Raw genomic sequence first — 72,089 nt, 5'->3', positions numbered from 1 at the left:
GATGGGCTAAAAAAGAACAGTGGGAAAAAAACCTAAGAAGTCATCAATAATTAAATTCAATGCCTCAGGCATTAAATTATTAAATCAAACAAAAGCAGTAGGTAAGCTCCTTTTAGATGCCACCCCTAAGGTTTTTCCAAGAAAAATTGATTGGGCAAAAGTTCAAAGCTAAAAAAAAAAAACCTGTTTCATCCTCCTACTATAATTCAGGATTTACATTTATGCTTAAATTTAGGAAAAGGTAAAATCGTTCTCTTATTAGAAGAATACTGGTAAAGTAAGGAATTCTTTGAACATAATTTCTCATTGTTCTGACTGTGAAGGAAAGAGGCAAGTAAAGCTTAAGAAGATTAAAAAAAATTACCAAATTGATAGAACAATAAAGCTGCCTCCCAATTGATTGTTACCCTTATAAAAAACTATAATAGAAACTATTTTGATTTATTCATGAGCAATTATAACCTTACTGAAAAAACTCCAAATAGCCTTAGGAAACACCAGCAAATGGCTCAAATTAATGAGCAGGAAAACTAGAAAAAGGAGAGTTTATATCAAGACCCTGATACAAAATTTTGAACAGGGCCAAATGGCAAATTAATTTTACCTAAATATTGGTATGTACCCATAATTCAATCCCTACATGAGGATTCTCATTTAGGACAAGATAAGACAATAGAAATTAAAAAAAAATATTGGTGGGGGAGCACTTTTACAAAGCCGCTAAACAAGTGCCTTCTCAATATCCTACCTTCTCCCAATTCAATTTAACAAAACTTTTAAAGTGCCACCTGAGCGATTTCCTCTGCCAGTGCTTGAATGGCAGATAGATTTCATTCAACTTTCACCCTCAAATAAACATCAGTTTGTAGGCTTTCCTATTAAATTGAGGCCTTTCCCTGCTGCAATGCCACTGCTGCTTTTGTGGCCAAGAAATTCCTTGAAAATGTTATTCCTTCTTGAGGAGCTCATTTTTCTATACCTTTTTTACAGTGAGGAATTAAAAAAAAAAACAGGTAATTGAAGAATTTTATAAGATTTTTTAAAATTTTTCAAAGACTGCATTTGCCCTACGATCCACGGTCTTCTGGCCTAATAGGAAGAACCAGTAACATAATAAGACCGTTTGTAGCAACAGGGTCACTCATTTTACTAGACGGATAATATTTTTTTTCTTTTGATCAGAGAACATTTTTTATTAATTTTTATTGTGCTTTAAGTGAAAGTTCACAAATCAAGTTAGTCTCTCATACAAAACCTTATATACGCCTTGCTATATACTCCTAGTTGCTCTCCCCCTAATGACACGGCACACCCCTTCTCGCCACCCTGTATTTCCTGTCTCCATTCAGCCAGCTTCTGTCCTCCTCTGCCTTCCTATCTCCCCTCCAGACAGGAGCTGCACACATAGCCTCATGTGTCTGCTTGATCCAAGAAGCTTACTCCTCACCAGTATCATTTTCTGTCTTATAAAAAAATCATTTTCTGTCTTCTAGTCCAGTCCAATTCCTGTCTGAAGAGTTGACTTTGGGAATGGTTAGTGTCTGGGGCTACCAGAAGGCCTGGGGACCATGACCTCCGGGGTCCTTCAAGTCTCAATCAGACCATTAAGTCTGGTCTTTTTACAAGACTTTGAGGTCTGCATCCCACTGCTCTCCTGCTCCTTCAGGGATTCTCTTTTGTGGTTCCTGTCATGGCAGTCATCAGTTGTAGTTGGGCACCATCTAGTTCTGGTCTCAGGCTGATGTAGTCTCTGATTTATGTGGCCCGTTCTGACTCTTGGGCTCATACTTACCTTGTGTCTTTGGTGTTAGACAATTTTTTAAATATGTAAATTTTTTCCTATTTTTCAAAAACTCTGTCCTTACCATCCTCAGTTGTCCGGATTGGTGGAAAGGACAAACAAAAGCATTGAGAACCAGTTTGCTAACCTTTCCTCATCCTTGAATTTATCCTGGGTCCAAATCCTTCCTCTCATGTTGATAAATACTTGACCTTACTAGTCAGCTCTGGCTGACTTTAATTTGATTCAGACCAGCATAGTGAAGTATTGTCAGCCTTAGTCCAATATTCTAAACAACATGCATCCTTGATAAGGAGCGCCTTCAACTCTCAGAAGTCAATTAATTCCACATTGCCTTCCATTTCGCCTGGGAATTACATCTATTGGAAAAGACATCAATTAAAAATTCTCATTAATCCTTGTGCCACTAAATTACAAGTGGTTAAAATTTGGATCCACCTCTCCCAGTTAAAGAAAACTGTTCCTCCTGTTTGAACAGTCCGTCTAACCGAAGGACTCAAACTGAAATTCAAGCATCTCCAGGACACGAGGAAACCCTGGTGGCATAGTGGTTAAGTGCTACGGCTGCTAACCAAATGGTGGGCAGTTCAAATCTGCCAGGAGCTCCTTGGAAACTCTATGGGGCAGTTCTACTCTGTCCTATAGAGTCACTATGAGTCGGAATCAACTTGACGGCACTGGGTTTGGTTTGGTTCCAGGACAAGACACAAACAAAATCTGGCATAGACAACTCCTCCCAAGATCCAGAATCAGGCCTGTAAGACCTTTATCCCTAAACATCAAACCAATATTTGCTATACTTTTGTCTTATATACCTTTAAAGCCTATGGACTAGTAACTTTCATTCTGTGAGTAGATGTTATTGAAGTTATTACTTGTGCCTAATCTTCACTGTTTTAAAGTAGCTTTGTTCTATCAAGTAAGTTTTATTGTTAGGTGAGACAGATTTGTATAAGTGAACCTTTCCATGTGTTTTGACCTAAAAACTTTGTATTTCTCTTACTATTTTGATAAGCATTATGTTATTCACTGCATCCATCCTGGTATATACCCTTGTTTAAGGGATCCTATTTCATTTTCTGGGTCACTTATAATTGCCCATGCTTATTTCTTCTAAGCAATTTTCCTCCATTATGAAGCCTTTCCTAAGTTCTCTCGTACTATACCTTGGAATAACTACTAAGGCCTAGAAGGATAATCCTAATCCCCATTAACCCTTCATTACCATAATGAAATTGCAGGTGCACTCATTTTTGCTGGTTGTTTTTGGTATTACGCCTTTTTGATATATTTTTGAGCTAATCATGATTCCTGCTATTGTTTTAACCACTTTATTGTTTCCTTTTTTTAATTGCTCAACAAGAAAATGCCTTTATCAGATTAACTCAATCAGCAGCCAGCACTAGCAATTTAACCTAATGCTGGATATGTCACTCTTTCCCTCCATCTGCATAAGATCATACTGATCCTCTCACTGTACCAGTCTTAAATTATAAATTCACACCTAATTTTACATTCTATATTTCCTATGACTTCACCATCCTTTTTTAAATATCTTCAGTTGGTTACCTAATAGTTCAAGTTCTTAGTTACAGTATCTGTTGCAAACCAGGTTAATTTTATTAATAATAATAATCTTTATTATTAGAATTATAAAATGTGTTATAAGATGCACATCTACCGTAGGAACTGATAACCCTGCTTCATCTCATACTCAGAAAATCATGTATATGAACAACGCGTTTGGGATACCAAAACTAGAGAAGTCTCATGACCTTTTTAAAGAAGATCAGGTTGTTCCCCCAATATGGCCATGCCCTATCCATTCCCTATACCAAGATCACTGAAGATGGCTGCTCAGCCATAACATGGTGGACTTACTGGAGCTCCCCAGCAACCAAGGTACTGGTGGTTCCCAACTATGAGGAAAAAAGGGCTTAACACTAAAAAACAAGAAAAATATAAACTGCAAAGGTTAAGTTGCCACCTGGGAGCAGCATATTGACAAACCCATGCAGAAGGGAGTTCTTTGAAATCCCTGATCAAGAGGAGGGAATGATATAGGATGTAAAATCAAAGCAGACATCTGACCTAGAAGTAAAATGGCTGAACTAATTCTAAGGCCCAGTCATAACTTTGCACATAGATTCAAACCCTGTTGCTTAGAAATCAGCCCTATTATTAAGGCTAAGACTGTAAATCTGTAACTGTCTTAGTTATCTAGTGCTGCTATAACAGAAATATCACAAGTGGATGGCTTTAACAAAGAGAAATTTATTCTCTCACAATCTAGGAGGCTAGAAGTCCAAATTCAGGGTACCAGCTCCAGGGAAGAAGGCTTTCTCTCTCTGCTGGCTCTGGGGGAGGTCCTTGTCATCAAACTTCCCCATTTGAGGAGCTTCTCAGTGCAGCAACCCTGAGTCTAAAGGAAGCACTCTGCTCCTGATGCTGCTTTCTTGGTGATATGAGGTCCTGCTGTCTCTCTGCTTGCTTCTCTCTTTTATATCTCAAAAGAGATTGATTTAAAACACAACCTAATCTTGTATATTGAGTCCTGTCTCATTAACATAACTGCCACTAATCCCACCTCATTAACATCACAGAGGTTGGATTTACAATACATAGGAAAATCTCTTCAGGTGACAAAATGGTGGGCAATCACACAGTACTGGGAATCATGGCCTAGCCAAGTTGATACACATTTCTGGGGGACACAATTCAATCCATAACAGTAACCAAACCTTATCAAACTCTTTGTGTTAAATCTCCCCAGGAGATCTCATGCTCTAGGCAAGGTAATGTTTAACAATCTGCTCCTGAAAGTATTCATCATGACATCATCATAGCATTGTTTTGTGAGAGCCATGAGACCACCTTCACAATTATAAACATTTGTAATAATGTCTTTTAGCCATTTGATGTATTCTGAGTGTAAATTAATAATTAATTACTGTAGCCAATAATGTTAAAAATCACACTTTGCTTTGTCCAGCCTTTGACTCACTTCAATCGCTATAAACCGATCAAAATGTTAAAGCCTCTGTTCTTCGTTTCAGCCCTACAAAAATGTCTTTGTCATTACTGTGCCTCAGACTTCGCAGCTCCATTTTCGTGTGCCACAGAGATCCCTGGTTTAATTCAATTTAGACTATAAGTTTTTTTTTACATTACAACAAACTTCATCAAAATTAAAAAAGGTTTTGTGCATCAAAAGTCCATTCTGACTCATAGTGACACTGTAGGACAAGAGTAGAACTGCTCCATAGGGTTTCAAAAGACATAAAGAAAGTGAAAAACAAACTGCAGAATGGGAGAACATATTTGGAAATCATATATTGGATAAGGATTTAATACTTGGGATATATAAAGAACCCCTACAACTCAACAACAAAAATACAGCAACCCACTTAAAAAATGAGCAAAAGGACTTAAATAGACATTTCTCCGAGGACAATATACAAATTGTCAATCAGCACATGAAAAGATACTCAGCATCAGTAGTCATTAGGGAAATAAAAATAAAAACCACAATGAGATACCACTTCACACCCACTAGGATAGCTAGGTTTTTTTTTTCTTTTAAATGAAAAATAGCAAGTGTTGGTAAGGATGAGGAGAAATTGGAACACTCCTCCACTGCTGGTGGGAATATAAAATGGTGTAGCTACTGTGGAAAACAATATGGCCATTCTTCAAACAGTTAAACATAGGAACACTACATGAGTCAGCAATTCTAATCCTAAGTATATATTCAAAAGAATTGAAAGCAGGGACTTAAGCAGATATTTGTACACCAATTTTCATTGCAGCATTATTCACAATAGCCAAAAGCTGGAAACAGCCCAAATGTCCATCAACAGATGAATGGATGAACAAATTGTGGTACATACATACAATGGAGTATTATTCAGCCATAAAGACAAATAAAATTCTGATACATGCTCCAACATGGATGACCTTTGAAAACATTACGCTAAATGAAATAAGGCAGACACAAAAGGACATATATTGTATTATTACATTTATATGTAGTATGTATATAGAGACAGAAAGTAGATTAGTAGTTATCAGGGGCTGTGGGGAGAGAGGAATGGGGCATTATTGATTAATGGGTGATAAGTTTCTGTTTAGGGTGATGAAAGCGCTTTGGAAATAAATAGCTATGATATTTGCACCAGTAAAAACAAACAAAAAAAAAAGGCCTATTAGAGCCATAGCCTAGAGCAGAAGTTGAGACAAGTGTGTGGGGGAGAAAAGCCCTGGTGGCACAGTGATTAACCGCTCAGCTGCTAATCAAATGTTTGGTGGTTTGAACCCACCAGCTCCATGGGAGAAAAATATGGGCGTTTTGCTTCCATAAAGATTACAGCTTTGGAAACCCTATAGGGCAGTTCTACCCTGTCCTATAAGGTCACTAAGAGTCAATCTGATGGCAATCATGGCCTAACCAAGTTGCCACATATTTTGGGGAACACAATTCAATCCATGACTGGCTCTTTGACTCTGGTTTCTGAAAATAATCCCAGCAATCAAGATGTCTTTGTTTTCTAAAATAGTCGGGCAAGTAGGGGCTACAAAAGCGCACACTTGGCAAACTAATTTCAGGAAGGGAGGGGGGCTAATGCAATCATACACATTCACTGATTACATGGATCATAACTATGCAGTAAGGCCCAAGTCATGCATATTCGTTAAGGTCCCAAAGACTAGAGGATCCAGGACCTGGGAGCATCCTTTGAAGCCTCATGAATTGATGAGAACATCTATGCGTGGAAGAGGAAGCAGCACATCACTGGGTTAAGTGGGAGCCTCATGGTGCTGGGACCTTTCCCAGGCTTTGCCTGATGCATCTGTACACTTGTATCCTTTCTGGTTATAATAAATGGGTAACTGTAAATACAGGTAATAGTTTCTGTGAGTCATTCTAAAGAATTATCTGACACCACCCCCACCCCACCCACACAGGCTATTTGGCAGAGGCTGAAAGGACAGAGTCCTAACTGGTGGAGACCCATCTCTAGGTACTTAGAGTCAGAGAAAGAAAGTGCCACTTGGGTGGCTGGTGTCAGAATGATGGCATGGAAAAGTGGGGATTTGAGTTATCTTCACATTTTAGGTGTTAACTTTATGTTGGCTATTGTCCATGCAAAGTGTTTAGAAGCTTTTATAGCAAATTGACAGGATAATTTGTGTGTTAAATCTAATAATTTAAAAAAATGGGGACAGTATTTTGTATGTTTTTATATATTTTTTCTAGTTCATTTTTCTAGTTAATTTATTTTCAGTGCATTTTACAAATTTAAATTTAAAACGTGGACCACATGTTGAGTAGCTAAGATATAGTTAATACTGACCTGAACTTTAGCTAGTTCTGAATTCTGAAATCTGGAATTCTGTGAAATCCAATCAGTTCACACCCCTACTGAAGACTTACAGAACTCTTTACTCTGATTTTCAGGATCTCCCACAATACATCCCATACTTACTTTAAAAAGAGTCAACTTTACTGAGGTGTAATTTGCATACAATAAAAGGTATCCATTTAAAGTGTACAATTTGCTAAGTTTTGGTGGTTGTGAGCCCTGTCATACCACCACAATCAAGATACAAAACAGAGTTTTAAAAACCTGACCCTTCACCACAGATAGTTTGGGAAGCACTAAACTCGAGTCAGAACAACAGCAGGCAAGATTTTTCTCTTATAGCTAGTGTAAGTTCAATTGTTGAAGAAAGAGAGAAGGAATGTTTTAAAAATTGAACTGTTAAACACAAAAAGAACTAATCTTTGATGGTTATGAAGAAGGGGAGGGGTGTGGAGGGAAAAACGCCAACTAGACGATAGATAAGTGGTAACTTTGGTGAAGGGTAAGACAGTACACAATACTGGGGAAGCCAGCACAACTTGTCCAAGGCAAGGTCATGAAAGCTCCATAGACACATCCAAATTCCCTGAGGAACCGAATTACTGAGCTGAGGGCTGTGGGAACTGTGATCTCAGGGAACATCCAGCTCAAGTGGCCTAACAGTTTATAAAGAAAATGTTCTACATTCTACTTTGCTGAGTAGTGTCTGGAGTCTTAAAATCTTGTGAGTAGCCATCTAAGGTACACTGCTGGTCTCACCCCATCAGGAGTAAGGGAGAATGAAGAAAACCAAAGACACAAGGGAAAGATTAGATAATGAAGAAAACCAAAGACACAAAGGAAAGACTAATGGACCACAAGCACCGCGGCCTCCACCAGACTGAGTCTAGCACAACTAGATGGTACCCCACTACCACCACTGACTCCCCTGACAAGGATAACAATAGAGGGTCTGGGACAGGGCTGGAGAAAAATGTAGAACAAAATTCTAACTCATGCACACACACAAGAAGACTAGATTACTGATCTGACAGAGAATGGAGAAACCCCAAGAGTATGGCCCCCAAACACCCTTATAGCTCAGTAGAGAAGTCATTCCTGAGGTTCAGCCTTCAGCCAAAGATTAGAAAGGCCCATAAAACAAAATGAGACTAAATGGGCACACCAGCCCAGGGGGAAGGACAAGAAGGCAGGAAGGGACAGGAAAGCTGGTGATGGGGAACCTAAGGTCAAGAAGGGGAGAGTGTTGACATGTCGTGGGGTTGGTAACCAATGTCACAAAACAATGTGTGTACTAATTGTTTAACGAGAAGCTAGTTTGCTCTGCAAACCTTCATCTAAAAAAAAAAACAATAAAAAATAAAAACAAACAAAAAAATTCTAAAAAAAGAAAAAATTAACTGTTAAGGAGCGTGTGGTTTGCCCAAGGAGTGGAAACACGGAAGGAATGTCAGCAGCCAGAGTAAGCAATATTTAAAGTGGCAATTTCATGACAACACTATTGGTTTCAGACTCCTGCAGGGCCCCCAGAACCTTGTACTATATTCAGATTAAAGTGTAGGCTGCTGTTAAATAAATGAAAAACAAAGTAATGGGGTAAAATTGAACCTTTCTGCTTTTTATGCTAAGCTCCTGCTGTAACCTGGAAGAGTAGACACTTCCAGATTTTTTAAAAGAATTATTTATATGTAAGGGAAATGTCATAAAGAAATCTAAGAAGGAAAAAGAAAGACGAATGTTACAAGACACTGCAGGGAATGTCACTGTGTCATAACTCTCATATGGGGCCAGTGACCAGATTTGGGCTTCATGCCAAACAATGCACCGTGTCATTATATAATGTCTCAGAGAGAGAGAGAAAAAAAAAAACTTTCAGTGCAGTCAGTGAGACAGAGGCATAACATGCTGACCATGCTATCTAATTTTAACCTGGATTTCTAGACTAACAGCTGTGTTTTTGAGAGAGACAGGTTTTTTCTTCTGTGATCAGAACCAGGATATGAAATCATATTCCTCAAGGGGTCTTGACCAAGTGACCATCTGCACCCCTCAAAATACATGTACCCAGGAGGAGTGTTGCCTGGGTGCTGTTGCCAGCAAGATAGACAAAGAAAATACATATAAGCATCTTGTGACCACTATCTAAGCATCCCGTGAAACTCTCTGTAATCTCTAATTATAGCTGCTAATGATTGGTAACCAATCAGTGTTTTGCAGCTATACCCCGTGAACCAATAAGCTAACTTCCCCACCTCACAAGATCCCCCCTCCCACTTTCATAATAGGAGATGCACCAATCAAGAAGAGCCTGTGGCTGATACCTGATTCAGACCCCCTCTTCTGACATGTCTCACCTCAATGAGCTGTGTTCCCAGTTCAAACTGAAATCTCTGCTTGGAATAAACCTCTGTGATTTTATGCTAAACAGGCCTGGTTTTTCTGTACTGCAGTGACATTTTGGTGGCAGTGGCGGGATCCAGAAGCACTACTCAGCCTGTACTGGCCTCTTGTCCAAGGAGTCATAATGCCTGGTGCCAGCAAGAGTCTTTTGTGCCCCCTTCACCTTCTCGGTTCCTGGAGGTTGACAGGTGAGCCTTCTTGGTCCAAACTCCACATTCTTTGGGTTGCAGTTCGCCAAGGCTGTTCCAGGCTCTTATTATTCTCCTTTACTTTTCATTCCACTATCAGACCTTTCTTGTGGAGTGGAACTTGCAGGGCCTTTCTCCAGTCACTGTTGCTCACTTTTGTTTCCCTAAGGATCATTTGAGTCTTAAGAGCACCTTTCGTTGTCTCTTTAGGTTTGAGAATTATCTTTCTTCCACACATGGTTGCTATCTTGGTTACTATAGGATGGGTCTGCTCTAAGGAAGAGACTACCTTGCCCTCAGGGACTCTCACTGGGTTTATGTTTAAACATTATAGCCTGGATTCCGATGCTGTCCCTTCCCTTTGATGCCCCCATGGGACCAGAATCTAAACCAGCCTTAGAAATGCCTTTTAAGATTTGATCCTGAAGAAAGTAATAAACTACTCCAGGTAACCTTTGTCCCATGGTCCCAGGCCAAGCTTTGTGCTATCATCAAAGACTTCCCAAATCCACTGGAAGACCCCTATAAATTCACCCAAGAATTTCTTATTTTAACCCCAATCAATGAACCAGGGCTGGCTGATATATATAACCTTATTCATGTGTTGTTGGGGCCCAGGGATGCTTCCAGGTGGATGGAAGAAGCTAAACTATAGAGTCCAAGGCCCCTGGAAATACACTTTTGGCTGAAACTAAGGCTGATATGAATTCACTTATTAAGGCTATTCCTAAAGTCTTCCTAAGGTAGATAGATTGGGCCAAAATTCAAGAATGTACTCAAGAAAAATCTGAAAGTGTTTATAGCTACTGTGACCGCCTAACCAAATTATATGATGAACCTTCAGGGCTGAAACTAGAGGATACAGGGGCCAAGGTTGCTTTTAACTCGTTTTTTGTTAAGAGCCTCCAATCTGAGCTCAGAGGTCTGGTCAAACACCACAAACTGGACTGGGAAAACAATGAAACCAGTAGAATGGCAACCTTAGCCTATAAGCTAAGTCAGACTTTATAACGACAGACTAAGGAAGTGGAGAAAAAAATAAGGGACAGACAAAATAAACTACCTGCTTTACAAATGCAGCAACTACAAACTTCCACTAGAGGGCAGCATCGGCCCACCGAGGAAGCTAAGCCACAGCGCAAAAGCCCGGAATACCTTACTGTCCTAAGAAACCAGAGCACTTTAAAAAGGGTTGCATCAGGGCAGACATCTGCCCTCGGCCCCTCCCATGGCCAAGTGACGGGGCTCTGGGGATAAAATAGAGACTTTTCCTATGGTTTCCCTGGACTCACAAGGCGAAACTGTTAAGATTAATGGAGAGCCTTGCAATTTTTTGGTGGACATGGGTGCAACATTACCCGCACTTAACCCCACAAACCTGCAAAAGTCCCTACCCCAGAGTAGTAAAAAAAAAAAAACTTTGAGTTGTAGAACTTCTAAAATTGTGGGAGGTCGCTAACTTGGAATAGATCTTAGTACACTTTCAACTTGTAATTGTGTCTTTAGGACCAGTTGAAGACTCACATCCCTTCTTACTTAGCCCAAACATTCCTGTTAACTTAGTAGGAAGAGACTTACTTTCCAAATGGAAATGCCATTTGCAGTTTACTGAAGAAAGGGAGATATTATTAAGTATGCCTAGTACTGTTCCCCCTTCACATGGTTCTGAGAATTATCAGGAAGCGTCCTTGTGCTATGCATATGCTCTTAGTTTCCTGAACTCCAGATTGTAACCCCCTTAGTTCCCCTTCCTATAGACTGCTTCAGATCAGTGCCTGACTGTGGGCTATTTCATCTATTGATATTGGGAGAGTACTTCAGCTGAACCTATTAATGCGCAAACTAATACCACTAAACCTTTACCCAAGATTCCCCAATATCCGATTAAGCCCGAAGCCCAAGAAGACCTGGCTCCTATAGTTAAAGACTTTTTAGAAAAAGGCTCGTTATTCCCTCTACAAGACCCTGTGATGCTCCTGTGTTCCCAATCCTCAAGCAGAAATTGAGGTTGGACGTTTGTTCAGGACCTAATGGCCAGCTATAAAATAGTGATTCCTAGCGCACCTGTTATTACCCAATGTTCCAGCAGAGGCCATGTATTTTACAGTAGGGATTTTGTGAGTGCGTTCTTCAGCATCCCCACCCATCCTGAGACTCAATATTTATTGGCATTCACCTGGAGTAATCAACAATACACCTGGAACTCCCCACCTATTTTTCACAGGTTTTGCACTCAAACCTGCAATCATTAAAATTTATCTGTGGGTCAGTTCTTCTCCAAAACGCAGATGAGGTGACCTGTCAATTTGCTCTCCCACTGAGGATACCTGTTTGAAAGATAGCAGCACTTTGTTAATACATTTAGCAAATAACGGTCACAAGGTTTTTAAGGAGAAACTTCAGCTTGCTGAACTATCTGTTAAATATGTGGGGCATATACTATCAATCAATGGGGTATCTATTGACACCAAGAGAAAGGATGCTATTCGGGGCTTTCCTATGCCTAAACAAAAAGCAGCCAAGAGAATTACTCAGCCTCTGTGGGTAGTGTTTTACTTGGATACAAAATTTTTCACCTCTGCCTTGCCATGGATTGAATTGTGTCCCCTCAAAATATGTGTCAACTTGGCTAGGCCGTGATTCCCAGTATTGTGTGACTATCCACCATTTTGTCACCTGATGCAATTTTCCTATGTATTGTAAATCCTTTTTCTAGGATGTTAATGAGGCAGGATTAGAGGCAGTTATGGTAATGAGGCAGGACTCAATCTACAAGATTAGGTCGTGTCTTAAGCCAATCTCTTTTGAGATATAAAAGAGAGAAGCAAGCAGAGAGACAGGGAGACCTCATACCACCAAGAAAGCAGGGCTGGGAACACAACGCATCCTTTGGACCTGAGGTTACTTTGCTGAGATGCTCCCAGATCAAGGGAAGACTGATGACAAGGACCTTTCCCCAGAGCCAACAGAGAGAGAAAGCCTTCCCACCTGGAGCTGGTACCCTGAATTTGGACTTCTAGCCTCCTAGATTGTGAGAGAATAAATTTCTCTTTCTTAAAGCCATTCACTTGTGGTATTTCTGTTATAGCAGCACTAGATAACTAGGACACACCTCAACTTATTATCATCATTTTAAAACCTCTGAGCCAGACCCATTTCAGCTATCAGGAGAGGGAGAAGCAGTCATCTACAATCTAAAAGGCTCCCTCTCTCATACTCCTGCTATTAGAATTTCCCAATTATAGCCTTAGCTCTTCCCTTTCTGTGCATGACGTGAATGCAAATGCTCTGAGGGTACTTACTCAGGGGCACAGAGGACAGCAGAGTTCGGCTGGGTACTATAGTGTCCAGTTAGACCCATGGCCAGGGGATGCGCACCATGCCTGAGAGCAGTTGCCATCACTGCCCAGTTGGTGGAAACCACTGATGATATAGTGTTGGGAAATTATTTAAATGTGTTTGTCCCTTATGCAGTCTCTGTTATTTTAAACTTGGTTTGACTCAGCACATATCTGCCAGTAGGATGACATCTTATGAGGTTCTTTTATTAGCTGCCCCACATATACACTTGCACACTATCTCAGTGCTAAACCTAGCAACTCTAATGCCCTTGCCAGGTGATGAAGAAACCCCATCTCATGATTGTATTGATTACCTGATCATTTATTGACTATCAGAACTGACTTGCAGGAGTCCCCTCTTGATAATACAAATTTTAAGTTATTTGTGAATGGTTCTTATTTAAGATTCCCAGTAACAAAAAAACCAGATTAGCTGGCTATAATTTCCAGGGAGGCTATCCTGTCACCACGTTCACTGAAATTTTTGAAAGCAATAGTCTCCCTGAAGTTGCCTCAACTCACCGGGCTGAGCTGATTGCACTTCTTGGGCATGGGCTTGGCCTCAATATTTACAGAGATTGAGATATGTCGTTGGTATTGCACATGATTTCCAGGCACAATGGAAGCACCAGGGGTCCTTACACTTTCAAGGACTCCAATAGCAGGAACCCTTTGGTAGCAGACCTTCTGGAAGACATGCTACTGCAATTACCATCATTAAAATACATTCCTATCAACCAGATAGAGTAAATTAAGGGAAACAATTTGGTTGATCAGAGAGCCAAATCTGCTGCCTCAACTAAATTCCAAGTAATAGCAATATTCACAGAATGCAGAGAATGCTGGGGACCTGACATAAGACATACAGATGGTGACCTTTAAGTTCAGGACAACACCAATAGTGAGCCCATATGACATGGTTTAATGAGCCACCAACAGTTGGCTTCAGATGTGGAAAAAGACCAATGGAAGAAAAAGGGGTGCCATCTTAATTTTATCTCTAGAACCTGGGAAGAACTCAATGGAAAACTTAAATGCTACCATTGGAAGCCAGTCCTTCCCAAGTCTTTACATGTTCCCCTCGCTTGGACTGTCCATGCAACTGGAGAAGAGACAAGTTTGTAGACATCTTATCAAAGGAATGGTGGGTACGTTTGGGGTAGGGCCAACCCTGTCACCTGACATTTCTCCATATGCTCTCAATTTAATGCTGGTCGAGCCTGAAAACACCCCTTACCTCTTGGGCCAATGCTTGAATGGCAGGTAGACTTTATTCAATTGATGCCCTTCAGCGGATGTAAATTTGTTTTAGTTATGGTTTTTAAATTTTCATATTGGGTTGAGGCTTTCCCTAGCCAGAATACCATGGCATCATTTGTGGTCAAAAAACTTTTAGAGAACATCACCCCTACCTGGGATGCACCAAGAACTGTTTGCAGTTATTGAGGCACCCACTTTACTGGACAAATCATAAAGGATTTACACAAGGTTTTTCCTATTCTTCAGAGGGTGCGTTGCACATACCATCCACAATCCTCAGGTTTAGTTGAGAAGACAAACGGTATAACTAAAAACCAGTTGGCAAAGCTATCCCATTCTTTAGCACTGTCCTGGGAACAAATGTTACCAATAGTCCTATTAAATCTAAGATATGAAACCCATTGAAATTCTTGGATTAATTTTCACTCTAATTATTATATTCATTACTCTCATAATTATCCTTCAAACTTTATAAGTGATTCCTTGTGTATTATCCTGTGAACCTAGACCTTTGTTTTTCAACAGCACCCACTGCTTGTAGCACACCATGAAAAACTGACTTCCCTTGGAAGATGAAAAATTGCTAGTCATGGCTTTATGTTTAATCTTGGTCAACTTTGATCAAGTTAGTACTGTTCAATTAAGTGATTCATGTCCAGTGCTAATTTTGAAATCTTGTTGTATCTTTTCTCACTAAGTTTTACAGTCATTTGTTTTTTGTTCATGGCCATAATAGCAATACAAACTTTAGTCCCACACACTCATATATTACTTACTGGAGGTTTTATTTCATTATAGCTATTATTTGCATGTTAGTAGCCTTGTGGAAGTCGGAATCGACTCGACGGCACTGGGTTTTTTTTTTTTTTAGCTTTGTGGAAACCCTGGTGGTGTAGTGGTTAAGTGCTACAGCTACTAACCAAACAGTCAGCAGTTTGAATCTGCCAGGCACTCCTTGGAAACTCTATGGGGCAGTTCTACTCTGTCCTATAGGGTCGCTATGAGTTGGAATTGACTCTATGGCACTGGGGTTTGGGGTGGGTAGTAGCCTTGTATACCACTTTTGGGCAATTTCCTTACAGTATGAAGCTTACTTCAAGTACTCTATCTCTGTTCATAGTTCAAGTTAATACCTGGCATAAAAATGCCTTTGTTAGATTGCTCCAAGCAGTAGCTAGCATTGGTAATCTCACTGGATGTTGGATTTGTCATTCTTCCCTAAATCCAGTCTTGCTAATTCTGATCCTTTAGCATCCACCATATTGAATTATAGTTTCATACCCAGTGCAACCATTAACCCCAACATCACCTTTCAATGAGCTATAAGTGTTAGACTATGACATCCTCCTGGATCATTGGTCCAATCTCAAATATCATGCTTTAATTTAACCCAACTCAATCATGTGAGCCATTTCCTTGATATAAATCCCTCTTTATATATATTTATACACTTTACTGGTTTTGCTTCTCTAGAGAACCCAGCCTAAGACAGATGGAAAATAACTAAAAAGTATTTCAAGAATATTTCCAAGAAATGGATAACATTTTTCTAAATAGAAATGACTGACTGAGTGTCCATCATGGAAAATTTAGAAGGATACATACCAAGGCAGAGCCCTGGTGGTACAGTGGTTAAGAGCTTGCCTGCCAACCAAAAAGTCAGCAGTTCAATCAACCAGCCACTCCTAGTGAATCTGATGGGGCTGTTCCACTCTGTCCCATAGGGTCGCTATGAGTTGGACTCAATGGCAATAAACTTGATGTTTTAATGGGTTTATGGACCAAGGCACAACATCAAGAAATTCCAGAACATTAGAGATAAAGATCACAAAGCTTCCAGAGAGGGGTGAGGGAAAAAAAGGAAGTCACATACAAAGAGTCAACAATTAGAATATTCTCAGACTTCTCTATAGCAAGATTAGAAGTTAGAAGACAATGGAGTAGGCCCTCAAAAATCAGGCAGATAATTATCTCTAATCTAGAATTCTACACTTAGCCAAATTATTAATAAAGGGTGAGGGAAGGATAGCCATTCAAGGAGCAACAACTTGTCTCTATTCACCTAGAGCAACAGAGAGAAAAGGAGAGTCAGGAATAGGAGGAGGAAATGGAATGTGAACAACCGCTTCCTTTGCCATTAGACCAGAAGAAGTGGATGGTACCTAACTACCTTTACTGAATATTTTGATCAAAGATTCTGTAGAAGAATTCTGATCAAAGGGGGGAAAGTGCAGACCAAAAATATCCCCTGATCTCCTTAAACCAAATAATAGCTTAGCTTAACTAGTAAAGAATGTCTTCCTTGAGCATTATGCTCTTTTAAGGTCTATCTATATGGGATCAAATTGACAATAGCAACTTGAAAGATTAGATAGTAACCATAGGGAGCAGTGAGTTTATGTTAATGGGGGAGAAACAATTCAGAAAAGGAAGGCGAGTATGGTTGCATAACTCAAAGACTGTAATCAATGTCACTGAATTGTACATGCAGAAATTGTTGAATTGATGTATGTTCTATTATGTATATTCTCAACAACAAAATAAATATTTTATTTAAAGTATAAGGGGGAGAATTAGAATATTTTATACGAGAAAGATTTTAAAAATATATAATACCCAATAAGTCACTAGAAAATTACTTCATCAACAGGAAAGAGAGGAAATATGGGATTTAGGAACCCATATTGAGTGGTGAAGAGTATGCCCAGGATGAGGGATTGGGAAGTGGCCACTTGACAGGAGGGCAGAAAGTGTGGAGAGCAGCACCCCAGACCAAGAGTGCGACAAAGGAGGTTTCTCATTCCCACAATGTATTGGGAACTTTCATGTCCTTGATACAAAGTGTGCCTTGAAAATATTAAAAAACAATTTCGATTCCACGTGCTTTAATGGGAGAAACTGCACATTGTTTTCTCATTCAAAGAATATATTGAGAACATTCCTGTGCTTGTAACACAAAATGTTTTTGGATAACAAGTAAAACTCTTTTGATTTCATCTACTTGAATGAGAGAAACCGTATATTGGTTTCTCATTCACACAATGTATTGGGAACTTTCCCATCATTGTAACACAAAGTGTTATTTGAAAACATGTAAAACACTTTTGACTTCATGTACGTCAATGGGAGAAATTGTACATTATTTTCTCATTCAGAGACTGTATTGAGACCATTCCCGTGTTTGTAACACAAAGTATTTTTTAACAGGTAAAACTGTTTTGACTTCATCCACTTGAATGAGAGAAAATATATATTGATTTCTCATTCACACAATGCTTGGAAACTTCCACGTCCTTGTAATACAAAGTGTACTTTGCAAACATTCAAAACTGTTTTGACTTCATGCACTTGAATAGCATAAATTGTACATTTTTTTCACATTGACAGAATGAATTGGGAACTTTCTGGTCCTTGTGACACGAAATGTACTTTGAAAACATGTAAAACTCTTTGACCTTATGTACTTGAATGGGAGAATCTGTACATTGTTTTCACATTCACAGAATGAACTGGGGACTTTCCTGTCCTTGTAACACAAACTGTACTTTGAAAACATGTAAAACTCTTTTGACTTTATATACTTTAGCAGGAGAAACTGGACTTTGTTTTCTCATTCATAGAATGTATTAGGAATATTTCCATGCTTGTATCACAAAGTGTTTTTTCATAACAGGTAAAACTCTTTGACTTCATCTACTTAAATGAGAAAAACAGTACATTGGTTTCTCATTCACACGATATATTGGAAACTTTTGTGTACTTGTAACACAAAGTGAACTTTGAAAATATGCAAAAATCTTTTGACTTCATGTATTTGATTGGGAGAAACTCTACATCATTTTCTCATTTACAGAATGTACCATGAACTTTTCTTTGTAACACAAAATGTACTTAGAAAACATATAAAAAAATTTTGTTACTTTAAGTACTTGAATGGAAGAAACTTCACATTATTTTCTCATTCACAGAATGTCTTGGGAATATACCTGTTCTAACATGAGGCATATTTTGATAACAGGTTAAACTCTTGAATTTATGTACCTGAATGGGAAAAACTGTACACTGCTTTCTCGTTCACAGAATGTATTGGGAACACTCCCATTCTTGTAAAACAAAGTGTTTTTTGATAACAGGTAATGGACTTTTTACATCATCTACTTGAATAAAAGAAACTGTATATTGGTTTCTCATTCACACAATGTTTTGGGAATTTTCCCATCATTGTAACATAACATGTACTTTGAAATCATATGAAACAATTTGACTTCGTGTACTTGATGTACTTGAATGGGAGAAACTGTACATAGTTTTTGCATTTACAAAATGTATTGGGAACATTCCTGTGCTTGTAACACAAGTGTTGTTTGATTACAGGTAAAACAGTTTTGGCTTCATCTACTTGAGTAAGAGAAACTGTACACTGGTTTCTCATTCACACAATGTATTGGGTACTCTCCTGACACTGTAACACATAGTGTACATTGATAACATGTATAGCTCTATTGATTTCATGTATTTGAATGGGAAAAAGTATACATTGTTTTCTTATTCACAGAATGTATTGGGAACCACCCCAAGCTTGTAACACAAAGTGATTTTAGATAACAGGTAAAATTCTTTTGAGTTCATCTATTTGAATGACAGAAACTACATTGGTTTCTCATTCACACAATATCCTGGGAACTTTCCCGTGATTGTAATACATAGTGTGCTTTGAAATCATGTAACACTCTTTGACTTCAAGTGTTTGAATGGGAGAAACTGTACATTGTTTTCTCATTCACAGAATGTATTGGGAACATTCCTGTGCTTCTAACATGAAGTATTTTTTGATAATAGGCAAAACTCTTGACTTCATCTACTTGAATGACAGAAACCGTATATTTGTTTCTCATTCACACAATATACTGGAAACTTTTCCTTCATTGTAACACAGAGTGTACTTTGAAAACATGTAAAACCCTTTTGACTGCATATACTTGAATGGGAGAAACTGCACATTGTTTTCTCATTCACAGAATGAATTTTATATGTTTTCAAAGTACACTTTATGTTACCATACCTGTAACATAAAGTGTACTTTGAAAACATAAAATTCTTTTGACTTTATGTACTTGAAAGAGAGAAACTGTACATTGTTTTCTCATTCACAGCATGTCTTGGGAACATTCCTATGCTTGTAATACAAAGTGTCTTTTGATAACAAGTAAAAGTCTTTTGTCTTCACCCACTTGAATGAAAGAAACCATATAGTTTTCTCATTTACAGAATATATTGGGAACTTTCCCATCCTTTTAACACACTTGGCAAACATATAAAACTCTGATGACTGCACGTGCTTGATTGGAAGAAACAGAACACTGGTTTTTCATTCACAGGATAAATTAACTTTCCCATACTTACAACAGAAAATGTACTCTAAAAACATGTAAACAAACTCTTTTGACTACATGACTTGAATGGGATAAACTGTACATTGTTTTCTCATTCACAGAATGTATTGAAAACAATTCCAAGCTTGTAACACAATGTGATTTTTGATAACAGGTAAAATTCTTTTGATTTCATCTACCTGAATGACAGAAACTGTATATTGGCTTCTCAGTCACACAATATACTGGGAAGTTTTCCATGGTTGTAACACATAGTGTACTTTGAAAACATGTAAAACTGTTTTGAGTTCAAATATTTCAATGGGAGAAAGTGTACCTTGTTTTCTCTTTCACAGAGTGTATTGGGGACATTCTTGTGCATGTAACAGAAAGCATTTTTTGATAATAGGTAAAACTCTTTTGACTTCATTTACTTGAATGAGAGAAACTTTAAACAGGTTTCTCATTCACACAATGTACTGGGTGCTTTCATGTCCTTGTAACACATTGTGTACTTTGATAACATATAAAACTCTGTTGCCTTCATGGTCTTGAATAGGAGGAGCTGTACATTGTTTTCTCATTCACAGAATGAATCAGGACTTTTCCCATACTTGTAACGCAAAGTGTACTGTGAAAACATGTAAAACTTTTTTGACTTCATGTACCTTAATGGAACAAACCGTACATTGTTTTATCATTCACAGAACGTATTAGGAACAATCCTGAGCTTGTAACACCATGTGATTTTTTTTTTTTTTTATTGTACTTGAGTTGAAGGTTTACAGGACAAGCTAGCTTCTCATTAAACAGTTAGTACACATATTGTTCTATGACATTGGTTAACAACCCCACAACATGTCAACACTCTCCCTTCTCGACTTTGCGTTCCCTATTACCAGCTTTCCTGTCCCCTTCTGCCTTCGAGTCCCTGCCCCTGAGCTGGTGTGTCCCTTTAGTCTTGTTTTGTTTTATGGGTCTGTCCAATCTTTGGCTGAAGGGTGAACCTCAGGACTGACTTCATTACCGAGCTAAAAGGGTGTCCGGGGGCCATACTCTTGCGGTTTCTCCAGTCTCTGTCAGACACTATCTGATTTTTGATCATGGGTAAAACTCTTTTAACTTCACCTACTTGAATGGTAAAAAGTGCATATTGGTTTCTCAATCACACAATGTACTTTTCCTTCATTGTAACACAGAGTGTACTTTGAAATCATGTAAAATCTGTTGACTTCATGTACTTGAGTGGGAGAAACTGTACCTTAGTTTCTCATTCACAAAATAAATTGGGAACTTTCCCATCCTTGCATGCAAAGTGTACTTTGAAAACATGTAAAACTCTTTTGATATCATGAACTTAAATGGGAAAAACCCTACATTGTTTTTGTATTGACAGAATGTATTGGGAACTTTCCCATCTTTGTAACACAAAATGTACTTCGGAAACATGTAAAATTCTTTTGACTTTCTATACTTGAAGGGGGAAATTGTATATTGTTTCTCATTCACAGAATGTATTGGGAATATTCCTGTGCTTGTAACACAAGTGTTTTTGGATAACAGGTAAAACTCTTTTGACTTCATTGACTCGAATGAAAGAAATTGTGCCTTGTTTTCTCATTCACAGAATGTGTTGGGAACATTCACCTGCTTGTAACACAACATGTTTTCTGAAAACAGGTCAAACACTTTTGATTTCATCTACTTAAGTGAGTGAAAGTGTATATGGTTTTTCATTCACACAACATACTGGGTACTCTCACGTCGTTGTAAGATAAGTGTATACTGGTAAAGTAATATTCTCTTGACTTCTTGTACTTGAAGCAAAAAAACTTTACATTGTTTTTTCATTCACAGAATGAATTGGGAACTTTTCCATCCTTGTAACACAAACTGTACTTTGAAAACATATAAAAGTCTTTTCACTTCATGTACTTGAATGAGAGAAACTCTACTTAGTTTTCTCATTCACAGAACGAATTGGGAACGTTCCTGTGCTTGTAACACAAAGTGGTTTTTTTTTTTTTTTTGCTAGAAGATAAAACTCTTTTGACTTCACCAACTAGAATGAGAGTAACTGTAGATTGGTTTCTCATTTACAGAAGCATTAGGAACTTTCATGTCCTTGTAACACAAAGTGTACTTTTAAAAAAAGTAAAACTCTTTTGACTTTATGTGCCTAAATGGGAGAAACTTTTCATTGTTTTATTTACAGAATATCTTTGGAACATTCCCCTGCTTGTAACACAAAATGTTGTTTTGATAATAGGTTGAACTGTTCTGACTTCATCTACTCATATGAGAGAAACTTTATATTGGTTTCTCATTCACGCAATGTACTGGGAACTTTCTCATCATTGTAACGCATAGTGTACTTTGATAGCATGTAAACCTCTGTTGACTTCATGCAACTGAACGGGAGAAACTGTACATTGTTTCTCATTCACTGAATAAATTTCCCATCCTTGCACATAAAGCACACTTTGAATACAAGTAAAACTCTTTTGACTTCACATACTTGGATGGGAGAAACTGTATATTGTGTTCTCATTCACAGAACGTATTGGGAACATTTCTGGGCTTGGAACACAACGTGATTGTTTATGACAGGTAAAACTCTTTTGACTTCATCTTCTTGAATGACAGAAGCTGTGTATTGGTTTCTCATTTCCACAATGCACTGGGGACTTTTCCATCCTGGCAAGACAAAGTGTACTTTGAAAGCATGTATAACTCTTTTGACTTCATCTTCTTGAATGACAGAAGCTGTGTATTGGTTTCTCATTCACACAATGTACTGGGAACTTTCCAGTGGTTGTAATACAGAGTATACTTTGAAAACATTTAAAAGTCTTTTGACTTCAAATGCTTGAATGGGAGAATGTGTATATTGTTTTCTCATTCACAGAGTTTATTGGGAACTTCCCTGTGCTTGTAATACCAAGTGCTTTTTGATAATATGTAAAACTCTTTCACCTTCATCTACTTTAATGAGAGAAAGTGTGTATTGGTTTCCCATTCACACAATATACTGGGTACTTTTCTGTTGTTGAACACATAGTGTACTTTGATAACACATACAACTCTTTTGACTTCATGTACTTGAATGGGAGAAACTGCATTTTTTTCTCATTCACAGAATGTATTAGGAACATTCCTGTTTTTGTAACAGAGTGTTTTTTGTTTATTTGTTTTGATAAAAGGTAAAATTCTTTTGACTTCATCAACTAGAATGAGGGGAATTGTATATTTGCCCTTACTGACACAAGTATTGGGAACTTTTGTGTCCTTATAACACAAAGTGTACTTTGAAAACTTGTAAAACTTCTAATATTATGTACTTGAATGGGAGAAACTGTACACTGTTCTCATTCACAGAATGTATTGGGAACATTCCTCTGCTTGTAACACAAAAAGTTTTTTGATATCAGGTCAAACTCTTTTGACTTTACCTACTTGAATGAGAGAAACTTTATATTGGTCTCGTTCACACAAAGTACTGGGAACTTTCTAGTTGTTTTAGCACATAATGTACTTTAAAACTCTGTTGACTTCATATAATTGAATAGGAGAAGCTATACATTGTTTTCTTATTCACAGAATGTATTGTGAACATTCCTGTGCTTTTAACAAAAGGTTTTTTTTTTTTTTTTTTTAATAATAGGTAAAACTCTTTTCACTTCATGTACTTCTATGAGTGAAACTGTATATTGGCTTCTCATCACACAGTATATTGTGAACTTCTGAATTCTTGTAATACAAAGTATACTTTGAAAAACATTCAAAGTCTTTTGACCTACAGGTTTCCTGAAGCACTTCAAGTTTTGAGGAAAAAAATCTACATTTTTGGCAAAGAGCTTAAGAGATGAATTAGTGAGGAGTACATAGAAAAAAACTAAGCAGTATGGGAAAAGTGAGAGCTATTAAGTATAGCACAAAATTAAAATTTAGATAAAAATTGTACTATGTGACTTCAGTCCAGAAAATACATAGAAATATCATGATAATTAATCTAAATTGTGAACTGACTACATGGGAGGATGTGGAAGGGAAGCTACAGGGCTCAGGAGAAAGAAGAGATGGGAGGTAGGCGAAGGAAAAAAGCTAAATCTTCATCTTCCATAGAGGAAATATTTGATACTGAGAAATAAAGAAATAATACTTGAAGCAAGTTATTTAGAAATAAGGAGTTAAAAAAAAAAAAAAAGACAGTAAATGAACAGAAACTGGTGACTTTAGAGAGTAGAAACATCCCAGATAGGGTGGAATGGAACAAGGGACTAATGCCTTTTGCTCTAATCATTAAATCTGACCACTTAAACTATTGCATGAAATATCTTGACTTTTTTAAACAAGCATATTTAAGCCACACTCGGCACAGTATATGTAATAGCTCATCTCCCATTATTCTTTTAATCCTGTAACAAACATGCACTGAGCACTTACCTACTAAGCGCCAAGAGCTGTTCTAAGCACTGAAGATACAACAGTAAACAAAAAGCAGTGAGAAAAAAAAAAACAGAGCAAAGCCAAAGCCCTCTTGAAACTTGCATGGGAGGGAGACAGATGGAAAAACAAGCAAGTAAAATACGTAGTATGCTAGATGATAATAAGTGCCATGGAGAGAAATAAGCAAAGAAGGGGGTTGGGCGTACAGGTGGGTATGGGCTTAAATGTGGTGGTCAGGGACATCCTCTATGAGATTGACAATGTGACCTTTGAGTAGAGACTTAAAGGTGGTCAGAGTGAGCTATCTGGGAAGAACATCTGGGCAGAGGAAACAGCCAATGGAAGCATGCCTGGGTAGGGCTGCCCGGTAAAATAAATGTTGCTCAGTTAAACTTGAATTTCAGGTAAACTATGAATAATTTTTTGGTATGTTCCAAATATTTCATTGGGAATATTTGGGCATGGGAAGTATCGGAAGAGTGGAGTAAGCAAGAGAGAGGAAGATATGAGACCATCAAGACAGTGAAGGTCCAGACCAAGAAAGGCTTTTAGGACACTGTAAAGACTTGGGCTTATTACTCTGGGAGAGATGGGAAGCCACTGGAGGATTCTGAGCAGAAAAGAGGCAAGATTTGACTTATGTTCTAGAATGATCACTCTGGCAAAGACATGTTGAGAATAAACTGTCAACAGGCAAGTTTGGAACCAGGAAAATCAGTTAGAAGACTGCTGCTGCAATGATTCCGTGAAGAGATGGTAGGGGCTTGGATCAGAGTGGTAGCAATGAAGGTACTGGAAAGTGGGAAGATTCTGGATATATTTTGAAGGTAGAGTCTACAGGATTTGCTAGTAAACTGTGATGTCGAATGTGAGGAAAAGAGAAGTCAAAGATAGGCCCAAAGTTTCTGAGCTGAGTAACGAGGAGGATGGAGTCATTATTCATGATGGGGATGGCTGTAGCTGTGGGAGGAGTACATGTTGGGGTATTATCAAGAGCTTGGTTTTGTACATGGAAATATGGAGGAGGGATTAGATGTACGGGTCTGGAATTCGAGGGAAAAATCTTAGCTCAGATGTAAATTTAGGAGTTATTGTAGTTATAATGATCACAACCATTCCTTTGTCTCCTCCTTTAAAAGTTGGAAAAAAAAAACAGTTGCCATCACTCCAACTCATGGCACCCCATGTGTGTCAGAGTAGAACTGCGCTGCACAGGATTTTCAATGACTTATTTTTTGGAAGTAGATTGCCAGGCCTTTCTTCCGAGGCACCTCTGGATGGACTCAAGCTGCCAACTGCCAACCTTTCAGTTAGCAGCCGAGTACATCAGCAATTTGCACCACTCAGGGACTCTCTTGTGATAGTTACCTATTGCCAAATTAATGCTATGTAACAAAGCACCCCAAAACTTGGTGACTTGAAGCAAAAAACATTTATTTAGCTCAAGATTTTGTGGATTAGCAATTTAGGCTGAGTTTAGCTGGGCAGTTCTGCTCATAGGTCATTTGGCCAGGGTTTCTCATGTATCTCAGTGAGCTGGAAGGTCAAGTGACTACTCTGGGATGACCTCTGCTGGAATGATTCATCTGTACTTCGCTTGACCTGTCATCATCCAGCAGGTTAACCCAGGTATGTTCTCTGGATGGAGAGAGGGGGAGATGGGGAAGGGGGAGAGAGAGTGGGAGAGGGCTGGGGGAGAGGAGAAAGGGAGGGAGATGGGGAGAGAGAGAGAGGGAGGGGGACAGCGAGAGGGGAGAAGGGGGAGAGGGGAGGAGGAAGATGAGGAGAGAGCAGGAGGGGGATAGGAAGGGTGAGAAAGGGAAGGGGCAAGAGGGAAGGGGAGAGGGAGAGGGCGATGAGGAGGGGAGGGAGAGGAGGGAGGAAGGGAGAGCAGGAAGGGGAGGGGGGAGGAAGCGGGAGAGATGGGAAGGGAGGGAAGGATGGGGAGGGAGGGAGAGAGAGAATAAAAGAAGGAGGGGGAAAAAAGAGGGGGAGGGACAAGGGAGAGAGAGGGAGAAGTGGGAAAGGGAGGAAATGAGGGGGGAGGCAGGGAAGAGGAAGAGGGAAAGAAGGGGAAGGGAGGGGGAGAAGGAGAAGAGGGGGAGAGTAAGGAGAGGGAGAAGAGGTGGGAGGGGATAGGGAGGAGGTAGGAAGGGATGTAGGAAGGGAAGGATAGAGAGAAGAAGGAGAGGAAGAGGAGCTTAAGTTCTCTAGAACCCTAGACTTGGAACTCTCACACCCACACTTCTGCCACATTCTAATGGTCATTGGGGTGGGAAATAGATTTTACCTCTTGGTGGGAGGAGCTACAAAGTCACACTGCAAAAAGAAGCGATACAATGAGGTCACTGGGTCCATCAATGCAATTAACTTACCACATGTCCCAACTCTGATGAGACATTTTCAACCCAGCCATATTAAAGTTTGAAGTCATTCTTTAAGGGCTATTAAGAAGCTTCCTGGGTTGGGTATAATGAGTTAGGTGAGCGTGGCTTCAACTAGTGGAACCAGAATCTCAATGAGATGGAGGCAGGATCCAAGAAACATCAGGACAGAAGGTGAGAAAATAGAATGAGGGTCCAAGCAGAAAGACAAGGAAAACAATAGGGGTATGTCATGACTGTATCATGATGAGGCCACTAGAGAAAGAATAAAGTTAAAAAGCTAAAAGGCCTCATCTTTCATCTCCTGTTTTCATGCAGCCTCTTGCCTTTATGAAGTGATACATGAAAAGCATTCCAGAATAGTATCCATTTTTGCCATATTAATCATTCCATAAGGAGACCTGGTGGCAAAACGGTTAAACACTTGACTGCTAACTGAAAGGTCGGTGGTTCGAATCTACCAGTGGCCCTGTGGGAGAAAAGACCTAGCGATCTGCTCTGGTAAAGATTACAGCCTAGGAAACGCTATGGGGCAGTTCTACTCTGTCATAGGGTCGCTATGAGTCAGAATTGATTCGACGACACACAACAACAGCAATCATTCCACAGTACCTTGTTAACAAGTCATGTCGGATGCCTGATAGGCCTGGGGATTGTCAGGAAATTCTTCCTTTTTCCATCTTAAATTCCTATTTCTCGGCGTGGATCTTAGTCTCTCTCAGGATGGAGAGGACAACAGTATTTGTTGCCGTGGATGTCTTTAGCACTGTCTTACTACAACAGCACCTATTGAAAGTGGCATCCCCAGGGCCACTACAACAGTGTATATGGGCCTTTCACCTGCCTCGTGAGCACTTCTTCCAGAAACAAGCCAAGAGCAAAAGCACCAGCTTTCAAGACTGGGATCAACTCTGCCATTTCAGTGTTCTATTTTGGAAATAAAAAGAATACAAGCACACAGAGAAAAGATTCACACGGTATAAGAGAGGTGTTAGGCCCATCCATTTTTAAAGTGCCATCTAATAACTACTTGTTAACCCTGAACGAGAATCTAGGAAAGGGGAGTGGCTCAAATGAGTTTTAATAAAGAACCAAAGTCTCTAAAGGCTCAGTAACTATCAATGTATAGAAGATGGAACAGACCTGGAAATTAAACCAGGGGTCCCCAGGTTTAATCATAGCATTTTGGATGAGGGCTCTGTGGCCTGGGGGCCTGGGCCAGCACCGGAGCTGGGACTCTGACTCCCCATCCACGGTTTATCTCTGGGGCGTGTTGCCACCCATTTACCAAGCTGCTAAGTGTGTGATGTTGTTGTTGTTGTTGTCGGGTGCCCTTGAGTCGATTCTGATTCATAGCGACCCCATGTGACAGAATGAACTGCCCCACAGGGTTTTGTGGGCAGCAGATCACCAGATCTTTGTCCTGAGGAGCCACTGAGTGGATCTGAACCACCAACCTTTTGGTTAGCAGCCCAGTGCTTTACGTTGCACCACCAGGGCTCCTTCAAGTGTGTGATCAGGAGGGATTTTGAGCAAAGACGTTTGAGAACAGCAACAGGGAGTAGGTTACATAAATGTTACATAGTCTTGAAACATTTCCTCAGGGCATCACAAAAGCCAGAGGATGTGAACAGGTATCCTGAATTTTGTATCAAACTTACAGGAGACCAGTATTCCCACAATTTCTCATGGTCAAGGACTCTTATGACAGCCACCAGGTATTCAATCAGCTGATGAGGTTTTATAGCTGAGAAGACTGAGGCTGACAGAAATTGTGATTCTGAAGTTCCTACAGTCCCCCTCAGTGTGGGGCTTTTATTAGAATCTAGATTCCAAAACATCCTCATTGTGCTGGACTCATTCTACATGCCTTCTACCAGAAATTGACATAAAATCTTTTTCCTAAAATATTCTACATTCTACTTTGGTGAGTAGCATCTGCGGTCTTAAAAGCCTGGGAGTGGCCATCTAGGATACTCCACTGGTCTCACCCCTTTGGGAGCAAGGGAGAATGAAGAAAACTAAAGATAAAAGGGAAAGATTAGTCCAAAGGACTAATGGGCCACATTTACCATGGCCTGCACCAGACTCAGTCCAGTACAACCAGGTGGTGTCCGGCTACCACCACTGACTCCTCTGACAGGGATCACAATAGAGGGTCCAGGACAGAGCCGAAGAAAAATGCAGAACAAAATTCTAACTTAAAAACAAAGACCAGACTTGCTGGCCTGACAGAGACTGGAAAAACCCTGAGAGTATGCCCCCTGGACACCCTTTCAGCTCAGTAATGAAGTCACATCTGAGGTTCACCCTTCAGCCAAAGATTGGACAGGCCCATAAAACAAGTGGAGACTAAAGGGGCACACCAGCCCAGGGGCAAGGACTAGAAGGCAGGAGGGAACAGGAAAGCTGGTAATTGGGAACCCAAGGTTGAGAAGGGAGAGTGTTGACATGTCATGGGGTTGTTAACCAGTGTCACAAAACAATATGTGTACTAACTGTTTAATGACAAACTAGTTTTTTCTGTAAACCTTCATCTAAAAGTACAATAAAATGAAAAGCCTTTTTCCTATAAGGTTGCCAAATGAATGCAAAAAGTATCGTCATCTTTGAATTGTTTTAGCAGATCTAGAATGAAATTTCAAAAAAGAAAAAGATTTAGGAAGGAAAACATCTACAGCACAAATAAAATGCTGAAACATTTGGTGTACAAAGTGAGAAAAAACTTCATAAGTCTTTGTTATGGATTGAATTGTGTCCCCCCCAAAAATAATGTGTCATAAATCCTAATTTCTATCCTGTGGTTATAATCCTATTTGGGAATGGGTTGTCTTTGTTATGTTAATGAAACAGGATTAGTGTAGGATGTGTTTTGAGTCAATCTCATAAAAGATATAAAAGGAACAGATTAAGAAAGCAGAGATAGGAGAGGATAGATGCCATGCCATGTGAAGATCACGAAAGGACCTTCTCCCAGATTTTTTTCCCAGAGCCAACAGAGAAAGCCTTCCCCTAGAGCCAACGCCCTTAATTTGGACTTATAGCCTCCTACACTGTGAAAAAATAAATTTCTGTTTGTTAAAGCTGCTCTTTTGTGGTATTTCTGTTATAGTAGCAATAGATAACTAAGACAGTCATATTTAAACTAAAGGGTTGAGCTTAATTTAAAGAATGTTCAACATGAGCTTTACACTCTTTTAAAAATTATCTACATGAGATTGGAAACTCTGATGGTGTACTGGTTAAGAGCTACGGCTGCTAACTAAAAGGCCTGGAGTTCAAATCCACCAACCACTCCCTGGAAACCATATAGGGCAGTTCTACTCTGCTCTATAGGGTTGCTATGAGTCGCAACCAACTGGACAGCAATGGGTTTGGTTTTTGGTTTTGGTTATAAGACTATCAACAGTACAGATAGTCCCCAGTCTAAGATGTATTCAAAGCACAATGAACTGAACTTATATGACTGTTTTGTTTTTTTGCTTTGTACATATTATCATTAGTAATCCGCACTACATAAGGTGTTGTAGTGCGTGATTTGCTGATGTCCTCATTCTCAGATATTGACTCGCAGATGTTCAATGTTATGATTTACTGTTCAAAATACTGCTGTGTAGCAGGCTATGGAAACAAACAAAAAAAGGTAATCGACTTACTTCAAAACCGACTTACGATGGCGTTGTAAGAAGAGAACCACGTCCTAGTGGCCTACCTGTAGTGGCCGCTCAACCCCAGCAGGCCTCAGAATTCCCAGAGGGGTTTTAAAATGCTGGACATTCTTTTTCTTTTTTTAAATAGCTTATTTTATGATTATTTGTTGTTGTTAATACACACAGAACATATACCAATTCAACAATTTCTACATGAATAATTCAGTGGAACTGATTACATTCTTCAAGTTGTGTGACCATTCTTACCCTCCTTTTCTGAATTGTTCCTCCCCATTAACATGAACTCACTGCACCCTAAGCTCTATCTACCCTTTCCAGTTACTGTTGTCAATCTGATCCCATATAGATAGTTCTTTAAAAGAGCACAATGCTCGAAGCAGACACTCTTGACTAATTCAGCACAACTATGGTTTGAAGAAGAGTTCAGGGAATATTAAAATGCTAGTCATTCTGATTCAATAGGACTAGTGTGGGGCTCAGTATATTTTTTTTAATTAAATTGATTTTTTGAATAGGCAACACATTCCTGGGGGAGCCCCGGTGGTGCAGTGGTTAAAGCATTCAGCTGCTAACCAAAAGGTTGGCAGTTTGAACCCATCAGCTTCTTCGTGGGGAAAGATGTGGCAGTCTGCTTCGGTAAAGATTACAGCCTTTAAAAACCCTATGGGCCATTAGAGAAATGCAAATTAAAACTACCATGAGAGTCCATCTCACACCAGCAAGGCTGGCATTAATCCAAAAAACACAAAATAATAAATGTTGGAGAGGCTGCGGAGAGATTGGAAGTCTCATACACTGCTGGTGGGAATGTAAAATGGTACAACCACTTTGGAAATCTATCTGGCATTATCTTAAACAGTTAGAAATAGAACTACCATACAACCCAGAAATCCCACTCCTGGGAATATACCCTAGAGATACAAGAGCCTTCATACAAACAGATATATGCACACCCATGTTTATTGCAGCTCTGTTTACAATAGCAAAAAGTTGGAAGCAACCAAGGTGTCCGTCAACGGATGAATGGGTAAATAAATCGTGGTATATTCACACAATGGAATACTACGCATCGATAAAGAACAGTGAAGAATCTCTGAAACATTTCATAACATGGAGGAACCTGGAAGGCATTATGCTGAGCGAAATTAGAGGCAAAAGGACAAATATTGTATAAGACCACTATTATAAGATCTTGAGAAATAGTAAACCTGAGAAGAACACATACTTTTGTGGTTACGAGGGGGGGAGGGAGGGAGGGTGGGAGAGGGTTTTTTTTATTGATTAATCAGTAGATAAGAACTGCTTTAGGTGAAGGGAAAGACAACACTCAATACATGGAAGGTCAGCTCAATTGGACTGGACCAAAAGCAGTTTCCGGGATAAAATGAATGCTTCAAAGGTCAGCGGAGCAAGCGCGGGGATCTGGGGAACATGGTTTGCCGGGACTTCTAAGTCAATTGGCAAAATAATTCTATTATGAAATCATTCTGCATCCCACTTTGAAATGTGGCGTCTGGGGTCTTAAATGCTAACAAGCGGCCATCTAAGATGCATCAATTGGTCTCAACCCACCTGGAGCAAAGGAAAATGAAGAACACCAAGACCACACGACAACTAAGAGCCCAAGAGACAGAAAGGGCCACATGAACCAGAGACCTACATCATCCCGAGACCAGAAGAACTAGTTGGTGCCCGGCCACAATCGATGACTGCCCTGACAGGGAGCACAGCAGAGGACCCCTGAGGGAGCAGGAGATCAGTGGGATACAGACCCCAAATTCTCATAAAAAGACCATACTTAATGGTCTGACTGAGACTGGAGGAATCCCGGCGGCCATGCTCCCCAGACCTTCTGTTGACACAGGACAGGAACCATCCCCGAAGGCAACTCATCAGAAATGAAACGGACTGGTCAGCGGGTGGGAGAGAGACGCTGATGAAGAGTGAGCTAATTATATCAGGTGGACACTTGAGATTGTGTGGGCAACTCTTGTCTGGAGGGGGGATGGGAGGATAGAGAGAGAGGGAAGCAGGCAAAATTGTCAAGAAAGGAGAGACTGAAAGGGCTGACTCAAGAGGGGGAGAGCAAGTGGGAGTAGGGAGTGAAATGTATGTAAACTTATATGTGACAGACTGATTGGATTTGTAAACGTTCACTTGAAGCTTAACAAAAGTTATAAAAAAAAAAACAAAAAACCCTATGGGGCAGTTCTACTGTGTCCAATAGGGTCACTACTAGTCAGAATCGACTCGACAGCAGTGGGTTTGGTTTGGTTTTTTGACGTAACCTTCTAGAGACATTCTAAGGAATATACAAGCAAATACACTCTTTTTTAACACGCTGCTCTGCACCTTGCTTTTTTTTTTTTAAGAAAAAAGTCAATTTTACTGTATGATACTTTTTTTTGTTTTTATTATTGTACCTTAGATGAAGGTTTATAGAACAAACTAGCTTCTCATTAAACAATTCGTACACATATTGTTTTGCGACGTTGGTTAACATGTCAACACTCTCCCTCCTTGACCTTGGGTTCCCTATTACCAGCTTTCCTGACTCCTCCAGCCTTCTAGTCCTTGCCCCTGAGCTGTTGTGCCCCTTCAGTCTTGTTTTGTTTTATGGGCCTGTCAGGAGTGACTTCATTACTGAGCTAAACAGTGTCCAGGGGCCATACTCTCGGGGTTTCTTATACCTTGCTTTTTTATGTAAAAATAGATTTGGGTAATTACTTCATATCAGTACATAAAGAACTCTTCATGGTGTTCTTGTTGTTTCATGATACTTCTATACACAGTACCATAATTTATTCAAATTTCCCTTCATTGATGGACAAAAAAAAAACAACACTTATGTGTATTCAATCTTTTCCTATCACAAACATGTTTCAAAGGATAACTCTTTACACATATCCATTCATTTGAGGTGATTACAGTTGTAGAATCAATTCCCAGAAGTGAATGTTTGGCCAACAAACACATGAAAAGATGCTCGCAATCATTAGCCATTACCAAAGCCAAACCCATTGCTGTCGAGTCAATTCTGACTCATAGTGACCCTATAGAACAGAGTGGAACTGCCCCATAGGGTTTTCAAGGAGCAGCTGGTGGATTTGAATGCCGACCTTTTGGTTAGCTGCCATAACACTTAACCACTACACTACTGGGGCTCCATTATGCAAATCAAAACGACAATAAGACACCATTTCTCTGCTGCTAAAATGACACTGATTAAAAAAAAAAGAAAATAACAAATGTTGGCGAGGATGTGGGGAGATTGGAATCCTTATCCACTGCTGGTGGGGTGGTAAAATAGTATAACCACTATGGAAATCAGTATGGTGCTTCCCTAAAAAACTATAAATACAACTACCTTATGATCTTTTTTTTTTTAATGATCCAGCAATCCCACTCCTATGTATATGCCCTAGAGATCTAATAGAAGAGACAGGAACAGACATATGTATACCTATGTTCATTGCAGCACTATTCACCATAGCAAAAAAGATGAAAACAACTTAAGTGACAGATGAATGGATAAACAAAATGTGGTAGATACATATGATGGAATACTATGTAGCCAAAATGATGAGTCCTCAAAACATCTTATAATGTGGATTAATCTGGAGGACATTATGCTGAGTGAAATAAGTCAGTATCAAAAGGACAAATGTTGTATGATCTCACTTTTATAAAACTACAGGAACAGGTATATGTACAGAAATCAATGTTCATTGGGGGTTACTAGGGATGGATGGGGTGGGAGGAGAGGGAGGATCATTCTCTAAATAGTAGACACTTTTATTTTTGGTGATGGGGAAAGTAACACCAAATGTGGGTGAAGTGCAAGCAGCTTGACCAAGGTAAATACACTTACTCCTCACTTATTGATTTTCTCATTATCCAACATTTCACATTTATGACAATAGTAAAAAATCTACTCTCCAACTATCTTGTGCATTAATGATGTACGTCTGGCAGTAAAGAATGCCAAGATGTAAGGTGAGAATAACGCTGGCTGTAATGGTTAAAGTTATGTGTGAAGTTGACTAGGCCATGATTCTCAGTGGTTTCACAGTTATATAATGATGTATTTTGGCAGTTATATAATGACGTAATTTGACAGTTCAATATGTAGTCATCTTTTATTTTGTTATCTGATGTGGTCGTCCTCCATTTTCACATAACACCGATCTTCATGACTCGGGTCTTTGGAACTTAACCATGTGCTTAAGTGAGGAAAGGGTGTAATGTTACTAAGAAGTACACAAGAATAAAGGATGTTTTTGATAAATGCTATGAAATATATAATTTTGCTACAATAACCAAAAAATATGTGTGGTTATGTATGTATGTAGGTATGAATATATGTGTATAAGTATGCATATGTATGTATGTGTGGATATATGTATATACATGTATGCATATACATGCATACATATTCATATGCATGATAAAGCACAGAGAGAGCACAGCTACAGCTATTTCTGAGACATAACCAAACACCTTGCAGGGTTGTTTTACTGGATTTAAAGGCTTCGGACCATAGTCTCTGGGATAATTCAGTCAATTGGCATAATATAGTTCACAAAGGTCACGTTCTGCATCCTAGTGAGGTGAGTAGGGTCTGGGGTCTTAAAAGCTTGTGAGCAGCCATCTAAGATACAACTACTGGTCTCTACTCATCTGGAGCAAAAGAAAGAAGAAAACCAAAAACTCAGAAGAAACTAGCCTACAGGACTAATGCCAAAACCAAACCAAATCTGTTGCTGTTGAGTCGATTCTGACCCATAGCAACCCTATAGGACAGAGTAGAACTGCCCCATAGGTTTTCCAAGGAGCAGCTGGTGGATCTGAACTGCCAACTTTTTGGTTAGCAGCTGTAACACTTAACCACTGCCCTACCAGAGTTCCACAGGACTAATAGCCTACACCTCCTCTGGCCTCATCTACCCTGAGACCAGAAGAACTAGATTGTGCCTGACTGCCAGTACTGACAATTCTGATCAGTGCTGCAACAGATAGATCCTGACAGAACGGGAGAAAAATGTAGAACAGAACCCAAATTCTTAAAAGGTCTGGACTTACCGGACCAGTTGAGACTAGAGGGCTCCCTAAGACTATAGCCCCGAGATAGTTTTTAAACTATCCGCCTGAGGTCGCCTTTTAGCTAAATAACGGAGTGTCCTATAAAATAAAGAATATCACCTGTGAGTACTGCATTCCCTTAAAAAATCATCTATATGAGACCAAATGGTCAACAATTACACTAAAGCAAAGATAAGAATGTAAGGGACAGAGAAACTAGATTACTCAAAATGGAACAACCAGAATGGAAATTATGAGAATATTAACACATTGTGAAAAATGTAATCAATGTCACTGAACAATTCGTGTAGAAACTGTTAAACGGGAACCTAATTTGCAGAGTACACTTTCACTGAAAACAGAAAAATATTATTAAAAAAGAAGTGACTGGCTGGGGCAATGGTTACATATTTGTGACTCTGGTAGATATTGCCTCCTTGCCCTCTGTAGGGGTTACACTCTCACACCCACCCGTGGTGTCTGGGGGTGCTTGTTTCCCTGCTAGAGAAGGGTGAGTAAAACGTCTTATCTTCGCCCATTTGATAGGTGAAGGACAGTGTCAGAGGGCAAGTTTAATTTGAACTTCTTGCATTACAAGTGAGGCTGAGTATGTTTTCATATGTTTAAAATCCACTTACAGTTCCTTTCCTGTGAACTCTTTCATTATATCCCTTGCCCATTTTTCTATAGGGTTGTTGGTCTTTTCCTTATTGACTTATAGTGTTGGGAGACAATTCTCTTGGATTTTTCACATTCCTACATGGTTCAGGCCTTCTGAGTAAAAGACATATTTGAATAACCAACAGCCTTAGACGCTAGAGATAGAGATGTACCTCGTCACAGACATCCTGGGGTAATAGACTAGAGGCTCCCACCTACTCCTAGAGGACATCTGACTACATTCCAGAAAAAAAAAAAGTTTTGTTTTTTTTTTTACATTCCAGAACAGTGAGTAAATGCCCCTCGCTGGAGGGGAGAATGGCACATGTGCTAGCAGCTCTATAGCTCAGCATCTTAATTTGGGGTTCTGCTCCTACGACGCACCCCACTGCACATGCAAGCAGCAGCTGGCTCTCGTCACATCACCTTGTGGGAGTTGAGGTCTGGGGGATGAATGGAAGATGTTGCTTTGGCTGCTGTTTTTGCTGTAATAAACCATCTATACCTCTGACCCAGAGCTCTTGTGTCCTCTCAGTATATACATAGGAAACTGTGGTAGACTAACTTCTTAGTTTGCATACAGGGTAAAACCTCAGACGCTTTACGGGTTTTGACTTGACATGTAGAAATTCCTCTGTCATGTGAATTGCATCTGTGTTTTAAAAAATCATACCAAGTGATTATGAATCAAGGCCAGAGATGCAAACAAGGGTGCTACATCCTTCAAGATTCAGCAAAATGCCAGATTTCCCACTATGGAGTCACATACTGCATGAAACTTTGGAATCCCAAGTAGGGTGAGAAACATTCTATCACGCAATAGCAAATGCAAAGAGCATTACATTTAACTTCAGACACTGAAAGGAAAGGTAAGTGTTTACAGATATTAAGTGCTTTGAAAAATAATCATTTCACAATCAAGGTAGAAGAGAAGAATTTTGCATTACTTTGACAGTTTAACTCCATTAGTGACCAAGAGGACAAATGGCTTGTGTGAGAAGCCCTTCGGCTGTAAGAAATTGCTGCTCTTCAGACCCAAACACTCTTGTCTATGTGATTATCCAGTTTTCTAATTTTAGTGACTGTTTTTTGAAAACAGGAGTGACACAGGAAGAATTATGGCCCAAAGCATTTCAGGAACCCGTGAAAGCTCATTATTTACTCCAGTGGCAAGCCCTTACTGACTGCCTCCTATGCAATACACTGGGAAAGCAGGGAGACTGACAAAACCCCATCGTAACTTTCCCTGGGTGGCTCAAACAGCTAAGCACTCGATTACTAACTGAAATGTTGGCAGTTTGAACCCACCCAGAGGCACCTTGGAAAAAAAGCCTGGTGATCCGCTTCCAAAAGGCTGTAAGGTCACAGCCTAGGGTGTTGAGTTTGGGAGCGAGAAGTCTAGTTGAGTATGTTCAATCCTTAAAACCTGCACCCAAACTTTAGCTACGACGTAGAAAAACAAAATGTCTGTTTGGGAGTGAGAAGTATGGCAGAGTGTGCTCATTCCCTAAAACCCATCCCATTCCATCTTAGGGTCCATAGCTATTCCCACATTTCTCCCTTGAAGAAAAGCCAAATTTAAAAACCCGTATGTTCAAAGTTTATATTTGCACTTTTAGTATATATGAGCGGGTTAGATTATACACTGACCAATTTCCTGTTATCTGCCCAAAAGAACTATATTTGCTGCCTAGCGAGTTGCCTCTACTTGACCATCTTACCTTGCTCCACCTGCCATTAATTACTAACCTCTAACGTGGAGTCCCTGGCCCTAACAGTTAATGCACTCCCAAGTCCACAGACAGGCACCTCGGAAGAAAGGCCTGGAGATCTGCTTCTGAAAAATCAGCCATTAAAAACCCTATGGCGCACAGTTCTACTGTGACACACGTGGGTCTCCATGAGTTGGAGTCAACTCCAGAGCAACTGATTTAACAAAATACGTAATCACACACCTCTCACATCTACCTATGCCATGTGGACCAGCCACATACTTTGCAGTGCCCCATGCAAAATGAAAATGTGAGGCTTCTTTATTAAGAATTTCAAGACAGTGACAGCAGGAGCATTAAACCCAACAGATGGCCCTTATAAGCACAGGGCAACTGCACCGTTTGCAGGCCGTGCAGCCAGCCTTGCATGGGCTGCAAACAGGAGGGGAACAAGGTGAGCATGAATGTTGGGGTGTGTGAAAGAATGAGGCCAAGTGAACCCAGGGCAGGAGATGGAGTAGGAGAGTAAAAAGGGGCCTGGGATACAGACAGAAGAGGAGATTATTCAGCAAAATTACTATAGGATGTTAAGAGAGGAAGCTAAGCAGTAGTTGGAAGGAGCTTTACATAATACACACACACCCCCAAAACCACAGGGCTTCGGCGAATGCCATACTAAACACGCCTCCACATTGCTCCTGGGGTGCTAGAAGTTCTGTTGCTTTCACTCCCCCCAAGCCCTCCTCCTCCCTTGCTGTGGAGCAGAGCAGAACAGGTTGTAAGTTACATAACCCATTTTCAAAATCTTAGTCACTTTTACTTTTAATAGATGCCAGCAGTTGGTGTTTACTGCCATGCTCATATGACAGCAGTCAACAAGGGTATGGACACCTAGTCTATGTTCTACTTAAAACCCATCAGTGTGCATGCCTCTCAAGTTAGTACAAAGGGGGAGACATAGGAAGGGCAGAGTGCTAGGAAAGCGATAGAGAAAAATATTATATCACATTGCAGACTTGAGTTTCACTTAGCTTCTAATTTTGTCCCTGCCATCTGTTGATTTACAGTATTCCACCTCAGGGACGTACTCAAAAGAGGTATTGATTTTTTTCTTTTAAATTTCCTGTGCAGTAATGTTCCCCCTTTCACTTGCCAGTTTTTCCCGAGTTGAATATTAGTTTGGTTACTTGACCTACATACATGACAAATTGGTAGTTCTGAAGGGAAACTCCCAAATTAATGCACTTGAGGAAAGCGAATGCATTTTGGTCTTTTCTTTCTTTCCTGTCTTTTCAATGACCTCTTCTTTCTTCATGGATGATGTCCTTGGTGTCATTCCATAGTGTTCAATGCATCAAATCTATTTTTCAGATGATTTCTAAATTCAGGTGGGATATAATCAAGGTCATATTTTGGCTCTTGTAGACTTGCTCTGATTTTCTTCAGTTTCAGCTTGAACTTGCATATGAGCAATTGATGGTCTGTTCCACAGTCGGCGCCTGGCCTTGTTCTGACTCATGATATTGAGCTTTTCCATTGTCTCTTTCCACAGATGTAGTCCATTTGATTTCTGTGTGTTCCATCTGGCGAGGTTCAGGTGTATTGTCCCGTTTATGTTGGTGAAAGAAGGTATTTGCAATAAAGAAATTGTTGGTCTTGCAAAATTCTATCATTCAGTCTCTAGCATTGTTTCTATCACCAAGGCCATATTTTCCAACTACTGATCCTTCTTCTTTGTTTCCAATTTTCGCATTCCAGTCTCCAGTAATTATCAATGCATCTTGATTGCACGTTCGATCAATTTCAGACTGTAGCAGCTGATAAAAATCTTCTATTTCTTCATCTTTGGCCCTAGAGGTTGGTGTGTAAACTTGAATAATAGTCGTATTAACTGTTCTGCCTTGTAGGCATATGGATATTGTCCTATCACTGACAGCGTTGTACTTCAGCATAGATCTTGAAACATTCTTTTTGATGATGAATGCAACACCATTCCTCTTCGAGTTGTCATTCCCAGCATAGTAGGCTATATGATTGTCCGATTCAAAATGGCCAATACCAGTCCATTTCAGCTCACTAATGCCTAGGATATTGATGTTTATGCGTTCCATTTCATTTTTGACAATTTCCAATTTTCCTAGATTCATACTTCATACATTCCAGGTTCTGATTATTAAAGGATGTTTGCAGCTGTTTCTTCTCATTTTGGGTCGTGCCACATCAGCAAATGAAGGTACCGAAAGCTTTACTCCACCCACATCATTAAGGTCAACTCGACTTTGAGGAGGCAGCTCTTCCCCAGTCATCTCTTGAGTGCCTTCCAACCTGGGGGGCTCATCTTCCAACACTGTATCATACAATGTTCTGCCGCTATTCATAAGGTTTTCACTGGCTAATGCTTTTCAGAAGTAGACTGCCAGGTCCTTCTTCCTACTCTCTTAATCTGGAAGCTCAGCTGAAACCTGTCCTCCATGGGTGACCCCGCTGGTATCTGAATACCGGTGGCATAGCTTCCAGCATCACAGCCCCCACAGTACGACAAACTGACAGACACGTGGGGGCCATTGAAAAGACAGGGTCACTGAAAAGACAGGAAAGAAAGAAAAGACCAAGGTGGATGTCAGAGGAGACTCTGAAGCTTGCTCTTGAGCGTCGAGCAGCTAAAGCAAAAGGAAGAATTGATGAAGCAAAAGAACTGAACAGAAGATTTCAAAAGGCCTCTAGAGAAAACAGACTAAAGTATTATAATGGCATGTACAAAGAGCTGGAGATGGAAAACCAAAAGGGAGGAACACGTTCGGTGTTTCTCAAGCTGAAAGAACTGAAGAAAAAATTCAAGCCTCGAGTTGCAATAGTGAAGGATCTCACAGGGAAAATATTAAAAAACGCAGGAAGCATCAAAAGAAGATGGAAGGAATACACAGAGTCATTATACCAAAAAGAATTAGTCGATATTCAACCATTTCGAGAGGTGGCATATGATCAGGAACCGATGGTACTGAAGGAAGAAGTCCAAGCTGCTCTGAAGGCATTGGCAAAAAACAAGGCTCCAGGAGTTGATGGAATATCAACTGAGATGTTTCAACAAACAGATGCAGCGCTGGAGGTGCTCACTCATCTAGGCCAGGAAATATGGAAGACAGCCTCCTGGACAACTGACTGGAAGAGATCCATATTTATGCCTATTCCCAAGAAAGGTGATCCAACTGAATGCGGAAATTATAGAACAATATCATTAATATCACACGCAAGTCAAATTTTGCTGAAGATCATTCAAAAACGGCTGCAGCAGTATATCAACAGGGAGCTGCCAGAAATTCAAGCCGGTTTCAGAAAAGGACGTGGAACCAGGGATGTCATTGCTGATGTCAGATGGATCCTGGCTGAAAGCAGAGAATACCAGAAGGATGTTTACCTGTGTTTTATTGACTATGCAAAGGCATTCGACTGTGTGGATCATAACAAACTATGGATAATACTGCGAAGAATGGGAATTCCAGAACACTTATAATTGTGCTCATGCAGAACCTTTACATAGATCAAGAGGCAGTTGTTCAGACAGAACAAGGGGATACTGATTGGTTTAAAGTCAGGAAAGGTGTGCATCAGGGTTGTATGCTTTCACCATACCTATTTAATCTCTATGCTGAACAAATAATCTGAGAAGCTGGACTATATGAAGAAGAACGGGGCATCAGGATTGGAGGAAGACTCATTAAGAACCTGTGTTATGCAGATGACACAACCTTGCTTGCTGAAAGTGAAGAGGACTTGAAACACTTTACTAATGAAGATCAAAGACCACAGCCTTCAGTACAGATTACACCTCAACATAAAGAAAACAAAAATCCTCACAACTGGACCAATGAGCAATATCATGATAAACGGAGAAAAGATTGAAGTTGTCAAAGATTTCATTTTACTTGGATCCACAATCAACAGCCATGGAAGCAGCAGTCAAGAAATCAAAAGACGCATTGCATTGGGCAAATCTGCTGCAAAGGACCTCTTCAAAGTGTTGAAGAGAAAGATGTCACCCTGAAGACTAAGGTGCACCTGAACCAGGCCATGGTATTTTCAATGGCATCATATGCATGCAAAAGCTGGACAGTGAATAAGGAGGACCGAAGAAGAGCTGACGCCTTTGAATTGTGGTGTTGGCGAAGAATATTGAATATACCATGGACTGCCAAAAGAACGAACAAATCTGTTTGGAAGAAGTACAACCAGAATGCTCCTTAGAGGCAAGGATGGCGAGACCGCGTCTTACATAGTTTGGACATGTTGTCAGGAGGGATCAGTCCCTGGAGAAGGACATCATGCTTGGCAGAGTACAGGGTCAGCAGAAAAGAGGAAGACCCTCAATGAGGTGGATTGACACAGTGGCTGTAACAATAAGCTCAAGCTTAACAATTGTAAGGATGGCTCAGGACAGGGCAGTGTTTTGTTCTGTTGTGCATAGGGTTGCTATGAGTCGGAAGCGACTCGAGGGCACCTAACAACAACAACAGGAAAGGGAAATGACTTGTAGAGCTCTGTTTTGAATAGATGTCCAGGAAACACCAACTTCCTCCGTGCCTTGCCAGATTTCCACCAGCTGCTTAGGAAATGGTAGATGATGCGCACAGAAGAATCATTTTATAACCCTGCACTGTAGCTGAGGCCATGAACAAGCTGCATTTTACAAGGACTTGTCTGCTGTCTTGGTTGTTGTTAGTTGCCATCAAGCCAATTCTGACTGGTGATGACCCCCTGTGTGCAGATTAGAACTGCTCCATAAGGTTTTCAAGGCTGTGGCCTTTTGAAAGCAAATCGCCAGACCTGTCTTCCAAGGGCCTCTGGGTGGGTTTGAACTGCCAACCTTTTGGTTAGTAGTCCAGCACTTAAGTGTTGCGCCACCAAGGACTCTTGTCTGCTGTCTTTACACACAAGGAAAATCACCAAGAGCACAATTAGATTTCTAATATCTAAATGTTAGACACTCATGAAAATGTCTAGTAGTTACAGACCTTTTATTAAAAATACCGTGTTTTTAACTCTTGACTAACAATTGTCTCAGGGTCCTCTCCCATCGGCCGAGGACACCGAGTCACCTGATGTCTCAATTCTGCTTTCTCTATTTGTGTCAACTGTGACTCACATGCAGAAGCGCTGCATACGGCGTCTCCCCGTGTGTCCCTGTGCGCCCTGCTCTATGTCAAAGCTCACTGATGCATGCGTGTATCAACGAACAGACGTGTCAGGTGGACCCAGGTAGGAGGGAAGTCAGCAGCTGAAGGAAACACTTTAATTCCAGAGGTTTTCATGGCCCAGCAGATGGAGGAACTATAAATGCCAGTTTCCAAGGTCAGGTATACAAAACCATACATAATAGCACAAATCCATAATGTACAGACTAAAAAATATTAGAGTGTTCTCATAGTTAAAAAACATTCCCCACAGTGGTTTAAGTGTGCTTTGGACTACAGACAAACACAGGGGTGAAATACACCATTGTTACATTGACTAGCGGATGGACTCGGAGGACTTCAGAAGAATAGATATAAACTATCGCTATTTTTAAGGAACTCTGGTGGTGCGGTGGTTAAAGCATTCACTGCTAATCAAAAGGTTGGTGGTTTGAACCCACCAGCTATGCCACGGGTGGACAATGTGGCAGTCTGCTTCCTAAAGATTACAGGCATGGAAACCCTATGGGGCAGTCCTACTCTGCCCTATGGGGTTGCTATGAATCAGAATTGACTTGATTGACGGCAATGGCTTTATCATTATTTTTAACTTACCCGAAACTTCAAGTTTAAAGAATCCAAGTCCCAGACAGAGTGGGAGAAAAATGTAGAACAAAATTCAAATTCACAAAAAAAGCAGACTGGTTTGCTAGAGACTGGAGGAACCCCCAAGACTATGGCCCCCAGAGACCCTGCTAACTCAGAACTGAAGCCACTCTTGAAGTCCAATTTTCAGACAAAGATTAGACAGGCCTATAAAACAAACAATAACACACATGAGGAATGTGCTTCTTAATTCAATCAAATATACAAGACCAAATGGACACTTCCTGCCCAAAAGTAAGACGAGGAGGCAGGAAAGGACAGGAGCTGGGTGAATGGACATAGGGGACCCAGGGTGGAAAGGGGGAGAGTGCCGTCACATTGCGGGGATTGCAACCAATGTCACAAAACAATTTGTGTATAAATTTTTGAATGAGAAAGTAATTTGCACTGTAAACTTTCACCTAAAGCAAGTTAAATTTTAAAAAAAAGTTTAAAGAATCCAGCTAACCTTATCAAAATGGAAAATGTCAAGTACTTTTTCTTTAGTTGCATATGCTAAACACTTTGGTTGAGAATTTTCCTTTAGAATAATGGAATATTAAATATTATCGAGGGCCCTGGTGGCACAGTGGTTAAGCTCTTGGCCACTAACTGAAATGTCAGCAGTTCCAACCCACCAGCCACTCTATGGGAGAAAGATGTGGCTGTCTACTTCTGTGAAGATTTACATCCTTGGATAGCTTATGGGGCAGTTCTAATCTGTCCTACAGGGTCTCTGTGAGTTGGAATCAACTCACTGGCAGTGGGTTTTTGTATTAATGGTATTAAAAGAACTGTTTCCTAAGAAGCAGATGACAATTTTACATAAAAATGAGAAAACTGTTTTCCAGTCCACTGGTTTTTTAAAGTATGGTCCATAGCCATAAATCTATCGAAAAACATCAGGTTGCATCCTCAGTTCTTATGGGTAAAGTCTCTCAAAACACTTGTCAAATGCCACAAAGCAGGTCTTTTATACGGATAGGTTTGTGACTCACCAGAGGCTATAACTCTTAAAATAGGATTAAGGGTTGTGTAGTAGTGATATGAATAACATTGCAAAGAATGGGAATACCAGAACACTTAGTTGTGCTCATGAGGAACCTGTACATAGACCATGAGGCAGTCATTTAAAGAGATCAAGGAGTGGTTTAAAATCAAGAAGGGTGTGCATCAGGGTTACATCCCTTCACTATACATATTCGATCTGTAAACTGAGCAAATCCAAAAAGCTGGACTATAGGAAGAATGTAGCATCAGGACTGGAGGAAGACTTACTAACAACCTGTGATACGCAGATGGCACGACCTTGCTTGCGGAGAGTGCAAAGGACTTGAAGCACTTACTGATGAAGATCAAAGACTACAGCCTTCAGTATGGATTGTACCTCAACATAAAGAAAACAAAAATCTTCACAACTGGACCAATAAGCAACATCATGATAAATACTTGGATCCACAATCCAAGCCCATGGGAGCAACAGTCAAGAAGTCATCGACATGTTGTATTAGGCAGATGTGCTGCAAAAGACCTCTTTGAAGTATTAAAAAGCAAAGATGCCACTTTGAGGACAAAGGTGCACCTGCCCCAAGCCATGGTATTTTCGATTGCCTAATACGTTTGTGAAAGCTGGACAATGAATGAGGAAGATCGAAGAAGAATTAATGCCTTTGAATTATGGTGTTGGGGAAGAATATTAAATACACCATGGACTGCCAGAAGAATGAACAAATCTGTCTTGGAAGAAGTACAGCCAGAATACTCCTTAGAACTGAGGATGGCAAGAGTTCATCTTACATACTTTGGACATGTTATCAGGAGGGGCCAGTCCCAAGAGGACATCATGCCTGGTAAAGCAGAGGGCCAGAGAAAAAGAGGAAGACTCTCAATGAGATGGATCATTACAGTGGCTGCAACAATGAGCTCAAACATATCAAGGATTGGGAGGATGGCACAGGACTGGGCAGTGTTTTGTTCTGTTGTATGTAGGGTTGCTATGAGTAGGAACCAACTCAACAGCACCTAACAAGTAGTGATATTGACTCATGGCAACCCTATGCACTACAGAAGGAAATGCTGCCTGATTCTGCACCATCCCTACAATCAAGAATCCGATGGGTGTTTACTGGCTGATTTTTAGAAGTAGATTGCAGGCCTTTCTTCTAGTCTTAGTCTGCAAGCTCTGCTGAAACCTGTTCAGCATCATAGCAACACACATGCCTTCACCGACATACGGGGTGGTGGCTCTGCATGAGGTGCAGTGGCCAGGAATTGAACCCAGGTCTCCTGCATGGGATGTGAGAATCCTACAATTGAACCACTACTGCCCTCAGTAGTGATCTACGGAATGTGAATTACGAGTCACTATGGATCACTCTGAGTCAGAATCGACTCGACAGCAGTGGGTTTGGTTTATGGATGTGGTATATAGTGGTTAAGTGCTACGGCTGCTAACCAAGAGGTCAGCAGTTCGAATCTGCCAGGCGCTCCTTGGAAACTCTGTGGGGCAGCTCTACTCTGTTCTGTAGGCTCACTATGAGTTGGAATCGACTGGACGGCACTGGGTTAGTGGGCTACGGATGTGGTATCCACTAAAGTCCTCCTGTTTTTAGTTTCATCTTGCTGAGTATTCTGCCAGTCAAGGTCACTCAACTCCATGCACGCAGGCAGATCAACAAAACTTTAGACGGATGTTTGTTATCAAGCTGGTTGAAGTTTGTAGTTCTTGCATTTTTAGTTTAGTTTGTAGTAACTTATTAACCCTGTAGCTTAAACCCCAAAACTAATCCAGTTGCTGTTGAGTCAATTCCAACTCAGGGCAACCCCATGTGTGCAAAGTAGATCTGTGCTCTACAGCGTTTTCATGGCTGACCTTTTGGAAGCAGATGATCAGGGCTTTCTTCTGAGGAACGTCTGGGTTGATTTGAACCGCCAACCTTTCAGTTAGTAGTCCAGTATTTAACCAATTGTGCTACTTGGGACCTCCTGCCCCCGCAGTTTATAGATTGAATTTACATCAAAACCATTTTTATTACTGACTTAAAGAATGCCTACTGATTCATATTCGAATCATCCACACCTATTGCTTTTGCAGACATTCGTAATACCCAAAAAACATGTACTTACATTGTGATTTCATGGGTGATGTGCTGCCTGTGTCTGCTCTATTCCCTTGAAAAAAAGAGCCCATTTTAATTAGGTTTTTCTCTCTACCACCCAGACCCCCTAAGTCTCAAGTTCACCGTTCTCAGTCTTCATCTTAACCAAATTGCAACAGGTGACCTTGCTGACTGCTTCCTCCCCCCTTGGTTCTCCTATCTCATGGCTGCTCCTTTTTAATCTCCTTTGCTGGCTCATCCCACCCAACCACCTCCATCTATGTTGGAGGTGTGTCTCATTCCCTAGGTGATCTCATCCTCTCCACTCTCCTCCTGACTCCAATACACAACTGCTTACCCAATGTTACTTGAACAATGTGCATTTCAAGTTAAACCTGTCCAAAACCCTCTCCATTTCAGTAAATATTAACTGCATTCTTCCACATACTTGGGCCAAAATCCTTGGCATCATCCTTAAATCCATTTTCTCACACTCTTTATCCAAGCCATCAGCAAATCCTGTAGTCTCTGCCTTCATTTCCAGACACCTTTTCAACTACCACTCTAAGCCACTGTCATGTCTTGCACTATACACTAAATTGTTCTGCTTTCACCTTGCTAGCCTAGACTTTCCTCCACCTTACACTGCACTTTCAACCCAACAAAGTGATCCTTTTAAAATTTTAGTCAGATCACGTCACTCAAAACCCTCCCATGGCTTTCCTTTGTGATCTGCTCTTCCCTTACCCCACATACTGATACCTCTCTACCTCAAATCTTTCCTCTTCATTTGGGTCTGGCACACTGGCCACCTTGTTACTGGAACATGTCAAATATTCCCACTTCAAGGTCTGCATTTGCTGTTTTAGAATGTTTCGCCCCCAGATATCCACATCTTATTCCCTCACCTATTCAAATAACTTCACTAGAGACCTTACTAGAGTCCCTGAATGGTGCAAAAGGTTAAGGCACTTAGTGGCTAACACCAAGGTTTTAGTGGCTAACACTGAGGTTTCAGTCCAACCAGAGGTGCCTCAGAAGGCAAAAAAACATCAACCATTGAAAACCCTGCAGAGAAGCCCTGGTGCCGCAGTGGTTAAGCGTTCAGCTGCTAACTGAAAGGTGAGTGGATCGAACCCAACAGCGGCTCCTCAAATGCAGCAGTCTGCTTCTGTAAAGATTACAGCCTTGGAAGCCCTGTGGAGCAGTTCTACTCTGTCCTGTACAGTTACTATGAGTTGGAACCAACTCAACGACAACAGGGTGGAAGACCCTGAGCCACAGGCACTCCGAAAGCTAGACCTGGACTCCCGATCTACAGAAACAGATGTTAAACAGAAAACACAACTGTCATGGATTGATCTGTGTCCAAGTGTTGTCAAATTGGCTAGTTCATGATTCCCACCATTTTGTCATCTGTGATTTTCCTGTGTTGTAAATCCTACCTGTGATGTTAATGAGGTAGAATTAGAGGCAGTTAATAAAGCAGGACTTAATCTACAGGATTAGGCTGTGTCTTAAATCAACCTCTTTTGGCATAGTGGTTGAGTGCTACAGCTGCTAACCAAGGGGCCGGCAGTTTCAAATCCACCAGGCACTCCTTGGAAACTGTGGGGCAGTTCTACTCTGTCCTGTAGGGTCTATGAGTCGGAATTGACTCGACGGCACTGGGTTTTTTTGTTTTTGAGTATGAGACGCGAGCAGCGACAAGAGGGGCCTCCTATACCAAGAAAGCTGAGCTGGGAGTGGTGCACATCCTCTGGAGGCAGAGTTCCACTGCAGAGAGGCTCCTAGACCAAGGGAAGATTGATGACAAGGACCTTCATCTGGAGCAGACAGAGAAAACTCTCCCTTGGAGCTGGTGCCCTAATTTGGACTTGCAGCCTACTAGACTGAGATTTTGTTGAAGCCGTCCACTTGTATTTGTTATAGCAACACTAGATAACCAAAACCCTGTGGACCAGTTATACTGACACACATAGGACCACCTTGAGTTAGAGTCAACTAGATGGCAACATATTTTGGTTCTTAGACACTGTAAGCCTTCCCTGTTGGTCCGCTTTGTTCTCCATATGCAGAATGAAGCCCAGTGCCCAAGGTCCACGAGGAACAAGCCTGTATCAAACTTAATGGTACAAAATGACATATACCTCTCTAGACATACCCAACCCCCCAGTGCCATCAGATCGATTCCGACTCATAGCAACCCTATAGGACAGAGTAGAACTGGCCCATAGTTTCCAAGGAGCGCCTGGCGGATTCAAACTGCCGACCCTTTGGTTAGCAGCTGTAGCACTTAACCACTATGCCACAAGGGTTTCCTGAGACATAGCAGGAAGAGCAAATACCTTGTCCAAAATGTCTTAACCTGAATCTGTGGATATAACCAGGAAAAAAATCCAGAATGAATGACTTAAGATATAAGTGGGGACTCTTGGAAATACAGCTCTAAAGAACATTTTCAGGACAACTGAAGAGTAAGTATGAACTTGATTTTAACTTTCCTGTAGACTTCGAAATTTTAAGTCAAGGCAAAGGCAGGTTCATCTCCCCCACAGCTTTTGCTATTCCTACTTGCTCTTCTTCCAGACTTCCCATGGCTGGCTTCCTAAACAGACTTTAGCTTGGATAACACCCCTATGTCCATGGCCAGACTACCTCGTTTTCAAAGCACTGATAGCAGCTACCTGAAAATTCTTGTAGGTACAAATATTTAGGCTTGTTTCCACCTGTCACCAGAAGGCACTACAAACCCATGTGCTTGAAATCTTAGGCCACTGTAAATTCAGAGCCCTGGTGGCACAACTATACACTCAGTGGCTAACCAAAGGCCAGCAATTCAAACCCACCAGCCAGCTGCTCCTTGGAAGCCCTGTGGGGCAGCTCTACTGTTCTATAGGGTCCCTGAGTGTTAAACGACTAGGTGGCAATAGGTTTGGGTTTTTTAGACGGTAAAATCAGAGCACTATCCAGCAGCTTTTTGTTGAATACACAGGACTTCCTCCATGTCATGACAAGGTTGAGACAATGTCCCAGTTATCTGTGACATTTTTATCACTGTTGTCTTTACAACCCATGAAATAAGGCAAATGCTTGAAAGTGGTTAAACTGAGATTTGACTCATGTGGATCCTAACCCTGGGTGCCCCTCCCCCACGCTTCCCTACTAGCTGCTTATACCCATGGTGTTATACTTAGAGCCTTTAGTCGCTCTGGAGGAGGACGAGGTGCCCTCCTGGTAGGCTGGCTGTAGTTATACACTAAGCATGCTGTTCCAAAAGGTCTAAGATGTACAGTATTTTGCTAATTATCAGACTACAGTTGTCTAGAGAAGGCAACATTTTCTTAATACAAGCTGTCACCACCGATTCTATCACAATCCGCTTGATCAAGCTCCCAGGCTGAATACAGACGGACTTTGAAGCCTAAGGGCGAACTCCAGAATGCCCTCACTGAATTCACCCCAATAGCATAGAACCAAACGGAAGACTTATTGGTTTGCCTGTATTGTTTTAACTTTTAAACTTTTAAAATGTAATTAACCAGGAAGCAAGGGTGTTACAGAAATATCTTCCAACACCTCTCATGTAAGCTGATAACTTTAAAGATTCCTTTTTTGGGACTGTTTTCTAAACTGTTTACAAGGTTATTTCTGACTTCTCTACCCTTCCCCCTCTTCCAAAATCCCTGTATTCCCCTATTCAATCTTGGCTACCACAAGCAGGCAGGCAGAAAGCGCGAGGAATTTTTTTTCTTGCATCTGTAGCGGAAACCTCAGAAGCAGACAGTAACTGCTCCAGGTCTGTCAAATAGATGCATTTTTCTATTCTCATTGATACCCAGTCTTCTCAACTGTTTCGCCCACCAGCTATCCCAGCTGCATCTATAATCTCATCTTCTAAGGCAAACCTTTTCTATAAAAGGCCATAGTAATTGTTTTAGGCTTGGAAGGCCCTGAAGCCTCCTGTCCATCCCAACCACTGTTGTAGTATGAAAGCGGCCACAGATAATCCATAAGCAAATGAGCATGGCTGTGTTCCAACAAACTGGCCATTGCCATTTTCATTTGTCAAGGCATTTTTGGTTTTTTTTCAACCACTAAAAACCATCTTATTAGCTCATGAGTCACTTAAAAGGTGACAGGTCAGGCCAGTTTGCCCATCCCTGTTTTACCATCCCAACTCCAGAGTTTGACACATTCATTCCAAAAAACTTCTAGATTTTTCTACAACTTGGTTCTACTCCATTTATGATAAATAAACTCAGACAATACTTAGCTTCCAACTGTTTTAGTCTCTTTTTATTCTTTTGGTAATCTCTTCCAGAGTTAGCTACTTCCGTTTGTAGGTGGTGATTATGTAAGGCTCCAGTTCCAGTGCTGGCATCACTATGAGCATGGTCTCTCCCTTTCCTTCGACTCAGAGTTAAGACCTTCGATTCCTGTTTTGGTATTTCGGTCCCAGGAGTAGTTTAGCTGTAGCAGTCATCTGAAGACAGTCTTTACGGTAGTGACCTACGACCAGGCTCTAGCTTCTCCATGAACACTACAGGAATGAATTTAGTTTAAATATATTGAACTCAGAGGCATTCTCTCAAGTGAGTTTAAATGTATTTTATTTTTAGACAACCTACAAGACATGTTTTTTTTTTTTTCCTTTAAAAAAAATGCCTCCACTCCAAATAAATCAAGGTCAAAATAAATGAAGAGCTCAAGATGACATCAGTCCCATTTGTCTAAGTCCTGGTGTTGTGTGGATGAAAAGCAGCAGCCAGTCAGGATGACAGAGGATCCAAATAATTACCAAATTTGTTACTGTAAAAACAAGAAGGACTGTATTAACACTTTTCCAATGTGAAAATAACTCCACTTATCTAGGCTGCAGATGTATTCCCTCATTCAATCTGGGCCGCCACAAAGACAGGCGGAAAGCGCAGGGATTTTTTCTTTCGCATCCTAGTGCAAACCAAAAGAACAACAGCAAATTGTTCAAGGTCTATCAGTGGATGCAGAACATCTTTACAAGTCAGAGGCAGCATCTTCCTTAGAAGTCTCTTTTGCAGCAAGCTGACTTACATACACTCTGTTCTACCAACAGAAACCTCAGATACAGCCTGAAGAATCCCTTTGGCAAGTCATTTTGTACGGCCACACATGACATTTCTGTCCACTGTTGCCTCTATAACCTTATTCAGCGTACCCTTAATATATATGGAAGCTTCTGTAAACAAGGACAATGAATGCTTTCATTTCTATACCGCCTACGGCAAATACTCAGTGAGTGATTTCACTTTAATAAAGCAATTTGTGCACTAGTTCAGTGGGCAGCTCTAACTGTATTTACCTGACAAGAAGTTTAATGTTGCTAATGATCAGTAAGCCAAAGTAAAAGGTTTTGAAACTGATACGTATGTGTGGCCAAATTATGAAAAAGAAAGCACTTTGATTTCAACAGGCCACTTCTATTGGGAAGATCAACACAAATGCTTACAGTCGATCTCCAGTTCATTATTCAAACTGCTTTACAATGCCATCTATGGTCAAAGTTTTCTATAGGCTCTAAGCCTTTCTATACTGTAACACGCTTACACATGCCATGCGAAACATAAGCCTTCTTTGACAACCCCAGGTTAAGGGCAACAAAAAAAACTAGATCCATGTGTTAAAAGGAACTGCTGTGGAACCCGTTCTAACTATCCCAGTAGCATGAAACAATCACACCTAAGAGAACTCCATTTTCACATTAGTAATTCTGACTAATTTCCTCATACTTACACATTTCTCCATTTCTAAACCATCCTTAAAGAAAATCATATATGGGGTCACGCCATCCTCACGGTAGTCCAGCAGAGCAACCATACCATCTGGATTCATGTTTTCACCAATAAAGAACTTGGAAAGCAAAACAAATACCCAGAATTAAACCATTATATATAAGTATGTATCACTGTAAGACAAACCCCACCAACTACAATACAACAAATCAAAGGATGATTCAGAACCCCAGAACGGTTTCATCAAGAAAATGTCAGCAACTAAAAGCTCTTATGCCTTGGAGAGAAACGGTCACTAAGCAAAGATTTATTCTCCTGATTAAACACTTATGATCAAATAAGAATATAGAACAATCTAAGACACTTCAGAATTTTCGAAAACTGTTTCACTCTCAACCCCACATATGTAATTCCAAACCAAGTCTATTTACATAGTCAAACACAGGGAACATATGTATGCAAAGAACACGAGACTGACAATGATATAGTGTGCCATATGTGGAAGTTATCTTATGGCAAGGGGCTATCTGAAGGCTAGAAAATATAGGAACCAGGGTTTTTTTTAACTCTGAAAGGTAACGGGAAGCCACTGAAGGTTTCTAAATAGGACTTACGAACTGAATATGTCAGAGCGCTCAGAGACAGCAACGTCAGAATTGTAAAGATAGAGGAAACTGCAAAACCAAATAGAACATTAACAAGCAATTTATGAATGGAAGCATGGATAAATGTCACCTGGGAATTAAGGCATGACATTTTGGAATCAGAATAGACTGGACCTAGAAATATTTGGGAGCAGAGGAGGCTATTTTCAATAGCCTGGGCAACCTGTGAGTCTGTGAAGCTACCTATGTTATACATATATATATATATATATAAAAACTCTCAAAAAAACAACTATGCCAAAAAAATTCATGAAGTAATTTATTTCTCAGTTCAAACTATACATGTCTTTAATCCAAATGTTTAGGTTATTTACCTGGTAGTTTTTGAAATTAGCAAGGATGTGCTTGATTTGTTCTGCAGCCCCTGTCATAAAAGGTTTTACTCTTTCTGGTTTCTGTTCTTCAAGTTTGCCTTTGATTCTAAAACAGTATTTTATTAATAGGTTAAAGTGTTGAATCCTGAGCCAAGTCACTTTTTTTTTTTTTCCATTAAGAATGCAAACTACAACAAGCAATTAAAAGATCTAAAAGCAGAACGCATGCTCCAGTATGCTCACAAGTGGTTTACACAAAACCAACCACCCTTGTTTGGGCCCTCAAGAACCTGAGAAGTTAGCCAAACTCTAAATCCTCAACTATAAGAACCCAGAGACATCAGCCGGGCGTTGCCAACATCACTTACGATTTCATGTAATCTTTGATGTACTTCTTGTAGGCTTCTTTTGTAAAACTGGTTTCCTGCAAGTGATGGTTGATGACAATATCAACACCGGTGATTACTGTGCTTTCGGTTCCTTCACCATCGGGGCCTTCAGCTGAGGCATTTCCACCAATGAGCGAGTCGTCAATGTTACCCTCTGTCCTACTGACCATCTGCATTAAGGAAAAGCAAGAGTTTAGTTTGAAAGGACGTCCTTGACAGTAGTATAAACGCATCCAAAAATCCTTCTATACCCTCAGTTCATGCACGTTATCACCCTCCCACCCTACATTCTTGGTTCTTGTTAAGAACTACATTACTTGAAGAATAAATTGACTTCTTGAAACATTTTAACTCACTAAGAACTAATTCTTTCTCTCCGACAACTAGAAGTTGCTTCCAGTTGGGGACTCTGGTCGCTAAGGGGAGATGAGCAAGAACGGATAGGACAAACGTGACGGGCTTCGCACTCCCAAGCCGGAGACATCATGTCCTGGACAGCCGGGAGGATGGGCGCCGCGGCCGCGGACCTATTTCCAGGCACAGCTCCGCCTCCACTTTTCTAGAAAAACCTAAGCCCGGAAAGAGCGTCTCCTCCGCCAGGAGGCGGCGGAAAGGATTGCACAACCTCGGGCAGGGGAGCGGCGGAAACCCGAGCCTGCCCGGCCTTGCCTCCCCCGCGCGACCGCCCGGACGACTCACCTTCCCCTCCACCTCCAGGCACAGCCCGTCCGCGATCTCCCGGATCTTGTAAATGTCGGAGAACATCTCATCATCTGCTCGGGGACACAGACCCGCCCATCACGGGGCGCCCGGCCTCGGAGGCCCGGAGCCGCCATTTCCCCCGCCTGCCGCACGCGGTCCCTGCCCCTCCCCGGGCGCTCACGACCCCGGCGCGTGGCCGAAGCACCGACTCCCGCTCGCCGCCGGCGTCCCTGGGCCCAAGACCGCGGCAGCGGCGGCCCCCGCCTCCCCTTCCCCGCCCCGGAGCCCCTGAGCGCGCCAGGAAATGCAGCGCAGCAAGGACTCACGGCTGATGAGGTCCCGGTAGATAATCATGATGGCGGCTGAGGGGAGACGACGGCGGCGCTAGCTTAGCAGGAGCCCGGAGCCCAGAGCGAGCGCGGTGCGGCCGGAGCGGCGCTCGGGGGGAGGGGGGAGCGGGCGGAAAAGGCCGACTCAGCCGCTCCCCAACCTCATATAGAGGGCACGTCCCCCTACGTCATCGCCCGCTGCGCCTCCGGAAGCGCCGCAAGCGGTGACGTGGAACTCAGAGCCGCCCGCAAGGCGGGGCCGCGACGCGGGCGCGGGGGAGGGGAGGGGACATCCGGGCACCCTGCGCCGGGACACAGTGCCGCGTTCCCCGGGGCTCGCGGCCGGGGGGAGGGAGGGGAAAACGGGGTGCCCCCGACGCTCTTTAACTCTGCGCTGAGGGGCGGGGCGGAGAGGGGCTTGCTGGGCCCGCCCAGCTTCTCTCTTCCGCGCGGGGCTGCCGGGGAAGCTCAGGGCCTGGGTGGGTCTTAGATGAAATCTTTTCAAGGTACCGCCCCAAGCCTTGCCTAGCTCAGTCTCCACCCCTTTTTGTGGGCAGAAGTGTCTGCGGTTATAGGGGGTTTTGGGATTACGGAGGGCCGGGCACGCGGTCCTGGAGGAGAGTGCGAGGCTATACACAGGATAAGGGCAGGAAATTGGTGTTTGGTTTATGGTCCCTGTGGACCTCGGAGAACTTTTCAGCTTTGGCCCCAGGGCTTCCTAGCCTGGAGTTGGGAACGCCTCTGTGGGGCAGAGCCCAGTCCGGGTAGAGGGAGCCAGCTTGGACCGCCCGGCCCCGGAATAATGTGGTTCGGAGGCTGCACGAGGCTTCTATGGGCGCAGATTCTGTGGGAGAGGGTTTAGGGAGGAGGGAAGGTGTCACGGAAGTCTGCACGGTTTTCCCGTCTTTTTACTTTGGACCTTTATTTGAAGTGTTGCTGTATTTCTGTGGCGGACAGCTAAAGAGCTCTTCCCCTTTGTGTTTTGTACCTGGTCTTGAATTATGTTCGTTTGAAAAAGGACGTGTTGTCACTTTAAGATAAAGTTGAAATTTTATCTCTGGTATTAGAATAATATCAAAATAGAGAGCTTCCCACTTGCCCAAGTGTTATTTGAAGGATTTTAGACCCAGTTGGAGCCCTGGAGGCGCAGCGGGTTAAGAGCTCGGCTCCTAACCAAAACGTCTACAGTTTGAATCCACCAGCCGCTCCTTGGAAATCCTATGGGGCAGTACTACTCTGTTCTTTAGGGTCGCTACGAGTCTGAATCGACTGGACGGCAATGGGTTTGGTTTGGTTCAGACCCCATTACAAGGCACTAAAAAAAAACCCTCCCTTTTTAGGCGCTGAAGGCAAAGATGTATGTCACTATGAAACTTGAGAGCTTGTTCCATTCCGCAAGTATTTTTGTGCTTTCCTGTGTCCCTGGCGCTGAGATTTCCACGGAGATCACAACTGTGAACAGGTTAGACCCAGTCCTAGCTTTAATAGACATTTTAATTCTAGTAAATCAAAGAATCAGGCAAGTATAATACATAAACAGTTTTTCATAAAAAATAATGAGAGCAACAGCCATCTAATTAGGTTGGTAGAGAAGTCAGAATGGAAGAGACAGAAAATGAGGTCCTCCCAGGGCTATGCTGGACACTCCAGAGGACACATGGCTGGGAAGAAGCTAGAAAAACAGTATGAAAACAAGCGGACATCTTCTAGTGGATGGTTGCTGAAGAACCTGTCAAACCTCTTAATCACACATTCTGGCATGTGTGAGTGGAATAGATTATTATCTGAGACATATCACGTTTTATTTTTTCCCTCAGCTCTGGTATTTTCAAATTATTCAGAAATATTTCCATTCACTCATATTGTACCGCTAAATATTACTCTCTTGACAGCCTCTCCAGTTTTATGTTTGATTAAAATTTTTTTGAAGTTAATAAAAACAGCAGCTGTGGTGAAAAAGAGAACTAAAGTTGGACTCAAGGCACCTTTATCTTACTAGCACTGTGACCTTGGAGACATCAGCCTCCCTGAGCCTGAGTATAAAATTGAGTTTTTGTGAGTTAAAGTCTTTGTGAATTAACCAGACAATGAGAAAATGCCTAGCATGCTCAATAGGTAATCAGTAAATATTGGTTAAATTTGAACATATACATCTTCCCAAATTCTATTAATTTTCGAAATATCCCTGAAACTATTCTATTAACTCTGTGTTACTTGGAAGTATTTTCTAATTTAGTTGTTATAACATATGTTGTACTAAAAATGTTTTTCTATTTAATACAACACGAATAGTGGGGCCCTGGTAAAGCAGTGGTTAAGTGTCTGGCTGCTAACCAAAAGGTTGGAAGTTCAGATCCACCAGCTGCTCCTTTGACATCATATGGGGCAGTTATACTCTGTCCTATAGGGTCGCTATGAGTCTGAATCGATGGCAACAAACTTGATTTTTTAATGGGTTTACATACCAAGACAATCTGCTTTCCATAGCCTTGGAAAGAAAGCCTATTGGGCAGTTCTACTTTGTCCTCAACAACATACAACAATACTCTAATAGTGGATCACTGAAAGAATTTAACTGTGTTCTTATGAGATTTCTACCTCAGGTTCATATTTGGTTGATCCTAGCAATTCAGTGACTAAAACCAAAAAAAAAAAAAGAACCAAACCCATTGCTGTCCAGTCAATTCCGACTCATAGTGATCTTACAGGATAGAGTAGAACTGCCCTGTTGGGTTTCCAAGGAGTGGCTGGTGGATTCGGACTGTTGACCTTTTGGTTAGCAGCCGAGCTCTTAACCACTGCGCCACCAGGGCTCCTAATTCAGCCACTCAAAAACCCACTGCCGTCCAGTCAATTCCGACTCATAGTGACCCTATAGGACAGAGTAGAACTGCCTTGTGGAGTTTCCAAGGAGCGCCTGGCAGATTCGAACTGCGGACCTCTTGGTTAACAGCCAAAGCACTTAACCACTATGCTGCCAGGGTTTCCAATTCAGCAACTAGACATTCTAAAAACATAATTTCTTATGAAAATCTGATTTGAATTTCAGGATCCTGTGGTCTTGAAAATCTATGCAATATTTTGAAAATGTCTGCTTAAAAGACTTGGAATGTAACCAGTTAGGGGGAAATTAGTAGCTAAATTTTTTTTAATTGCTAGCCAGTAGGACCCCTGGTGGTGCAGTGGTTAAGAGTTCATCCTCTAACCAAAATGTCAGCAGCTACTGTGCTAGAGAAGGATGTGGCAGTCTGCTTCTGTAAAGATTTACAGCCTTGGAAACTCTACAGGGCACTTCTGCTCTGTCCTGTGGGGTCGTTGAGTCAGAATTGACCCAACAGCAACGGGTTTTGTTTATTTGCCAGCCACTGACAAAATTGCAAGGATTTGGCCTTTTTCAAAGCTGAGTAGCTTTAATTTTGACACAATCAAAAGTTTTTTTTTAATAACGTTTTATTCTTTACGATGATTTAAGCAGTGATTTCTAACAAAATCTAAGCTTGTCCTAAATTTTATAACTGAATACGGCTTGGTATCTCTTGCAATTAAAGAGATTTCAAAGAGAATGTCTTCTGGCCTCTTCACACAAATCCTCACAGCAGAAAATCACCTTATGATGGCTCACCATTTTATCAAGGATTGACCACTGTCTTAGTTTCTTAGTGCTGCTATATTTACCACAAGCGGATGACTTTAATGAACAGAAATTTAGTTTTTCACAGTTTAGGAGGCTAGAAGTTCGAATTCAGGGCACTGGCTCTAGGGGAAGGCTCCTTCTGTCCACTCTGGGGAAAAAGCTTTGCCTCAGCTTCTGTAGCATTCTTAGTGTTCCGTGGAGATCTTCACGTGGCATCTATCTTACTCCCATTCGTGCTTGTTTGCTTCTGTGCCTGATCTGCCATTTTTATATCTCCAAAGTGGCTATGTTTAAGACACACTTTACACTGATATGGTGTCATTAACATAACAAAGAAAATCCTATTCCCAAATGGAATTAAATCCACAGATATAAACCAAAAAACCCAAACCCCTTGCCGTCAAGTTGATTCCGACTCATAGTTACCCTATAGGACAGAGTAGAACTGCCCCATGGTGGTACCAATTGCCAATCTGACACAAAGGGTCCTTGTCTTTTCCTGAGTAAGAATACACACGAAAGACAGACTTTATCTTCAGCAAGCTTTGTTTTGCTTGAGTCAAGCAAGAGGAGTCAGCGAGGATCTAACCCTCTCCAAAAGACTGACTCAAAAAGGGAAGCAAGGCTAGGGCTTTTATGGGTTCGGTGGAGACAACAGAGTAATGAATATTTAGTGGGCTTCTTTCAAGGGGTGGGTACTTCTCAGAATGGTGGTTCATGTTAATTAGCCTGTCCCTACATCTGGAATCCAAGATGGAACTCACTGATATTCAAGATAGACTCCTCTCAACAGCCCTTGGCATCACTTACTACAGGATATAGCGCAAGCACACTGATCTTTGGCACTACATCACCATCTTCGGAGGGCTAAGGAAGGTTAAATAGCAGTCACACTTTGTTCTTCTGTGCATGTGGGAGCCTGTAAAGGGGGAAGGGACTAGAAAAAACACTAAGAAGGAGACAGTAATTCGTGGGTTCTTTCAGCCTTATCTCATGTTGACAGGGTATGGTTCTTGTTTACCCAACTTCTAGATAGTGATCTTTTAACAGCTCTTTTGTTAACCCTATCTGTCTTAATAGGGTTTCCAAAGAGCGGCTGGTGGATTCTAACTGCTAACCTTTCGGTTAGCAGCTGAGCTCTTAACCAGTGTGCCATCAGCATTCCCCCACAGGTACAGGGCTCAGTATTTACAAAAAATATTTTTGAAAAATGCAGTTCAATCCGTAACAACTACAATGACTTAAGCACATAGGGTTTATTCTCTCCTAGTAAATAATTTCAGGAGTATGCAGCCCAGACTGATACCAGTAGCTCCATGGGCAGCAGGTATCCAGGTCTTCCTTTTTTTTTCACCAGCCGTAGGTTCCCTATGGTCTACAATAGATGCTGGCACTCCAGCCGTCACGTCCATCTGGCAGGCAGCAAGAAGAGGGCCCCTTTAAGGAGCTTTTCTGTGTTATGCTGAACAAATACATGGATGGACCTAGTTGCAAGAAAGGCACTTGCTCATTGTGACTGGTTCATAGCCACCTTAAATGAAATCAGGGTTCTGTCATTAAGGAAGAAGAAGAATGGATATTGGCAGGCAACCAGCAGTCCCTGCCATAACCACAGTACAAAAGATCTAGTTCTTAGTTTTGAAGAGATAACTTTGCTCATTGGTGATCAGGTTCAGGGAAACCGATTTATATTTACCAAACTCATGAGACTTATTTGCAAACCAGAATACCATTAATTTATGATGAGAAGTTCCTATTTCAACTGGTGAGCTGTAGTGTAGAACGCAGTGACTTAGGAGTTAAAATTGGAGCCGTTTTTCCCTGTTCTTGAGTATAAAGAATGTGACCCAGCTGGAACTGGACTCAGAAGGAGACATCAACTGGGCCCTGAGGTATAAAAACAATAGCTAGAACAATCCTGGAAAATATCTTTTAGGGAACCTTTCACATAAACAAATACTTAGGCAGAGCCAAAAGACCCACGTATTTTGCATTTTTTCTATTAGCATTTACTAAATAGTTTTTTTGACCAATGAAGACCCTCCTGACCATCACTGAAATTTGTACAAATGTTTATTAACAAAGACAATTCAAAATGTAGAATCACAGTGAGTTAGCAGCTTTTAGCCTATCTGTGAAAAAGTAAAACTTTTAATGATTTTACTCATTTGTAGTGTCAGTACAAATGATTGTGTGATTTTTTTTGGACTCAGGCAGACATAGCTTTGGCAGCATGCTTGTCTGTTTCCCACTTTCGCCTCTTGGAACATATGTTGAATAAAATCTTTCTTCTTGTTTTACTATAACTTTGTCGTGATTTTACCCTAGGATAATTAATGGCGTAGTCGGCAGAATATTTCTGAAGCCGTGAATCCAGTCGACCTCGAGGAGACCTGGACTGTGGAACAGAAGCCAGCAAAGAGGTCCTGTTGTCTAGACTCCACACATTTGCACACCACATCCTCTTGGAAAATGAGACTTTGCTGCTATTTTTTGTTCTCTTTCTCTTGTTTCCTTAAGTTTTGTTTGGCGTATTTGTTTGAAGATCAATCGTTTGATTAAGGAGAATCTTTCTTAAATTTTTTGCTTCGTTATTTGGTTAAGAGTGACATCTAGTATCTCTTTTGGTGAACTACAGTTTGGTGTCTGGATTCGGGCATTTGAAACACTAAAGAGATAATTCCATTTTCAAAGAGCTCTGGGGTTGGTATAACAAGGCCTTAAAAATGGACAAATCATTCCTAATATGCCTGGGAATTAATGAAAATGATTTTGTTCTAACAAAGGTTTTTTATGTTTTTGTTGACTTTAAAAGCAAAATCTTTCTAACTTAAAAGCTAGATATTGTGTGAAACGTTTTATTTAAGGAAAAGGGATCATTTTGTGTTAAAGTAAAACTAGTAGTTCCAGAGTGGGAGAAAGGAGGCATAGGACAAGCCTAGAAGGAAAAAAAAAAAAAAAAAAAGAGGGCTAACCAAGAAATAATGGATTCATTTATAAAATTGCTAAAGAGCTTTGGTATTTACTGGATAGATAAAAGGTTGTGATCCAGAGAAAGCAACACTGCTTACAAAGAGAATGGTAAAAGGGAAAGAAATTAGTTATCTTTTGACATTCAAAATGCCTAGGCTGAGTTAAACATACATATATGAATTGGAATGACTCTGAAACTTGCTCTCAAACGTTGAGCAGCTAAAGCAAAAGGAAGAATTGATGAAGTAAAAACTGAACAGAAGATTTCAAAGGGCAGCTTGAGAAGACAAAGTTAAGTATTATAATGACACGCGCAAAGAGCTGGAGATGGAAAACCAAAAGGGAAGAACACGCTCGGCGTTTCTCAAGCTGAAAGAACTGAAGAAAAAATTCAAGCCTCGAGTTGCAATAGTGAAGGATTCTATGGGGAAAATATTAAATGACACAGGAAGCATCAAAAGAAGATGGAAGGAATACACAGAGTCATTATACCAAAAAAAATTAGTCTATGTTCAACTATTTCAAGAGGTAGCATATGATCAGGAACCAATGGTACTGAAGGAAGAAGTCCAAGCTGTTCTGAAGGCATTGGTGAAAAACAAGGCTCCAGGAATTGATGGAATATCAATTGAGATGTTTCAACAAACAGATGCAGCGCTGGAGGTGCTCACTCATCTATGCCAAGAAATATAGAAAACAGCTTCCTGGCCAACTGACTGGAAAAGATCCATATTTATGCCTATTCCCAAGAAAGGTGATCCAACTGAATGCGGAAATTATAGAACAATATCATTAATATGACACGCAAGCCAAATTTTGCTGAAGATCATTCAAAAACGGCTGCAGCAGTATATCAACAGGGAACTGCCAGAAATTCAGGCCGGTTTCAGATGAGAACGTGGAACCAGGGATATCATCGCTGTTGTCAGATGGATCCCAGCTGAAAGCAGAGAATACCAGAAGAATGTTTACCTGTGTTTTATTGACTATACAAAGGCATTCGACTGTGTGGATCATAACAAATTATGGATAACATTGCGAAGAATGGGAATTCCAGAACACTTATAATTGTGCTCATGCGGAACCTTTACATAGATCAAGAGGCAGTTGTTTGGACAGAACAAGGGGATACTGATTGGTTTAAAGTCAGGAAAGGTGTGCATCAGGGCTGTATTCTTTCACTATACTTATTCAATCTGTGCTGAGCAAATAATCCGAGAAGCTGGACTATATGAAGAAGAACGGGGCATCAGGATTGGAGGAAGACTCATTAAGAACCTGTGTTATGCAGATGACACAACCTTGCTTGCTGAAAGTGAAGAGGACTTGAAACACTTACTAATGAAGATCAAAGACCACAGCCTTTAATATGGATTGCACCTCAACATAAAGAAAACAAAAATCCTCACAACTGGACCAATGAACAACATCATGATAAATGGAGTAAAGGTTGAAGTTGTCAAGGATTTGATTTTACTTGGATCCACAATCAACAGCCATGGAAGCAGAAGTCAAGAAATCAAAAGACGCAATGCATTGGGTAAATCTGCTGCAAAGGACCTCTTTAAGGTGTTGAAGAGCAAAGGTACCACCTTGAAGACTAAGGTGCGCCTCACCCAAGCCATGGTATTTTCATCTGCATCATATGCATGTGAAAGCTGGACAATGAATAAGGAAGACCAAAGAAAAATTGATGACTTTGGATTGTGGTGTTGGCGAAGAATATTGAATATACAATAGACTGCGAAAAGAACAAACAAATCTGTCTTAGAAGTACAACAAGAATGCTCCTTAGAGGCAAGGATGGCGAGACTGCATCTTACATACTTTGGACATGTTGTCAGGAGGGATCAGTCTCTGGAGAAGGACATCATGCTTGGCAAAGTACCAGGTCAGTGGAAAAGAGGGAGACCCTCAACAAGGTGGACTGACACAGTGGCAGCAACAATGAGCTCAAGCATAATGACTGTAAGGATGGCGCAGGACCAGGCAGTGTTTCATTCTGTTGTGCATAGGATTGCTATGAGTTGGAACCGACTCGATGGCAACAACAACAACAATCTTGTCTTCTACCAGGAATCGAAAGAGGAGGGTAGGGCAAGATCAGGCCTCTGTGGCCTCCAGCCTCTGAGGTCATATAGCTCCAGGGAAGTGTGGAAAAACCTTTTCTAACTAGGTGGAACCTTTCTAGACAAAAGAAAATAAGAAAAATGGCATCTTACTGTAAAAAAGAAGTTACCATCAAGCCTATTCTGACTCATAGCAACCCTATAAGACAGAGTAGAACTAGGGTTTCCAGGCTATAATCTTTATGGAAGCAGATTGCTACATCTTTCTCCCAAAGAGCTACTAGTGGATTCAAAATGCCAACCTTTCAGTTAGCAACCTCGGCAGCCAAGCTCTTAACCACTGCACTACCAGGGCTCCTTGTCTTACTATAAAAAACCAAACCAAACCCATTGCTGTGGAGTTGATTTGGACTCATATGGACCCAATAGGACAGAATATAACTGCCCCTCAGAATTTCCAAGGAGCGCCTGGTGGATTTGAACTGCCAACCTTTTGGTTAGCAGCTGTAGCACTTAACACTATGCCACCAGGGTTTCCTGTCTTACTATAAAAAAAGAAACTATCAGAAATCTGGTGGATTCCCATCATAAAAGAACTGTAAACAAGTTCTCTACTGTAGAGAAATTCTAAGAAGCCAAAAGATAGAAATCACAATGAGACACACCAGAAGTGTGGCCTGGAGAAATGTTTCCACCCCTCGCCAGAGACTTAAGGTTATATCCACATCAATGAATTGTCTGTTGAGCAGAGACTTTGCAATTTCCAAAGCCAGTTGATAAAATCTTTAAGGGCTAAAAGTAGTTTGGAGAAATATGTGAAAGAGTAAAAATTGAATAAAAACAGAATATTTAAACAAACTTTACTTCAACAGCAATTATGTTTTATGGTATACAGGCTTAAAATAATTTCCAAGACCTTTAAGGTAACTAACTGATATTAAATTGAGTTAATATATATGCATCATTTTTTAAGTTTATACTTTTGCTTTTTATGCCACAGAGAAAGAATATATATATTAATTAGGAAATAATATTGGGGTCATTATTCCCTGTCCTTGAGCATAGAGAATGTGACCCAGCTGGAGTTGGGCTCACAAGGAGGCAACTAGGCCCTGAGGTATAAAGACAATAGCTAAGATAATCTTGGAAAATATCTTTTAGGGAACCTTTCACATAAAAAAAAAAAAAAAAAAATTTTTTTTTTTTCATATAAGCCAGAACACAAAAGACTTTCCACTCATCTTTTTCTATTAGCAGTTACAGAACAGAAAGTTTGTTGGACCAGTGAAGACCCTCCTGATTGTTGGTTACTGAAACCTGCACCAATGATTGTTAAGAAAGACAATTCAAAATGTAAGATCAGTTTCTAGCCAGTCTGTGAAAAGGTGAAGCTTTCAATGATTTTGCCCATTTTGTAATGTTAATATGTACTGATGACTCTGTAACATTCTTTGGACTTGGGCAGACATGGCTCTGGTGGCATGCTTGTCCACTTCTCAACTTTTGCCTTTTTGAATATATGCCAAATAAAACTTTCTTTTTGCTATACTAAACTTTGTGATGTTTTTACCCTACAATACATATGTATATACACACACACACATCTTTTTTGGCGGGGGGTCTGCTAATTAGTGAGTTCATTTTTGCCACTTAAAGGGATGTACTATAAGAGGTATGCAACAAAGATGATGTTTAAGATGTTTATTAAAAAGAAATTTATTTAATAGGTTTTATCCATCTGGCCTAAGTTTAATGGTTTAGTTTATGAGATTTTTAGGATTTTTAATGTTAAATAGCATGTAAAACAAATAATTGAGTTTCTTGTTAAAACAACAAAATTTTCTTTGGTTACTAGGTCGAAGGGTTAATTTATTTTTTGTGTAATCTGCCTTGAAGGCAAAAGTTCAGCATCGCATTAGAATAAGATCCCTGAGTTGAAAACCAAGCCACATGGCCAAAAATAAAAAAATAAATAAGCGAAGGTGTTTACCCTTGAGATCTTTGGTTAAATAACTTATATATTGTCCCTCAGTAACCTATAATAAACTCCTGACAACCTTGAAACTTCATGTAAAGCCACAAAAAAAATTTTTTAAAGGAAAAGTGCTAAAAAGGTTTATCTAATATGTTATAAATTACACAGAACATGTCAAAATCGAGAGAAGCTCCTGATTCTCTTTGGGTTAAAATTTATATGTTAGTGTTTACTCCTATTTTTTTCCCTAATATTAGACAATAAATGCATAATATTATGCCATAATTTTATCCTTTTTTAATTGATAACTTGGTTGCAACTTAATTTTTTTTTAATTTAGCATCACCAAAGCCAGTGGTCAAACTGGGGAAATTCACATCGTTTACCCATTGTCTTAGTTATCTAGTGCTGCTATAATGGAAATACCACAAATTGATGGCCTTAACAAACAGTTTAGGAGGCTAGAAGTCTGAATTCAGGGTGCCAGCTCCCAGGGAAGGCTTTTTGTCTGTGTTGTCTCTGGGGGGAGGTCCTTGTCTTCAATCTTGCCCTGGTCTAGGAGCTTCTAGTGCAGGGACCCCCAGGTCTAAAGGATGTGCTCCACTCCTGGCTCTTCTTGCTTGGTGGTAATGAGGTCCCTTTCTCTTTGCTTGCTGCTGTCTCCTTTTATCTTATGTAAGATAAAAAGTGATGCAGGCCACGCCCCAGGGAAACTCTCCTTACATTGGATCACGGCTGTGGCCTAAGGGTGTTACCTCCCACCCTAATCCTCTTTAATATAACCTCATTAACCACAGGCTAAGGTTTTTGTTTTTTTTTTTAAGGTTAGAATTTACAACACAAAGAAAAATTACATCAGATCACAAAATGGAGGACAACCACACAATACTGGAAATCATGCCCTAGCCAAGTTGGCACACATTTTTGGAGGTCACAATTCAATTCATGACACCCATGAAGTTTTTTAAATTCTATTCAGGTGTTTAGAGACTTGATAAACTTGGTATATTCTTTGTATTTCCTATATGTATTATGTCTTTTTTTATTATGTCTCACGATTATTATGTATTATATCTGAAGCTCTTTGAAAATAAGTTTGTTAGATTTAGAGAGAGTTTCTGTCTAAAGTTTTTTTCTTAACTGACTTTATTTGGCTTTGCATTACTTTTGTAATTAATTCAGGTTTTTCACTTTTAAGAGTATTATTTTTATAAGTTAATCATGTCCATATTCAGTTTTGTCATCTGTAGATAAGTTTTTACTTTCCTAATTTGCTGAAAATGTTTGACCAAAATATCTCAGCAAAAAGACTATATTGGACTTGTGAAAAGGACTGTGATTAGACTGAATCAAGATTTCCAGAACGCTTATGTAAAAGCTAATGGGTTCACAGATTGTGGCTGATCCAAAATCACATGGAATAGAAATTAACTACAATAGTACTGAGTAAACTAAAGGATTCCTATAGGTTTTATGTGGGAATAGTGCTGATATTTTAAGGTCCTCCTTTCTGGATATAAGAAAACATTTTCTTTCTTTCTCCTGAATTATCTAACTAATGAGTTTATATATATTTAACTCTCGAATTAGAAGTTCCTGTTAGTAAGAAGTTCCTTAGCAAAGTTGTAAATATCATAAACAGAAAAGTGTCTGAAGTTCTAGCTATGATTTTACAAAATAGAATAGCATTAGATTTCATGTTAGTCTCCCAAGAACAGTTTGTTCCTTAATGGATAAATGTTGCTATGCTTATATAAATGTACAACCTGAGGTTTTACAGAATGCAGTTACTGCTGAGGCACATGAAAGGAAATTGCTGATGTTGCTTATGTATAAATACCTCATGAATTTGTTTCCTTCATTCAAAGAATTAGGAATCATGGTTTCATTGGTTATTTCAGACTTTGCCTAATATTGTTAGTGTTTCTGTTCAACCTTCTAGCTCACTGTATGGTGCCTGAGACCTTAAAAACAAGATGGTACCCAACTACCATTATTGAATGTTTTTGGTTAAGGATTCTATAGTAGGATCATGATCAAACAGGAGGGAATGATGAAAGAGTTGTAATTCTCCTGGAATTCAGATTTCTGGCTTTCATGGTAGTTGGGGTAACCCACATAGGCCATTGCCCTTGGATGTTCTTTTGAACTTTGAGCTTTGAGAAAAAAACTCATTTCTGAAGCCACTCTTGAGTCAAACAATGGTCCAGATAAACCAGCAAAATCATTTTGCTCTGGTCATTATGCTTTTTTGAAGCATTCAGTCTGTTTTGGGAAACTGACTCCAGAGATCAGACTGGGAGCTTGGTTCAGGGTAAATCAGTAATTATTTTAATTAGTCTTCAAGGCAGTGTTGTAATCAAACTGTCACCAACTTGCTATGAAGAAAATTATGTATCTTGAAGAAGCCAGGTTTTCAGAAGAGATCAACTTCACTCCTTAAGTCAGCCTTTTGGGAAACAAAAGGCTGTAGTAGTTCCTCCAATGTGGCCTTGCCCTGAAACTGAGGCACTTGGCCTAACTAAAATGGTTAACACAATGTCTTGCTCAGTCTCCATTTTGTCTTAGGCTTCACATCTGCTTCTGAGAAAGTGATCCATTACTGTTGATGAGTAAACCAAGGAGGGGCAACTTGCCCTCCGAAAGAACACTTAGTATGTTTTAAGTAGATTAACAGAAGACCTCCAACAGGCAGGGACCATCCTGTATTATCTTGATCATCATGTATTCTCTAATGGAAACTTGATTGTCACATGTAAATATTTCTACACCTTTTGTTTCCTCTAGACAAATTTTGTGTGCTCCTACGGATACATTTTTGTGTGTTGGATCCAACTATCCTAGTTTAGATGATACCTTTCCAGCTGACAGTGAGTTTATGTGGGCAATATCTTGTTTTAGATTCCTAGAGAATGCATGGGCAATGCACTTTAGAAACTTTAGGGTAACCTTTAAATATTCATAGTAATGATGCTAATAAATATTGGAAAGATAATGCTAAATTGTTACACATTGTAAAGCAAGAGTCAGAAGAAAACCCAGTGGCCCAGCACTCAAGATGGGGCTGGTCATTTCTAAGCACTTTAATTCCTAATGATGGTATAGTTGAACTAGAAAAATCTTTAAGGAATTTATCAATCACTATGGGGCAAATGTGACATAGTGGTTAAAAGCTAAAAGTTTCTCAGTTCAAATCCACCAACTGGTCCTTGGAAATCCCATGGGACAGTTCTACTTATCCTACAGGGTCACTATGAGTCAGAATCAAATCAATGGCAATGGGTTTTTAACCGGATGGGGCAAATAGCAGACGAAGTTGCTAAGTGGTATGGAAAAACAGCAGCAATCTCTGACCTTATTAACAAAGGTGGCATTAGATAACAGAATTACTTTAGATTTTTTATTAGCCCAAGGGAGGTAGAGTCTGTGCTGTAGCAAATACCTCTTGTTGCATTTGAATAAATAACACAGGAGAAAGTAGAACAAGATACACATAGAATTAGATAGCAAGCTACTTGGTTACACACTATAACACCCATACAAACACCAGATTTATTTGGTTAGTTACCATCAGGAATAAGTACATGGGCTAGATCACTATTGCAAGGAATAGTAATATTCTTAGTCTGAATCTTTATAGTATTAGGCATAATAAAACTTATCTTCTATTGTCTTATGCATTTAAAAGGCAAAAGAAAGGCTCAGGTTAAAATGTTGATGTACATTGACTCTGCTCATTTCTGCAATGCGATTGATGGGAATGTCACTCTTAAGATCCTAGTGAAGAACCAGATGGTATCTGGTAGAAAACCAGTACCATGAGTATAAAGAGCCTGCCATGGCCACCATGTAGGAGCCCACCAAAGTCCAGGTTTTGATCACTGATGACCAATCTCCAATCGAAAGAAAGGGAGTGACCTGGAATTAAAATTGGAGCCATTATTACCTGTCCTTGAGTATAAAGATTGTGACTTAGTTGGAACTGGACTCACAAGGACACATAAACTGGGCCTGAAGTACAAAAACAATAGCTAGGACAATCTTGGAAAATATCTTTTAGGGACCCTTTCACATAAACAAATACTTAGAGCACAAAAGACCCATATATTTTCCACTTATATTTTTCTATTGGCATTTAGTAAGTAGTAAGATTTGTTGGACTTATGAAGACCTGCCATTACTGAAATTTGTACTAGTGATTATTAAGAAAGACATTCATAATGTAGAATCATGGTAATTTAGCAATTTTTAACCAATCTGTGAAAAGGTGAAAATTTAAATGATTTTACCCATTTGTAATGTTAGTATATGCTGATGATTCTGTAACGTTCCTTGGACTCTGGCAGACATGGCTCTGACAGCCTGCTTGTCTATTTCCCACTTTTGTCTTTTGGAACCCATGTCAAATAAAATCTGTCTCCTTGCTTTATGGTGGTTTTACCCTAGGACAGTAATCAAGTTACTCAAAATGTGACTTAATTAACAAGAATTTAGGTCAGAGGGAGTTGGAATGCAGTATATGATTGTGACAGAAGGTTTTTAGGAATAAACCAGCCAAGCTCGGCTAGGCCTGGTGTGTGGTCTGAACACCTTCATTTTTGATGTGTTAATGAGATATTAATAAGAATGTATTACTTTTTTTTTTTCTAGGCTCTTCCTACTCTGTAAACAAATAATTTTAGTCAAGTTGTAAGGCAAGATTTCTTCCTCTAGAGCAGAAGTGTCTAATAGAACTTTCTGTGATAATGGAAATGTTCTGTATCTGCCCTGTCCAATATGGTAGCCACTAGGCACGTGTCTCTATTGAGCACTTGAAATGTGGCTAGTGTGACTATGGAACCGAATGTTGCCTTTTATTTAATTTTAATTAATTTGAATTTAAATAGTCACCCATGGCTAGTAGCTGTATTGGACAACGAAGTACTAGAATGTAAGCACTATGTCGGGGTTTTGTTTTGTTAATTGCTGTACCTCAGCAAGAGAAAAGGGCCTGACACACAGTAGTCACTCAATAATTATTTTTGAATGAACAAATGAAATGAAGTTTTTTTGGTCATTTTTCTTAATTAGATGAAATCTAATCCTATCTCAATTAATTGGATTTCACATATATCTAAGACCCAGTAAGTATCACAGCGCTTTTCAAAATAAGGGTTAAGTAACAATTTAGCAAATAGCAACCAGTTTAATTTTTTAAAAATGCAATAGAATAGAATAAAAAGAAAATACAGTAAGTCACATACAGTAAAGGTGAATAATGATTCATGAAACTTTTGCTTAGATTTTTCCGTGTGTCTATGCACCAGGTCCTGATGGAAAACATAGTCTTACTGTGTATCTAGGTCAAAAAGGTTTGAAACTCAATAACTTCAGCAAATTTTCTCTTCAAATACTGTCTTGCTTGACCACATCAACTGTTTGGTTTCAGTGGATTCTTTTCTTTGAAATATGCCGCAAGGTTTGGTGAATACTTATTTTTGACTCTGAAGCCAATGTTCAGACATGATTTTTGTTTGTGTCTTAATTTACCATGGTGACCGAGTGTGGCCTTGCCTGATGCTAATGTTCTGTGAAATTATTTATGCTTAATAGGAAAACACCAAGGGCTAGTGAGTGCCTGGCTAAATCCTGGCATCATCAAGGCCTAGCTGATAGTAAAGGATCTCTTATGTAAGTAGTATAACGTCCATTAGCATTTTTGACAAACATAAAATAATCATTAGAATCTATGGTATTTTCAAGACATTTGAATATTTTAATTTTAAAAAATAAAATTTTTTCCAATTATTGAAACAGTAGTGTACATTATAGAGAATTCCACCACCCATCTGTCAGTTTGTCATACTGTGGTGTTGCGGTCATGCTGGAAGATATATCAGCAATATTTCAAATACCAACTGGGTTGCCCATGATGGATAGCTTTTCAGCTTCCAGATTAAAACACTAGGAAAAAAGACCTGGTGATTGACTTCTGAAAGTTAGCCACTGAGAACCTTATGGATCACAGCAGAAAACCGTTCAACTTGCTTACTTTGGACATGACATCAGGAGGGATCAATCACTGGAGGTGGAAATCATGTTTGGTGAAGTAGAAGGCCAGGAAAGGTGAGAAAGACCTTCAGTGAGATGGGGCAAAACAATGGCTGCCGCAGTGGATTTGAGCATGCTGGTGATTATGAGGATGACTCAGGATTGGGCAACATTTTGTTCTGTTGTATATCAGATTCTCATGAATTGGAATCAACTCAATGGCAGCTAGCTATAGAGAGTCAATCCCTAGAAGAAATCAGCAATAACTAGTGTTGACATTATAACATTCTCTCCCAATCTATTTCTATGGGTTAAAAAATGGGATCATACTAATATTAAAGAAACTTCTTCACCAAATGACTATCAGGCATAAGTCACTGTTTTGTTTCAAGCTAGCTATAAGAGAAGAGAGGTCTATGAGCAAGCAATTCAAAATCTTTTCTTGGTTGGGATTATTTTTGGAAAAAAGAGTAGGATAATCATTTTTTATTGAATTTTTAAAAATGTCTGGCAAAATATTATTGGGTTAATCAGTCAGCTTCTTAATCTCACTTAGTTTGATCAGAAAATTGTTAAAGCATTTTTTATTATTTATTATGAATATTTTCCCATGTTATTAACTGTTCTTCTAAAATGTCATTTGA

General features: G+C 40.3%; 1 protein-coding gene, 1 long non-coding RNA gene and 2 other non-coding genes across 4 annotated transcripts; 1 reads left to right on the top strand and 3 right to left on the bottom strand.

The window, feature by feature from the left end:
• Window positions 1-50,278: 50,278 nt before the first annotated feature.
• LOC126058441 (small nucleolar RNA SNORA31) lies at window positions 50,279-50,412 on the bottom strand. Its single transcript, XR_007513221.1, has one exon. It is a non-coding gene; the product is annotated as a small nucleolar RNA SNORA31 (small nucleolar RNA).
• A 778-nt stretch (window positions 50,413-51,190) lies between these two features.
• TPT1 (tumor protein, translationally-controlled 1) lies at window positions 51,191-54,918 on the bottom strand. The gene is made up of 6 exons (XM_049853423.1): window positions 54,762-54,918; window positions 54,433-54,506; window positions 53,713-53,903; window positions 53,345-53,450; window positions 52,367-52,483; window positions 51,191-51,406 (listed from the first exon to the last, which is right to left on the bottom strand). Exons 1-6 carry the CDS (start codon window positions 54,787-54,789, stop codon window positions 51,404-51,406), a joined length of 519 nt encoding a protein of 172 aa, XP_049709380.1. The 5' UTR covers window positions 54,790-54,918; the 3' UTR covers window positions 51,191-51,403.
• On the bottom strand, window positions 51,475-51,603 carry LOC126058440 (small nucleolar RNA SNORA31). The gene has a single exon (XR_007513220.1). It is a non-coding gene; the product is annotated as a small nucleolar RNA SNORA31 (small nucleolar RNA).
• Window positions 54,919-55,133: 215 nt separating the features above from the next.
• LOC126058335 (uncharacterized) lies at window positions 55,134-64,650 on the top strand. The gene is made up of 2 exons (XR_007513191.1): window positions 55,134-56,226; window positions 60,727-64,650. It is a non-coding gene; the product is annotated as an uncharacterized LOC126058335 (long non-coding RNA).
• The last annotated feature ends 7,439 nt before the right edge of the window (window positions 64,651-72,089 follow it).

Source organism: Elephas maximus, chromosome 14 (assembly GCF_024166365.1).
Source record: "Elephas maximus indicus isolate mEleMax1 chromosome 14, mEleMax1 primary haplotype, whole genome shotgun sequence".
In the NCBI taxonomy this organism is placed as follows: domain Eukaryota; kingdom Metazoa; phylum Chordata; class Mammalia; order Proboscidea; family Elephantidae; genus Elephas; species Elephas maximus.
The sequence above is the reverse complement of the archived record's forward strand: the minus strand, read 5'-3'. Positions and strand labels throughout refer to the sequence as shown.

Excerpts from the sequence above, each read along its gene's own strand:
- TPT1 (XM_049853423.1), bottom strand. The coding sequence starts at position 54,789 with ATGATTATCTACCGGGACCTCATCAGCC. Across the intron at positions 53,451-53,712 it reads ATCAAAGATTACATGAAATC|AATCAAAGGCAAACTTGAAG; the intron begins GTAAGTGATGTT and ends ATACTGTTTTAG. Across the intron at positions 52,484-53,344 it reads CTAATTTCAAAAACTACCAG|TTCTTTATTGGTGAAAACAT; the intron begins GTAAATAACCTA and ends TTGCTTTCCAAG.